General features: G+C 36.7%; 2 protein-coding genes and 1 long non-coding RNA gene across 9 annotated transcripts in view; all 3 read right to left on the bottom strand.

Annotated features, from left to right (window-relative positions):
* Positions 1-38,612: 38,612 nt before the first annotated feature.
* On the bottom strand, positions 38,613-38,972 carry LOC145791512 (uncharacterized). Its single transcript, XM_082871869.1, has one exon. It carries the CDS (start codon positions 38,970-38,972, stop codon positions 38,613-38,615), a length of 360 nt encoding a protein of 119 aa, XP_082727995.1.
* Positions 38,973-43,501: 4,529 nt separating this feature from the next.
* Positions 43,502-51,654, bottom strand: LOC114262156 (uncharacterized). 6 transcript variants are annotated; one of them, XR_014329724.1, is made up of 7 exons: positions 46,323-51,654; positions 46,033-46,154; positions 45,647-45,869; positions 45,295-45,434; positions 45,169-45,213; positions 44,023-45,074; positions 43,502-43,724 (listed from the first exon to the last, which is right to left on the bottom strand). It is a non-coding gene; the product is annotated as an uncharacterized LOC114262156 (long non-coding RNA). The 6 variants fall into 6 exon arrangements; XR_014329726.1 differs by having other exon boundaries at positions 47,379-51,654; XR_014329722.1 differs by having other exon boundaries at positions 46,033-48,822; positions 48,935-49,214.
* Positions 51,655-71,972: 20,318 nt separating this feature from the next.
* Positions 71,973-72,089, bottom strand: part of LOC114278351 (O-fucosyltransferase 38-like) — a 5,089-nt gene continuing 4,972 nt past the window's right edge. For both annotated transcript variants that reach the window (XR_014329720.1, XM_082869203.1), the window contains exon 9: positions 71,973-72,089. This exon is cut by the window's right edge and continues 213 nt beyond it. The gene's annotated coding sequence lies outside the window, so the exon portion shown is untranslated.

Raw genomic sequence — 72,089 nt, 5'->3', positions numbered from 1 at the left:
TCCTTGAAAAGGGCCATTTTAGCCTCATGTGTGAGCACCATTTTTAAGTGCATTTTGGCCATGTCTTAGTTGTTATTTGTGCTTATTTTTTCATAATATAGCACTTTTTTTACTTGGTTTAGATACACCATGCTTTCCTTGCATACATGTCTTGTAATGTCATATTTTTGCCTTAACATGCTTTAGGTTTTAACCCTTGTTCTAGCATGATTTCGGCCTAGATTTGTGAAGCTTTTATGCTTGTTTTAGCATGCTAAGGGACTGTTTTTGGTCATTTGGGTCATCCATGCTTCGCTTTGTATAGCTACCATGTAATCCCTCTTGTAGGCCTTAAGTATCGGACCCTCTAACATGCTATTCTTGCATCATTTCAGTGGCTTAGAACCACTTATAGCATCATTTCAGTTCTCATGGCATGCTTGTATGCTTGCATTTGATGTCCCTTTAATGCTTTATAAGGTTGTCATCTTATGCTCCATGTTTGGCCTCTTTTGTATGCTTGCATGTTTAAACCATTTAGACGCCATCTAGGTGTGTCTTTGGTCTTGTTTAGACCTGCATTGGGGCTGTTTGGAGTCCCCTTGGCCCTTTGAGGCTTGGTTAGCATGGCCATGGTTTGAGCCCTTTAGTTGGCCTTAAGCTTTGGGCTTGTTAGCATGCTTTGATTGCTTGGTTTAGGTTGGTTTGGCACCATCCTCGTGTGATTTTCAGAGCTTATATTGCTTTCCATATGCCCATGTTTAGCCTTTTTTAAGTGTGCTTAGAAGTTGCTCTTTGATGCCTAAGTGATGGACCATGTTTGCATGCATGCTTGTATGTGCATTTGGCCCCTATTTCCTTAGCATTGGCCACTGTTTTGGGCCTAGTACAGAGCTGCCCAAATTAGTCTAAGTCCACTCTTCACATGTTGTTACATGTCTTACACTTGGCATGCTTTGATTGCATCATGTCTTGCACGTCCATTAGCCTTGCATGTTGTTGCATACTTGCCCTCATGCTCATGTTGCATACTAGCTCACATGCCTAGGTTGCATTGCATTGGCATGCATGCTTTGCCTCTTGAATTGTGTATGATAGAGGTTGAGCTCATTGTTTGTTTATGTGCATTTTATTCTACATTGAAAATGCACAACTTGGTTTCTTGGGCCATCACGCATTGAAATGCGCGATTGGTGGTCCAAGAATCAAGGAACACACCCCTTTGAGTCACAAACATGATAAGGGATGTGTTGGTGCACACATTTGCTTGAAATGCATTGTCATGCCATGTTTTGCCCTCTGCTGCTGTCAAAACAGGTTTCTGTAGGAAGCTTTGGCCGGCCGGCCATCTATACTGCCGACCGACCAATTATTGATGGCCGAGAGCTCAACAAATGGTCGATGACCATCTGGACATGGTCGGTGGGGTTTCCACTTGGTCGGTGGTGATCCACAATGTCCATGGAGCATACCTTGGGATTTGTGCAATTTTCAAATGAACAGAGTAGGGGAAACATAGACAAACTTGTGCATGGTGGTGGGTTTCCGAGCGAAACCGAGCGCGCATACATTGGGCCCTCTTCCCGAGGCTGCTTTTACTGCTTAATTAGCTTAGTTAATTTTCTTAACTAGTTAATTGTCTGTAATATTTAGTTAGCTTGATGGTTAGTTAAATTGTATTATTCTTTCGGTCCCTCCGAGTGAGGGCAAATTTGTAATAAGTGTGGGTGCGTGTGTGCATGTCTTCCAACCCCCACTTTTTTCTCCCTTTTACTTACCTGCTTTTGATGGTTAGTATTAGGGCATATTTAATTTAGCATCCTTATGTTATGCATGTGTGCATCATTCATCAATATTGCATGCACCGAGCTTGGCGCATCATGCTAACTGCATAATATATTTCAAATCTAACTTGAATATCTGTTATTTGCGCATTCCACATGCCATCCTAGGATTAGTCGAGCCTATTCTAGTGACATTTTGTATGAGATACATTAGCCACCTTAACATGAATTAGGATCATGCATATGATTACCAACTAGTTCACTGTTTTGGCACGGAGTACAATGTAAGTATTTATGCTTTAGCATCTCGCATGAGTGTGAATGTTAACATGATAGCATGCTTACCATGTGGCTATATGCTTATGTGATATAACTGCATGAATGCCTGTGGGTGAAGGTTGGATTGTTTGAATTGGGATAATTCATCGAAATCCGTATTTTAGCCTACTCGCGAGTAGCAAAATTCAAACCATTTTTCAAACAAATGGAAATGCGATGCTTTGTTCCGACTTAGGCAATTTAGTCTATACTTGTTTTGCTGCACGCATCACATAGTAATTCTAGGCTAATAACCGGTTTAAGAATGCATAATGTTTTCAAAACAAGATATCATGGTTAGTAGAGGCCGATCTTCGGATCGGGCGAGAGGGGGTGCTCATAGCTGACCTTCCCCAATCGTACCTAAGTTCCCGAGCCGAGGCAACTTTGGTGATGACGGACACGTGGCCTTAGGCAAACGAGTCAGGGTTTCCTAAATTCCCCCATAAAAAATATTTAGGTGGCGACTCTGTATCTGGCAAAGTAGTCCATGTTTGGCACTTCTTTCCTAAAAATCTGTTTTCCAAAACGATTTGCCAAATTTAGACTCTTTGGCTCAGATTAAGAACCGTGACGATTTGAGAGTCCGAACTGTAGTGAGCCCAAAACGAAAAGAATGGGACTCATCCTCCCGGGGCGTTCGGGGACGTCTACACATACATGTCATTGTCAGCAATATTGTCAGCAAACTGCACATAGTTCACCGTTTCCGCCATATTCCTAGCAACTTCAACTGGTGTGGTATGATGGCTGCAGGTGGGCACATCATCTGTGTTATTGTGAAATTCATAATCATATCTACCACGTGAACTTGATTCCACACCATGGCCCTTAAATGTTTGTTATGTGTAGCCCACTGAATAACATTGATCTGGTGCATACATAGGAGACCGAAACGCTGTCATGTTAATCCCCTGCGTAAGCAATGTAGTAAAGGGACGAGAATCCATCTGTGTCATATTCGGGACATTGTGTACAACCTCTTTATCAATGTACACTTCCAAATAATTTGGTGGCTGGAAACTTACACCGATACTTAGTACGGTGTTCAACGTCTCATTGTCATTGATTGGTAATATCTTGTGTCACGCCCTCAAAATAATAACATTAAACCCATCCATAAAGACATGCATTGATATAAGAAACAATCATCGTTCTATTCCACAGAGTAATTCTTTACCTGAAGCATTACACGTTAACAATAGAATCAAATGCCCTATGGGCTTACAACTTTCCAAGCTAATACTTGATTGCAAAGAGGAGAGTACTAACTCAAATACACATTTAAGCCCTTGGCTTGAAATTACATATAATACAACAAAATAGCAAACCACAAACGTCTGCCTGCCTCTAGCCTCCCAAGCGATGTCCTTGGAGGTGGCATGCTTCGTGTACCTGAAAATGGTATCCCATATAGGGTGAGCCACAACCCAGCAGAAATATACTAAACCAACTATGAACAATGACTAGAAGATTAACAGTTGATAGATGGTCAACACTTATACAATCATTTACGTAACATTATGATTTCATGACATTCAAATCCACCTTACAATTCACTCTTTATTTCTTCCTCAAATGTAGTTTGAAAACAAGGCTTAACAGCCTAGCCAGAATGTTCGATGTGATTATAATTCATCACTAAAATATTTGCGAAGTTCATGATGGATACACATTTTGGTACTATAACGAGGTCAAACAAAAACATTTCCATATCTCTCAAATGACATACATTCTAATGCTATATCAAATCAAACAACACTTTCAATAGATAAGCATATGAGCTATATCACTACTACAACAGATAAGCATGTGAACTGTATCAACACCACAACAGATAAGCATATGAGCTGTATCAACATTCCAATAGATAAGCATATGAGCTGTATCAACACTTCAATGGGCGAGCATATGAGCTGCATCCCTGGGTCCATCCCCCATCTTCCCTTAACCATTAACCATTAACCGGTTTAGAGGTACATCCCCCATCTTTCCCTAAACCGTGGAGTACATCCCCCATCTCATCCCATACACAAGTAATGCATATAAACACAGAATCACATACGCAATCAATCAATACATAAAGTTAATGTATTCTATCAACTGTTTACACATAATGCATATAAACACATTGGCCATATGCATAATCAACCAACACATAAAGTTAATGCGTTCTATCAACCGTCATACTCTATGACACATCCAGTTGATTAGTTTTAGTTTGCCTAATCATCATACATTGTCTACAACAATCAACACTACCCTCCACTAGTAGCCCCAAGCAATTATTTCTAAGTAGGAAATAAATGCACAAGTGGATAATGTATCAACATTTCAACTAGGTGAGCAATAAAAGATTCGACTACACTCTTTAGTCCCATACATTCCCAATTTCAACATTTTCAATTCAATTCCTCGTTTTCTTTAATTAAATATATGCATTAATTCATTAAACCAATTAGGGCAAATTACCATAATTCACAAAACAACCCTAAGGTTCCATTTCATCAATGTCTCGACATTATTCTCATTTCTCTATGCCTAACATGCATATAGGTTTATATATTTAAAACCCAACTTTTGTAAAATTACACAAAGGCCCAAACTTTCTCAAAATTACCCAACAACCCCCAACATATCAAAATGCTAAAATTCAAAGACAAGGTTCATAAGATGGAGTAGGTTATCCCTACCTCGAATGATGGGACCCAACGAAGGAGATGAAGAAACGGAAATGCTCCAAATCTCGAAATTTTCAGATTAAAAGATAGCCCTTGACGATCAACACAACTTTTGTAAAGGCCCAAGGTGAGAAAACAACTCCTACTAGATCAATCCTAAGAGAGAAGTTAGGGTTTTAGTGAGAGGAACTCTCAAAATGGCTTTTTGAAAAAGTATGAGAGAGAAAGGATATAAAAAGTGAATTTAAAACGCCCAGCTGCTAACTGATATACGACACTCCCGCTCGAGCGGAGAACACAACGCTCGAGCGTCAAGAACAAAAACTAGGTCTGCTCGAGCGCAAAAAGGCCCGCTCGAGCGCCAAGACACAAGAATAAAGCACATCCGCTCGAGCATGAAAACCAGTTCGCTCGAGCGTAGGTTTCCCCCTCCCAGAACCTACACCAAAAAGGTACTACCCGCTCGAGCGCCACCGCTCGAGCGTAAATAAACCCGCTCGAGCGTAAAAATCACACCTGCAGAAGTTTTGCAGGGACACGAAAATACTGGGAGTGTGCAATATCCGCTCAAGCGCTCCAAGACCCGCTCGAGCGGAATAACCAAAACCCAGAAACAAGGTTTTAGACCAAGGTTCAACCCACCCGCTTGAAACAAGTCCAACACATCCTAAAACTCAAGAAATGGAATTAAAGGATAACAATAAGATGGATACAACTACCAACTCCACAGAACCAAGGTCCGGAATACGACAAATACAGCAGGGGAATACCGGGATCGCTATAACCTCCCCCCTTAAAGAATTTCGTCCCCGAAATTGAGGAAACGCTAACACAAGGCCAACTGATAGCAAAGCTCACAATACAAAGAAGTTAACCTCACAGCTGGTTTTCTACCCACCCTCACACATGGGAAGGGCTTAACAAGAGAACATGCCCCGAACAAAAACAACACCTCGGCATAAGAAACTTCAACAAAACCAAACCCCCTCCGAGATAACTCACCAAAACAACCGACTAGCGCTCCAAGCTGAGTCACTACTCAATAATCACAATCCCGAATAAAACAATCAATGCAAGCTTTTGTATGAATGTATAGGAAATTATCCTCTGGTAAAAAGGCCCTTTTCAAAAAAAATCAAGTTTTTTAACGTTAACATTCCGAAATAAATTTTGCATTTCCCATGCGAAATCCAAGAGTTTTGTAAACATTTTTCATAAACACGGTGTTACTCACAACACATAACTATTCTCAATTGATTTGGCCAAGACCCCTCATTGAAATCTCTCATAACATTTAAATCGAATCAATTTCTCCACAATACACAATTTAGTATTCAACACCCTGACCCATTACCAGTTACTCCATCTCTATTCAAGAGAAAAATCTACAATATATGCTATAACATGCGTTCTCGACATGCATTTCCTTCAAATTTAATAATTTCTAACATGCATGGTTCACAATCCCGAAACACATTCGCTGTTAATGGTACACTTGTATTCCTACATTACATTTAACCTATATAATGCTAAATTAACTACCATTTTCAAGGCATAATCCAAAAATACTACCATAAAACGAAACATGTGCAATGTTCCTACAGTTCATCAATACGACAAAATATTCAACATAAGTTCAATTACCTACTAATGAATCCGGATACTTCTCTCGGACCCGAAATTTATTCACCCAAGTGGTTTCCTCAACCCCATTACGTTTTCACAATACCTTACGAATGGAAAAGCCCGGCTTAGCCAGACTCGATAACAATGATAATAGTCAGACACATTAAATCACTACAGTGCCCTAAGATATCCACCACGTCTCGACTACTCACAAAATCATCTTAGTTTACGAGGAGTACCCAATGAACCCCAAGTGCAACACAGCATAGCCATCCCACAAAACCCATTATACTCACATTGATGACGCTGTACCTAAAAACAAAATTTTCATAAAAGAACCCCTAAACACTTGAAATTTCCAATACCGTAACGGCACAACGGATAACATTGCGCACTCCCGTGTCTTACAACACACACAAGGACCAAACGAATCAAAATGATTCCAACTGAGCACCTCATTCACTCTTCACAACTCTCCTCCTTCACTTGTGTTACCACTGTCCATGCTGGACAACGGACACCTATGCCGAAGTGGCCCAACTTTACCAAACATCTAATCTCTCGATTTCAACTAAAAGCCATACGAACCACACACTAACACGCATCGCACTGTGCAAAACCCCCCCTCATCTAGAGATTTCACTCACCACCTCGACTGACTCGAAGTAATAAAATTTTGCATACCCTTCCCTTATACTGAGTTAACTGACAGGGTTTGTTGAGATTCACCACTCCAAGTCACCGTTCGCACCGAACACAAACTAACATAGTACCTTCATCCGCCAACGACCTATAGGGTTCGCTCTTTATTCCAAATCTTACTTGTCACTCACTCCGAGAGTACAATCAAGACACCCAGTCTCCGTGCCACACCACTAGCCAATGTTACCGCTAGACAACCACCATGAACTAATCCCGACACTGTCGCATGTTGCCGACAAGGCTTTCAAAGATGCACTATTCTAAATTCCCAGAGGAGCAAAAGTCCCCAGCCCTCTCATTAACATCCCAAACCTTTCTTCGCAAAGACCTTACTACGGTGACTCGACTCACGGGTCACACCCAAACTACGGGTTATACTCCCAATCAATCCTCACGACAGCACCTCCCGACCTAACTAGTGTTAAGGTACAAACCTATCACTTTCGATCAAAGTAAGGAAGTCCAAAAACTTAGGAAACATCCATAAGCTACTACTCGAGATATAGCACCAGCTGCTCATAACGCACCACTCCCAATGTGAACAGTCACACCCTTATATAGGGACTAACACTCTCTCTATCGAACGACCAATCATAACACATGCCAATTCGGCAATGTTACCTACCACGAAGATACAAGTCTAATCCTAACAAGATTATGCGCCATGCCCTTGAAAAACACCATGTTAATTACATACTATATCTAGTATTAATCTCGCACTTCACATCCTCTTAAGGAGTTCCCGCGACAGTAGACTAACATCACTTTCACACGCGTAAAATCAATTAGATAACACCAGTGAAATTTCGAACTCCGGTAAGTATAACTGTTCTCGCCCCTTTGTACTTCTGATTAAGATACGCATCCCTCAGTGATCCTTCTAAATTTGAAAACACGGCTCAACGACCCTCACTTTTCCCAAACCAAAACACACGCATGAGAATGCATTATTACCAAAAATTTTATGGTCTTACAGCAACTTATCACATCAATAAAACTTTAAAGCTACACAATGCTCCAATCCACCCAATCCAAGGAAATTAACAAACCAAGCATATATATATATATATATAAACAAATAGTTTAGATGTTTCAACATTCCCAAGACACATTGGTTACACGTTAGAACCCAATGGCCACAAAACGATAATTCACCAGTTACAAAACGGATTAGTCAAAACAAAACCAACCCCTCGGTATTACCACCACTGCCGTCCCTCGCTGGACCGCCAAAAATTGGTCATCCCCAAACACAAGATAACCTATGAGCTTACTAGCCACGGACAAGAACTACTAATGTGCCCCAACTGGCCACATCTGGAACAACTGCGGACTTCCCCAAGTGGGACTTGTGAACTCGACTCTCCTGAGGCCCTCGAGACCTGGCCTGACTGTCCCCCAAGACAGTATTGGTCCTGTCCAGTCGGATAAGGCTGGACCCGAATCGGTTGCAAAACTTCCAAAGAAGTCCCCGGCTGGGTACAGGAACGTTTAAGATGACCCTGCTGCTTACACACCCAGCAAGCAAATGGATCCCGAAAAAGCGACTGGTGCAAAGTCTGAGCTGGTGGGGATCCCAACAACTGCCTCCCCACAGTGCGTTCGGTCGGCCCAAAATTTGGCTGACCAAAAGATTCTGGTGGTGCTACTACTGGTCGAACTGTCAAACCAGCCCCCTTCCTCTGTGGGCAAACCGAAACCTTGTGGCCCAACAGACCACATCTGAAACAAATGACGCCCTTCTGTTTACTTTCTCCCGAACCCAAATCCAACACTGGAAGGGTAGTTCTAGCCCGACCTCCCTGCCGCGAGTTTAAACCCCTTTACCTCTTAAAAGGCCTACCAACACCCTGAGTCACAAGAGTCGCCGAGATGGCTTCCTCCCCACTCTGCCCCATTGCTAGCACCGCAGCCTCTACATGGGCGGCAGCCTCAACAAGCACCCTATAACTTCTATGCCAAGACCCCGCAATCCTATCACGGATGTCGTCACGCAGCTTACTCTCAAACTCGAAACAACGCAATTCTTCCTTCTCCACCAATTCTGGAGCAAACCTCGACAGGTTAGCAAACCATCTTTCAAACCACACCAAAGGTGTAGTACCTTGGCGTAACTCCACAAACTATTTCCGCAACTCTTCCCGAGTGGAAGGAGGGAAATCACAACTTCCTCGCCTAGGCATCCTAGTAAAAGTAACAAAGGATATTAGCACATACATAATTGTACCGAAACTAGACACTCGCGTCCTAATGCTTGGACAATTGTAATTCACTCCACGTAAGCACATAAACACATAAGCACTTACGAATTTCATTTCCGGATAATGATAGTCCCGAGGCGTTACTAGAGTTCCGGTCAGAAACAGCATTGATCAAGTGCCTTTCCAACAGGACTCCCAGAAACCCAAGGATCCAATCAACATCCTAGAAACTAAATCTCATACCCAAATAGTCACATAAACATGTTATCACCTAAGCACATAACATTACATCTAAGTCTCTATCAAGCGAGACAAACCCATTGTGATTCTAATCACTTCCCACGTACCCAAAGTATTCGAACCCGGTACGCTTTGATACCAAGTTGTCACGCCCTCAAAATAATAACATTAAACCCATCCATAAACACATGCATTGATATAAGAAACAATCATCGTTCTATTCCACAGAGTAATTCTTTACCTGAAGCATTACACGTTAACAATAGAATCAAATGCCCTATGGGCTTACAACTTTCCAAGCTAACACTTGGTTGCAAAGAGGAGAGTACTAACTCAAATACACATTTAAGCCCTTGGCTTGAAATTACATATAATACAACAAAATAGCAAACCACAAACGTCTGCCTGCCTCTAGCCTCCCAAGCGATGTCCTTGGAGGTGGCATGCTTCGTGTACCTGAAAATGGTATCCCATATAGGGTGAGCCACAGCCCAGCAGAAATATACTAAACCAACTATGAACAATGACTAGAAGATTAACAGTTGATAGATGGTCAACACTTATACAATCATTTACGTAACATTATGATTTCATGACATTCAAATCCACCTTACAATTCACTCTCTATTTCTTCCTCAAATGTAGCTTAAAAACAAGGCTCAACAGCCTGGCCAGAACGTTCGATGTGATTATAATTCATCACTAAAATATTTGCGAAGTTCATGATGGATACACATTTTGGTACTATATCGAGGTCAAACAAAAACATTTCCATATCTCTCAAATGACATACATTCTAATGCTATATCAAATCAAACAACACTTTCAATAGATAAGCATATGAGCTATATCACTACTACAACAGATAAGCATGTGAACTGTATCAACACCACAACAGATAAGCATATGAGCTGTATCAACATTCCAATAGATAAGCATATGAGATGTATCAACCCTTCAATGGGCGAGCATATGAGCTGCATCCCAGGGTCCATTCCCCATCTTCCTTTAACCATTAACCATTAACCGGTTTAGAAGTACATCCCCCATCTTCCCCTAAACCGTGGAGTGCATCCCCCATCTCCTCCCATACACAAGTAATGCATATAAACACAGAATCACATACGCAATCAATCAATACATAAAGTTAATGTATTCTATCAACTGTTTACACATAATGCATATAAACACATTGGCCATATGCACAATCAACCAACACATAAAGTTAATGCGTTCTATCAACCGTCATACTCTATGACACATCCAGTTGATTAGTTTTAGTTTGTCTAATCATCATACATTGTCTACAACAATCAACACTACCCTCCACTGGTAGCCCCAAGCAATTATTTCTAAGTAGGAAATAAATGCACAAGTGGATAATGTATCAACATTTCAACTAGGTGAGCAATAAAAGATTCGACTACACTCTTTAGTCCCATACATTCCCAATTCAACATTTTCAATTCAATTCCTCGTTTTCTTTAATTAAATATATGCATTAATTCATTAAACCAATTAGGGCAAATTACCATAATCCACAAAACAACCCTAAGGTTCCATTTCATTAATGTCTCGACATTATTCTCATTTCTCTATGCCTAACATGCATATAGGTTTATATATTTAAAACCCAACTTTTGTAAAATTACACAAAAGTCCAAACTTTCTCAAAATTACCCAACAACTCCCAACATATCAAAATGCTAAAATTCAAAGACAAGGTTCATAAGATGGAGTAGGTTATCCCTACCTCGAATGATGGAACCCAACGAAGGAGATGAAGAAACGGAAATGCTCCAAATCCCGAAATTTTCATATTAAAAGATAGCCCTCGACGATCAACACAACTTTTGTAAAGGCCCAAGGTGAGAAAACAACTCCTACTAGATCAATCCTAAGAGAGAAGTTAGGGTTTTAGTGAGAAGAACTCTCAAAATGGCTTTTTGGAAAAGTAAGAGAGAGAAATGATGTAAAAAGTGAATTTAAAACGTCCAGCTGCTAACTGATATACGACACTTCCGCTCGAGTAGAGAACACAACGCTCGAGCATCAAGAACAAAAACTAGGTCCGCTCGAGCGCCAAGACACAAGAATAAAGCACATCCGCTCGAGCGTGAAAACCAGTCCGCTCGAGCGTAGGTTTCCCCCTCCCAGAACCTACACCAAAAAGGTACTACCCGCTCGAGCGCCAAAGTACCCACTCGAGCACCACCGCTCGAGCGTAAAAATCACACCTGCAGAAGTTTTGCAGGGACACGAAAATACTGGGAGTGTGCAATATCCGCTCGAGCGCTCCAAGACCCGCTCGAGCGGAACAACCAAAACACAGAAACAAGGTTTTAGACCAAGGTTCAACCCACCCGCTCGAAACAAGTCCAACACATCCTAAAACTCAAGAAATGGAATCAAAGGATAACAATAAGATGGATACAACTACCAACTCCACTGAACCAAGGTCCGGAATACGACAAATACAACAGGGGAATACCGGGATCGCTATATCTTGTATTTGCTGATTGCTTGCCATTGGTGATAAGGATATCTATATTTGAAGTTCAGTCGGACACTTTCACCGTAACTTGCCACCTTGGACATGAACGTCTCCTCAAAATTGTTAAGCGTGGTGCGAAGTTGCACCCCATATATCCTTTTCGGCTCAGCATCATATGACACACCTTCATCGGGATCCCGAATTATGTTTCCCCTCCCCCCTCAGTAGAAGATAATTGGAACACTCTCCATATACTTGCTTCAATGAAACAAAAAACATTAAAATATCAACAATATACTTATATTGGATTTTACTTCTAAAAGAGTTATATGGATTTTAACTCATTCAATTACAATTACTTGTGAGTCAAGAACTTTATTTAAGTAATCAGCAATTGTAATCCAACAATCATGATTGATTTTTTAATTAAAATATGAGTTAAAATAATTATTATATTTTAGATTTTTTAGCTTTTTAAGAAAAAAGCTTACAACACATAAAGAATGTTAGTTTGTTTTGACATACTTGTCTATGAAACTCTGTGTTTTGTTTTTTTCATTATTTATTACCATTAACATCATGCTCTTGTGCACTGTAAGTGTAAATTTTTCTTTTTCCATGTTTATTCTTCTTTGTTTTGGTAATATTTAAGTGTTGATTTGATTTTTTTAAATTAACCTGCTTTTGTTTTTGTGTTGGTTATTTGAATTTGTTTAGGCGGACACTTGATGGAAGGAAGTTGTGGGAGTCAAAAGACAACAGGAAATGAAGGCATGACAAGTTTGAGGAGATTACTCTCCAAGAAAGACACAATGAAAAGGTGAGGGTTTCATTGAGCTATTTGGTTGATGAATGTGGCTCATATCATAAGTGGCATTTTCCTATAAAAATCAGCCCTCTCATTTTTTTCATTCAAGGTACAAGAAACTCCAGAGGTGAAACATTACTTCAAAACCACTAAATGTATAATGGTATGGAATGATGTACTATAAAATGTGAAACATTACACTAAATAAGAAAGAATGGAATGCAATTATAGTTGTTAAAATATGAGTTTTGTACTATTTTGATATTTTAAGTTTTAATTTTATCAATTTCATCTCGTAATATTTTCAAGTTCAGTCAAATGAATTGGTCTAGTATCAAACAAACAGTTTAAGTTATTAACAAAATGATACTAAATTGCATATTCAATAGGTACACATATTTTTCATTTATTTTAAGTAGGATATATATATTTGTTTTCAAATAAAAAAATATAATAGATTTATCAAATAGTAGAAAGTTGCGATGAGATGAGAGTTGAGACAAGGAAAACATTTTTTTATTTTTATCCTGCCCTTAAAATAATTCCATTCCCAATATTTCAAAAGTACAATTATATGAAGATAATTATAGTAGACCCAATGGTTGACTCAATATTAATCACTGACCATTTAATGATGTACTGGAAAATTGGCGTCACTAAAATAATAGTCAAACCCAAATATACCATATCAGAGCAATAAATAAGTATATATTTATATGAGGTGCAATTATTTAGACAACTTTAGTGACATTTGAGCTTGTATTTGAGGCTTTGTCCAAGAGTATGGGCATCTCATTGTCTCATTACGAATTTTTACTTCACAATAACTAAAGGTTCAACAAAGACAACAATCATTGACCATAAAATATGGAACAACTCTTAGTCAATGTGGATGGGCTCTAAAATAATTCATTGTCCTCATCATTGGTGTGACCCTTCCAATTAGATATATCAAATATATACAGAATGAGCAAAATATATAAGAAAATATTAAATATGTCCTTTTTTTTAATAATAAGATTATTATTGAATCCGATCAACACTATATCGAGAGGTGTTAATAAAGGATTGGACTTGTATCCAGTTCACATTGTAGAATAGACAATGTAATCTGGGGCATGTGAGGTTTATTACAGGTCTCACTTTAATGATTTAAGTTGTTTATTTTATTTACTTTATGTGTCTTTTATTCATATAAAAATTAAATTGCTCCAATAATTATAATCATATAATTTCATTATGTTTGTTTTTTAAAATAAAAATAAAATTATACTAGTCATCAATTTTTTTAAAATAAATGTGAATTAATTTGATTTTCTTATGAATAATATACATACGAGGGCTTACAAAATAAAAAAAAAAATTAAATCATCAAAATGAGATCTGTGGTAGAACCTATAGTCTAGATACAACTGTTCAATTTAGACACGATGAAAAATTTATCACACTAATTGAGAATTTTCTTATTTATAATTTTAAAGTGTAAGACAAATTGTATTTTTTCCCAATTAACAAATACCCAATATTTTTTCCCAATTTACCCAATTAATAATGATCATATAGAATCAATGTATTGGCATAAACAATAATTATGGGTTGATTAAATCAATGCATTAATCAGACATAAGATATTATTCAGTTAATTGGTTTTGTTGGCGGTTGATTTTGATATTTTGGGATTGTTATGTAGTTGGTGAGAGACATAAGGGAAAACGAGATAAGGTGTGTGTGGTATGGAAGGCAAGGGAAAGATAGAGAGAGTGGTGGTTGTGCAATGGAGGAAAGGGAAAGTCTAGAGGTAAAAAAAATTCAAAGAAAAAAATAGAACTGTGAAAGAGGTGGACGTGAAGGTGGAGCTAAATGGAAATACAAAAAAGGAAAAAAAAAATCAGAGCATCGAGTTGGAAAAAAAAATGAGTTCAAAAAATTCATTATTTTGGAATAGATTCTTTTCAGCCGTTATCTTGCGTTATTTTGGAATGAATTCTTTATTGTGTTGTTTTAAAATCTGTTTTGTTGTGTGGTCTTAAATATATATATATTTTTTTTCAAGTATGGTTTGGTTTTGTGAGTTTAAATCCTTAAAAGCCATTGAATCCTCAATGGAACTTATGTCTATCAGACCCTTTCAGATCGAATATCCTTTCAAATCGAAGGAAAAACTCCATTCAGCCTCTATGTAAAAGAGGAAAAGAATATCGTACTGCTTTTAATCCTCATAGAAGAACCATCCTAAGATTCCTAATGTGAGTTTTCCTTTTAAATTTTTTCTCCTTTTCATTCTACAATATATGTGCCTTTCAGGCCATCGACTACTCTTTCTATCTCTCCCTGTCTCTATTTTCTTTTATTTTAATTCCCTAGCTCTAAACTTCAGTTATAGCAGAAAATAATTGTGAAATGCCAGTTAGAACTATTGGGGTGCATTTGATATTGAAGATAAAGCCTCTGAAATTTGATGTGAGCCCAAATCAAGTGACAAGAAAACAATATCAAAAGTGAAAAGAAAGAAGGTCAAAGCAATCTTTGAGGTCCATTTGTTTTTCTGTTGTGTCAGGTATATTTTTTTATCTTCATTAGATATGCTTCAATTCATTTTGCAACAAAATAAAAATCCTTTTAGGAGTGGTAAAAACTTATTATTTATAGATTAAGTGGTTCCTTTTTTGGCCCCTATTATTAAGTGGCTTCAAAACTTTGTTTATTCCATCCTTTTGACAACTTCAATTGTTGAATGTCTAATTTTATTTCATTTGTTTCAATTGTTGAATTTTAAATGTAGTATTTGACTTCCTCCTGAAAATTTATCGCACTAGTTTTTGAAAATTCACCATATAGTATGACATTTATCAGTGACGTATTCTTTCCATAATGTGCATAACGGAAAAAAAAAAGAAAAAAAGAAGAGAAACTATATTGTCAAAATTTGCATAAAAGTTTATTGTCTACTATATGATGTGATTTGGAAATACTGAACATTAGTCATTTTTTCTTTGAATTATATTTTCTTTTTTAATTCATTTGACTTTATGTGCACGGTGGTGAGTGGTGGTGCATGATAAATCAAGAACTAAGATACTTTTTAGCAACTAGAAAGTTTATTGGCTATTATGTGATGTGATTTGGAAATACTGAACATTGGTCTTTTTTTTTTTTTTTGAATTAGATTTTGCATAAAAGATGTAACCAAAATGGGATTGATGAGCAATGGATAAAATGTAGCCCATGATGGAAGCAAACTTTTTTTGTTGTAATTTACTTCTTCCATTAGATTAGTTTTCTCCTTATCTAGGTGTTTCTCTCTTAATTTGGGTTATGGCCTATAAGAAACCTACTATAATAGCTCATTTGAATGACTCATGTATGATATTTTGGTTTCTTAATTTTCTGTTTGGTATGGCTTTGGATTGTATAAAAGTAGCTTACTTTTCCCCATAAAAAGTACTAGTTTGGCGAATACATGTTTTGGTGATTGTTGGAATGACTTCCATTCCACATCAAATAATAAATGTGTTGAAGAGTTAAACCAAATAGAAAATGTGCATAATGAGGATTATGAAAAAGAAAAAGAAAAAAAAAAGACAGACAAAGCAGAAGATGCCTTTCTTAAGACAATATATGCCTCTTTATTTGAATTTTTTGGCTCATATATATGTCTACAAGATTTATAAAATTACATTTTATTTGCAAAAAAATATAAGTTACATATTCCCCCCCCCCTTTTTGTATTCCTCTCTTTTTTTTTTTTTTTTTTTTTCGAATCCTCTTGGAATATAAGGACAACAAAATCATGGTATCGTGTTTCATGGTGTAGTTTTTTTGTTGTCTCATTGTTCTTTCTTGGGAGCACATATCTTAAAAATATGGTTCAGTTAGCTAGGGAAAACATGTGCGCTTATTTTTGTTAAGTACTTTAGTGGAGGTAGTAAAACTTGCAGAGGAAAACATGTGAAGAATAGGCGAGCCGGACTATGTACGTGGTGGTAGTGTCTAATAAATTAAGAAGATACATCATAGATACTTTTGAGCAATTAGAAAGTTTATTGCGACATTATTTGGAGATGTCGTTAGGCATTTTTCTCTAAATTAGATTTTCTTCTTTAATCCATTTGATTTTAGATTTTTTGTTTGTTTGTTCAAGTATCGATATTAGCAATTGTCAACGACTATTGAACGACTTTCAAATACTTTAATTTGGCTATATTTTAGAGCAATAATTTCAATTTTATAGTTGTTTTTAATTGATGACTTTTACATCAACCCTACAATTACTCTCATTGAAGTATGTTTTCATTCATGTAATTTATTCAACTACATTGGGGCATTGTACATGGTTATCAAAATCGCGATTTGGATCATAGTCCTACAATCCTAAATTGTCAAAACGATCCAAATCGTTGTAGGATCGGTGTTATAGTAGGATCACAAGTAGGATCGTAGGTAGGATCATAAGTTGGATCACTGGATTTACAATTTTTCACCTTATTTTTATTATGCATCATTCTAAGTTGTATTTTTACCTAGAAAGTAGAATCTTATGATCCTCGATCCGATCCTACAATATGATCCATGAGACCTTCTCACCGATCCTATGTAGGATCCCAATTTTAACAACCTTGGCATTATATGGTCGCAATGATTTTTCTTGACAGCTAATTGTAACACCCCAAAATAATCCAACATATAACAACCACATCAACTAACAATTTCTAAATAAAAACAATAATTCTTGCATCTTTACATGTTTAATGAACGAGCTTACACAAAAGTTCATGTAACGCCCTCAAAATAACAACAATAAACCCATCAAATAAGACATACATTTACATATAAACTAACCACATTCTTTCATTCATCAGAGTTCCATTACATAAGTATTACATGTTGACATCATAACAAAATGCCCTACGGGCTTACAGCTTTCCAAGTTAACACTTGGTTACAACAAAAGAGTACTAGCTCGTTTACACAATAAGCCCTAGGCTTGAAGTTACATGTAATACATCAAAAGTTAAGCGACAAAAGTATGTCCGCCACTAGCCTCCAGCTATGTCCTTGGAGGTGGCATGCTTCCTGCACCTGAAAATGATATTCCCATATAGGGTGAGCCACAGCCCAGTAGAAATACACTAAACCAACCATGGACAATGACTAAAATATTAGCAATTGATAGATGGTCAACACTGATACAATCACATAAATCACACATTTATGTCTTACAACTTATGAGTCTAAGTTACCTTTCATTTTTCCTTTTTCAACAGATAAGCATGCTAGCTCTATCAACATTTCCACAGATATGTATAAAAACTATATCTCACGTTCAGATAAGCATACAAGCTATATCCATATTCTCAACAGATATGTATAACAACAATATCCCACATTCACAGATAAGCATATGAGCTGTATCCACACTTCACAAAGATGAGCATATGAGCTCTATCTTCACTTCTCTAGACAAGCATATGAGCTGTGTCTACGGAGTTCATCCCCTATCTCCTCCTAATTCCTATCCGGTTTAGAGGTACATCCCCTATCTTCCCCTAAACCGCGGAGTACATCCCCTATCTCCTCCTCTACACATAACGTATACAAACACAATGGTTCTATATACAATCACCCAATACATACAAATAATGTATTCTATCAACCGTCAAGTTCCATGACACATTTCATTGATTAGTTTCAGTTTATCTAATCATCATGCATTGTCTACGACAATCACGACTATCCTCCACCGATAGCCCAAAGCAGTTATTTCTAAACAGAACATAAATGCACAAATGGATATTCAATCAACATTTCATTCCTCATTTCTCACAATTAATTATCCCAATTAATTAAACAATGTAATTAGGCCATTTTCCATAATTACCATTTCAACCCTTAGGTTCCATTTTCATCAATGATTCAACATCAATTCCATTTCTCCATGCCAAACATGCATCTAGGTTTATTATGAGTAAAATCCCAACTTTTGTAAAATTACACAAAAGCCCCAAACTTTCACAAAATTACCAAAACAAGCCCAACATCTCAAAATACCAAAATTTAAAGACAAAACCCATAGAGAGGAGTAGGATATCCCTACCTCAAATTCGGAGTCCCAAAGGAGAAGACGACAAAACCCAACGTGCTCCAAAACCCGAGATTTTCAGATTAAAATGAAGCCCTCAACGATCAACAACTTTTTTGTAAAGGCCAAAGGTGAGTAAATCACTCCTACTAGATCAAAACCTAGAGAGAAGGTAGAGTCTAGAGTGAGAGGCTCAACAATGGTGATTTTGGAAAAGTAAGAGAGAGAAGAGAAAGTGAAAAAGTGATTTGAAGAGTCACAAATTCGGGACTTTAACCCAGGTCTCCGCTCGAGCGTAAAACACCCCGCTCGAGCGGCCACTCCCAGACTTCCGCTCGAGCGGCCAACCTCCCGCTCGAGCGCAGAATGCACTCGCCCAGCACTTTTGCAGAACCAGGCCTCCGCTCGAACTCCCAACCCTACGCTCGAGCGGCACTCAGACAACCCCGCTCGAGCGGCCAATACCACGCTCGAGCGTACAACGCTGCACAGGAAAATACTGAATGGGTGTAATCTCCGCTCGAGCTCCAGCACCTCCGCTCGAGCGTACAGGCCAAAAATCTGGGCAACTAGTTTTGGTTTGTAAACTCAACCAACCTGAAACAAATCCGCTCAACACATCCTATAACTCAAATACGAAGTAAAAGGATGTAAACAAAATAATAAACAACTACCAACATCCATGGACACAAGTCCGGATCACTATACAACAAGGGTAAACCCGGGATCGCTATAGTTCACATGCGAATATGCCTTCAAGGGTACTAAAAAAACATGAAGCTATAGCATGTGAAGCATCTAGTCTCAAGTAATTAAAGTGCCTTTAAGGGCTTACATCTTTCAAGGCATAAGCCCGGCTACACAAAATAGTCTCTCGGACCCATACATGTTTAGCCCTTGGCTTCCAAAAATTTAGAACAACAACCAAAAAAAAAAAAAAAAAAAAAAAAGACAATCTACTCTCCACAAAAAACATATCCACACCATCAACTCAGCGGGATCACCACATCTTTACCTGCACCAAAATCCCATAGGGGTGAGCATAAAGCCCAGAAGAGAAATTCTTAACAAAGTATATACATTTATGTGAGATATCCAATATTGAATTCAAATGCAAATGCCATGCAATGCCATTTCAAAATGATCACATTGCCATGCTTTTCTTGAAAATCACTGTGTTTTCAATAACATTTTACAATCTCATCAATTTCCAAACATCCAATTTTAATCATAAGGGGCGGTAAATACGACTCAAGTAATCCCTAGGTTGGTGTCTGCAAGTAGGCTCTATGAACACTACCAATACCCCACTTTACCGGTTGCTAACCGGAAAGGAAGTGGTACCTCCTCTGTGCATGTTTTCGGTCTTTCACCCTAGACACTCAGGCCCACTTTTCAATTTCATCTACACCTCTTAACCGGACATACCAACGTATTTACCTCAAATTAATTTCCATATTTCTCATTTCCAAAATATTCCTTTCTCAATGTAGTCATTTATCCAAAACTCAATGCCAAAAACATTATAATCGATTGTATGAATGCGTAATGCAATAATGGTCAACATTTCATAACCTCCATCCATTTTTAAGTATCCCAACAATAATGCAATGGTAACCACATACCGCATTTTCCTTCCTTTAACATAAACCAACACATGCCACAAGTTCAACAAAATATAATAACTATCAATGAAATGCGCATTTTACCAATTCTCACGTCTTTCCCAAATGTAAGATTCACAAGTTGACTATGTGTCCATTTAGACTCATCAAGAATAACCACATTTTAACATTTACAAACAACAATAACTATTCCACAATTTCTTTACCATTTCTCCCTCATCAGCATTGTTAAGAAGCCCCCCCTTTCTTCATTACATTTAATACATAAGAAAAACATTACTAACATTGGAAATAATAAAATTTATTTATAAAATCCCCAACATGTTTCCCCCAACCCCACATTTCTATGGTTTTTCTCCAAAACAAACATTCCCCCATCTTTTGAAAAAGTTTTTCCTCAAAACATCACCTCTCCTATCATATGAGTTTAAAACCTTAAGAAAGAAGTTTAGGAAGAGAGATCAAACCCACCTTTAAAACCCTTAACATTTATGAGACAAAACCAAACTTTCAATATCATTAATAAAACCCTTAACTTTTAAATCAACAAAATCTAGCATAAATATATATATAACTCAAAGAAATTTCCCCACCTCAAAGTTTGATGGAGAAGAGGAAATGAAACCCTAGAAATCAAAGTTGAAATTTGTTTATCTCCACCGCACAAAGTGAGGTCCTTGCTTTCCTCTCCAAGGTTTGTGGAAGAAGATGGATTAGAGCCCCAAGGATTGTAAGAAATCTAAACTTTTGATTTGGTGAAGATTTTTAGAGAGAAGTAGAAGCAAGGATGAATTTTAGAGAAAGAGAGAGAAATGTCAAAATGTGATATACATTCAGCCCAAAAGAGAAAAAAAAACAACAGGGCTTCTCGGACTGAACTCGTCACGCACGTGCGGCACTTTCCCTGCATGTGTAGAGCCTGCTTCCCACACGTGTGGCACTGATCCCCGCACTTGCCTCCGCACCTGCATATATTGCAGTGTGCTGCCCCAAAACTCCCCTGAATTCTGCACGTGTAGCCCAAGGCCCCCCGTACGTGCGGCTAGCCAACCAGTCCAAAAAATTTTCCTTGTTCGACCCCCGACACACCGGACCAACTTCACACTCTCTGTCACGAGTGAAACCCATCACCGGAACAAACAAGAATAGGAATTTCAAGGAGAGTTTCCGAATCACTATTACCCAAAAGATTAACAAGACTCTAAGTGAAACTTGACACACTAACGAGACAAAAATTGAAGTTAAACAAAAGGAACAAGATAGATAGCACACCAGGCCATCACAACCTCCCCACCATAAGAAATTTCGTCCCCGAAATTTGAACAAACCCTCCAAACAAAGTGCTCTAGCAATTATGATCATTTTAACAACGTTTACAAATCATAACATCAATGTTCAACCAACGTTTACCATTCTCTTCATCATCATTTCATCACTACCATAATTGTCTATACTAGACATATGAAATAAAACATCTATAGCAAAACATCATTCCTTCACAACCTCATGCTCAAATTAACAACACATACAACAACATCCTATCAACAATTTAACACGTTTTCCCTTCAATACTAGGGAACATTACAATTAAAAGAAAACAATTAAGCACGCTCAAACAAATCTGGAAATTTGGAGTAGACTTCCGCTTGCCATTCCCAAGTGGCCTCCTCAATCCCATGTTGTCTCCACAATACCTTCACTAGCGGTATGGTTTTACCCCGTAGCACTTGTTCCCGGGTATCTAGGATTTAAACCAGCCGCTCTTCGTAGGAGGCATCCTCATCTACCTCCAAATAAACCCAATCTAATACATGAGAAGGGTCGGGTTCGTACTTCCTAAGCATGGACACATGAAACACATTGTGAACTCCCGAAAGCTGTGGCGGTAAAGGTAACCGGTATGCCACCTCCCCTATTCTCTCCAAAATCTCGAAAGGCCCAATAAACCTCGGAGACAACTTACCACTCTTGCCGAATCTCATTAAACCCCGCCTAGGTGAGATCTTAAGAAACACATGATCACTCACTTCAAAGGACAAAGGTCGCCTCCTCTTATCGGCATAACTTTTCTGTTAGCTTTGGGCCGTAGCTAAGCTCTTCCGAATGAGAGCAACTTTCTCGGTTGTCTCCCTAGCTATTTCCGAGCCCAACAACGGTGCATCTCCCACCTCGGCCCAACAAACTGGTGATCTACAGGATCAGCCATACAAGGCCTCAAATGGTGCCATCTCGATACTACCTTGATAACTATTGTTGTAGGCGAATTCAATCAACGGTAAGTGCCTCTCCCAAGACCCCTTGAAATCTAGGACACAAGCTCTAAGCATGTCCTCCAAAATCTGAAGGGTGCGTTCCGACTACCCATCGGTTTGAGGGTGATAAGCGATGCTAAAGGTCAACTTAGTTCCCAATGCCTCTTGAAGGCCTTGCCACAACCGGGCGGAAGAACGAGGATCCCTATCCGACACAATGGTTACCGGAACCCTATGAAGCTGAACTATCTCTCTAACATACAACTCTGCCAAGTGCTCAATTGAGTCGCTAGTACGCATTGGAATAAAATGTGTGGACTTAGTCAACCAATCAACAATTACCCAAATGGCATCATTGCCCCGCTGTGTTCTAGGAAGCCCAACCACAAAGTCCATGGTGACGTGCTCCTATTTCCACTCGGCTATAGGTAAGGGTTGTAACAAACCCGCTAGTCTCTGGTGCTCGGCCTTCACTTGCTGACAAGTAAGGCACTTCGACACAAGGATGTGACATCTCGCTTCATACCCCTCCACCAATACTGACGGCTAAGGTCACGATACATTTTGGTGCCTTCCGGATGTACCGCAAGGCGTGAGTGATGGAACTCCCGAAGCACTTCCTCTCTACAAGATTCAGGTACAAACAAACGATCTAGGTAACATACACTCTAGTCTGAGTGAAGGTTCAAACCCTTCTCTTCCTTCCCATTGGAGATTCTATCACGAATCAACTTTACTTCACGGTCTCCTTGTTGCGCCTCTATAACTTTGCAAATCAAGACAGGTTGAGCACTCAAGGTAAACAATGTTGCGCCCTCTTCGGACTCTCCCAATTGCAATTCAAACTTGCCAACTTTACCCAACATAACCACTCCCGAATGGCCACACTCGCCAAACTACTCATGATTTTTCGACTTAAGGCATCGGCCACTACATTGGCCTTTCCCAGGTGATAGTGTAACCCAAAATAATAGTCTTCTAAAAATTCCATCCATCTCCGTTGGCGTAAATTCAAATCTTTTTGGGAAAACAAATACTTCAAGTTCTTATGATCAGAGAAAACCTCAAACTTTTCACCTTACAAATAATGCCTCTAAATTTTCAAGGCAAACACTACTACAGCTAACTCTAAGTCGTGGGCACGGTAATTCTTTTCATGAGTTTTCAATTGTCGTGACCCGTAGGCTACAACCTTTCCCCCTTGCATCAAAACACAACCGAGCCCATCCCAGACACATCACAGAAAACGGTATAACCCAAACCTCTCTTTGGAATAATCAACACCGGTGTCGTAGTCAATCTAGTTTTAAGCTCTTGAAAGGAATTTTCATAAGTTTCACTCCATACAAACTTAACCCCCTTTCTAGTCAATCTAGTCAAAGGCGCAGCAAATATAGAGAAGTCCCTCACAAAACGCCGATAGTACCCCGCCAATCCCAAGAAACTCCGGATCTCAATTTTTAGGTTGCTCCCAATCTTGTACCGAATCTATCTTTGAGAAATCTATAGTTACTCCTTCACTTTATACTACATGGCCCAAAAACTTCACCTTGGTGAGCCAAAACTCACACTTCTCAAATTTGGCAAACAGTTGATGCTTTCTAAGTAATTCAAGCACTACCCTCAAATGAGCCTCGTGTTCTCCCTCGAAAGTTGAATAAATTAGAATGTCGTCCACAAGACGACACAAACTGATCTAAATACTCCCTAAAAATTCGGTTCATCAAATCCATGAAAGAAGCTGGTGCATTAGTCAACCCAAATGGCATTACAAGGAACTCATAAGGGCCATACCGCGTACGAAAGGCCATTTTCTGGATGTCTTCCTCTCGGACTCTCAACTGATGGTACCCTAACCTCAAGTCTATCTTCGAAAAGCAACAAGATCCTCTAAGTTGATCAAACAAGTCATCTATTCTGGGTAGAGGGTATTTGTTCTTAACGGTAACTCTGTTCAACTTGCAGTAATCGATACACAACCGTAACGACCCATCCTTCTTCTTTGCAAAGAGGGCCGGCGCTCCCCAAGGTGACGTACTAGGGAAAATAAAGCCCTTGTCTAAAAGCTCTTGGAGTTGAATCTTCAACTCATACAACTCCGCTGGTGCAAATCTATATGACGCCATAGAAATTGGTGCCATTCCAGGTACTAAATCAATGGTGAACTCAATCTCCCAGTGGGGTGGCAAACTAGTAACGTCCTCGAGAAACACGTCCGGGTATTCACAGACTACCCTTGGCAACTCAACTCGAGTCCCGTCACTTTCACTATCCAAGAGAGTAGCAAGCAGACCACGAAGCTCGTTCCTACTACGAGGATCAAATACTGGCGATAAGACCCGATCAACCCTATCCCCGAGAAAGTAAAAATAATCACCACTCGAGGTGCACACTGTGACCCTCCGACGAAAACAGTCAATCACTGCTCGATACGAAGACAACCAATCCATGCTTAGAATGACATCAAAACTCGACATGTCTATCAACACAAAAGAAAATGGGAGTCTACGCCCGGCAACCTCTATCTCATAACCATGACATTCCCGATCTAAGTCAACTATATCCCCAACTAGTGACTCTACTCTGAGCGGAGACGCTAATTGTGCCACCTCTAACCCCAATGCAGATCGCATGCAGCAGATATGAATGAATAAGACACACCCGTATCTATCAACACACTGGCCAAAGAATTACACACAATAAAAATGCCTCTCACAACTGAGGATCCTGGCAACAACTCTGGCACGGTAACAACATACACGCGCCCCTGTGGCCTCTGATCAACCTGCTCATCCCTCAGAGCATAGGCATGCTATACTGACTGAGCCGAAGCAGCTCCCTGATGAACTCGTGAAGTCTGAGCTGAGTGAGCCTACTGGTGGCTCTGAGTGTGCCTCGACCCTGATACGCCAGATGCGCCTCGCAATTGCGGGCAAGCTCTCTTCATATGCCTTGACTGACCGCACTGATAGCAAGTAGGCCCCTGCCCTCTACTCTAAGACTAACTTTGAGATCGGTTAGGTGGTGTGGTGGCAATATCTGTTGTCCTCCTCCCTTCTGCAGACACGCAAAGGCCTTGTGACCCGGTTGGCCACATTTGAAGCAAGAAAACCCGCTCGGCGCACTCTTTTCCGAGCCCGCACTAAGCAAGGGAAAGGTAGATCTAGACTGCTGTGGCTGTGACTGGGATGGGTAGGTGTTTCTGCTCTTCTTATTGGGCCTATAGTCTCCCTGCGATCCTTGGCCCCTAGACCTTGAATTCCAAAGCCTCTCCTCCTCAGCCTCCACCGTAATCTCCACATGTGCGGTCGCCTCCACAAGACGGTCATAATTTCAGATCATATTCCCGGTAACCTTGAACAGGATCTTGGTTCTAAGCTTCTTCTCGAACTCAATGCAACGGCGTTCCTCCGTCGCTACCAATTCCGGTGCAAACCGGGACAAATTGGAGAATGCCGCTTCGAACTTGGCCACGGACATATTAAGTTGCTTAAGGTCTTGGAACTCCTACCTCAACCTCTCCCTAGTCGTGGGAGGTAGGTACTTGTCTTGGAAGGCCACCACAAATGCCTCCCATGTCGGTTTTATTCGGCCCTTGGCATACTTTCACCATTGGCCTGCGTCCCCTTTAAGGTAGTAGCTCGCAAAAGTCACCCTCAACTCGCTGTCTTCTATGTGAAGCATCTCAAAGGTCTTCACAATTTGTTCGAGCCATTCATCCGCTTTCTTTGGCTCGAGGCCACCATGGAATTCATCCGGTTTGGCCGGCAAAAGTTCCCTCGTGAGAAAGCTCACCCTTGTCTCCACGGCAATCTCCCTAGCTTGGGTCTCTGCCCTAAGTATGTTCATGGACTCCCTTAATGCCCCCACTATCTCTCGGGCTAGAGTCCCCATTGCAGCTTGGCCCGCTTGCCCCAGCACTTTCGCTTGCCCCATTTGCTCGGCCATGTTAGCTTGGCCTAAACCCTCTTCTTGTACCAGAACCTCATGGGCTGGTACCTCATGTACACCCCGACGACCTCGACCACGCCTTCCACCCCTACCGCCACGTGTTCGAATCCTTCCCGACATCCTAATTGAGAATCAAATTAAACAATTTAGCACATCATCCCAAATGTGCTCGCAACTTGCCTCACATGTTAAACTATAGCAATTTCATATACCTTATCCCACAAATAATTAACTTCACTCCACATAAGCACTTAGCCACATAAACACCTACGAATTATCCTTTAGTGATGAGATTCGTCCCATGAAAAACCAAGAATTCTTAGTAGAATGAGTATTGATCAAGTACCCTTTTAATAAGACCTCAAAGAATCTAATAGGCACAAATAACATTCCAAAAGTCCAATCTCATACTAATGTAGTCACATAAGCATGCTATCACATAATCACGAAAAGCAAAACATTTCCTAATCATGTGAAATGAACTCATTGTGATAAAACAACCACTTCCCACAAGCCCCAAGTATTCAAACTAGGTAGCTCTGATACCAAGTTGTAACGCACCGAAATAATCCAACATATAACAACCACATCAACTAACAATCTCTAAATAAAGACAATAATTCTTCCATCTTTACATGTTTAATGAACGAGCTTACACAAAAGTTCACATGCAGATATACATTCAAGGGTACTAAAAAAACATAAATCTATAGCATGTGAAGCATCTAGTCTCAAGTAATTCAAGTGCCCTTAAGGGCTTACATTTTCCAAGGCATAAGCCTGACTACACAAAATGGTCTCTCAAACCCATACATGTTTAGCCCTTGGCTTCCAAAAATTTACAACAACAACCAAAAAAAAAAAAAAAAAAAAAAAAAAAAGACAATCTACTCTCCACAAAAACATATCCACACCATCATCTCGGTGGGATCACCATATTTTTACCTGCACCAAAATCCCATAGGAGTGAGCATAAAACCCAGTAGAGAAATCATTAACAAAGTATATATATTTATGTGAGATATCCAATATTGAATGCAAATGCAAATACCATGCAATGTCATTTCAAAATGATCACATTGCCATGCTTTTCTTGAAAATCACTGTGTTTTCAATAACATTTTACAATCTCATCAATTTCCAAACATCCAATTTTAATCATAAGGGGTGGTAAATACGACTCAAGTAATCCCTAGGTTGGTGTCTGCAAGTAGGCTTTATGAACACTACCAATACCCCATTTTACCAGTTGCTAACCGGAAGGGAAGTGGTACCTCCTCTGTGCATGTTTTCGGTCTTTCACCCAAGACACTCAGGCCAACTTTTCAATTTCATCTACACCTCTTAACCGGACATACCAACGTATTTACCCCAAATTAATTTCCATATTTCTCATTTCCAAAATATTCCTTTCTCAATGTAGTCATTTATCCAAAACTCAATGCCAAAAACATTATAATCGATTGTATGAATGCGTAATGCAATAATGGTCAACATTTCATAACCTCCATCCATTTTTAAGTATCCCAACAATAATGCAATGGTAACCACATACCGCATTTTCCTTCCTTTAACATAAACCAACACATGCCACAAGTTCAACAAAATATAATAACTATCAATGAAATGCGCATTTTACCAATTCTCACGTCTTTCCCAAATGTAAGATTCACAAGTTGACTATGTGTCCATTTAGACTCATCAAGAATAACCACATTTTAGCATTTATAAGCAACAATAACTATTCCACAATTTCTTTACCATTTCTCCCTCATCAACATTGTTAAGAAGCCCCCCCTTTCTTCATTACATTTAATACACAAGAAAAACATTACTAACATTGGAAATAATAAAATTTATTTATAAAATCCTCAACATGTTTCCCCCAACCCCACATTTCTATGGTTTTTCTCCAAAACAAACATTCCCCTATCTTTTGAAAAAGTTTTCCCTCAAAACATCACCTCTCCTATCATGTGAGTTTAAACCCTTAAGAAAGAAGTTTAGGAAGAGAGATCAAACCCACCTTTAAAACCCTTAACATTTATGAGACAAAACCAAACTTTCAATATCATTAACAAAACCCTTAACTTTTAAATCAACAAAATCTAGCATAAATATATATATAACTCAAAGAAATTTCCCCACCTCAAAGTTTGATGGAGAAGAGGAAATGAAACCCTAGAAATCAAAGTTGAAATTTGTTGATCTCCACTGTACAAAGTGAGGTCCTTGCTTTGCTCTCCAAGGTTTGTGGAAGAAGATGGATTAGAGCCCCAAGGATTGTAAGAAATCAAAACTTTTGAATGTTTGGTGAAGGTTTTTAGAGAGAATGGGGAGCAAGGATGAATTTTAGAGAGAGCGAGAGATAAATGTCAAAATGTGATATACATTCTGCCCAAAAGAAAAAAAAAATAGGGCTTCTCGGACTGAACCCGTCCCGCACGTGCGGCACTTTCCCCGGACGTGCGGAGCCTACTTCCTGCACGTGTGGCACTGATCCCCGCACGTGCGGTACTCCTCCCTCGCATTTGCCTCTGCACCTGCATATATTGCAGTGTGCAACCCCAAAACTCCCCTGAATTCCGCACGTGCGGCCCTCTCCCATATGTGCAGCCCAAGGCCCCCCGCACGTGCAGCTAGCCAACCAGTTCAGAAAATTTTCCTTGTTTGACCCCCGACACACCGGACCGACTTCACACCCTTCATCACGAGTGAAACCCATCACCGAAACAAACAAGAATAGGAATTTCAAGGAGAGTTTCTAAATCACCATAACCCAAAAGATTAACAAGACTCTAAGTAAAACTTGACGCACTAACGAGACAAAAATTGAAGTTAAACAAAAGGAACAAGACGAATAGCACACTGGGCCATCACACTGATTTTGGTAAGTTGGATTAAAAATGGATTTATGCTATTAAATTGATGAGGTAATGCAACATTCAATTGACGTATATATATGACTTCCAAGTCTAAAGCTCCACAAATCGTATGAGTGATAGTTTTTTTTTTTTTTTTTTTTTTTGGGTACAAGGAACAAAATCCACTATTTAAGTGGTTATATGGGTTTGATCCCCAAAAAAAATAAAATAAATAAATAAAGGTTATATGGGAGTGCCTTTAGACACGGGTTATGCACCAGTACTAAGATAAGTAAGGATGTTTAACTAGAATTACCTGTGGGGACGCATTTTCCTATTCTCACCCCCATCTCCATTATACTAATCAAATATGGTTTTGTATAATATATATAATTTAATTTTTTTTAAATATAATAAGACTAAAACACTTAAATATTATACTTAAAACACTCATTTTCGTTTCTTTATTTTTCATTTTACATTTTTTAAGTCTCATTTTTTATAATTTATGAAAAATGCTAATAAAAGCCCTAAGGCTTATAATTATTATTATTATTATTTAAGTAGATAAGCCCTAACACTTATTGATAGTGTTGAAAAAGTGTGTAACATGTATATTAAAAGTGTATTGAAATGTGTAAAAATATTCTGAAATATATGGGTAAATGTATTGGGATTATAATTTTTTTGATCTTGTTATGGGTACTTATTAACAACCCTTAGCATGACCTATAAATTATTATCTATAATATATTATATCGTCTCTCATTTTTATTAATACCGCCATCCATAAGATTATAAAATTACCTCGTTCGTATTTATCTCTCTCAATCTGATATGAGTGGATCCCTACATTGGCCTGCTCCATTATCATTCTTAATTTTGAGTCTATCATTTTAAAACAAAAAGTTTAAATTCAAAATTATGTAAAAATTGGGATCCAAAAAATTTATACATTTTATACTAAGTTCAAAATTAAAATATTCTTAAGAAGCCACACTCAAATGGAGTCCAAATCCAAAATGTCCAAAATTATTATTTTTAATTCAGCTAGCAACCAAACAAAAAAAAAATTTAAAAAGAGTAATGTTTAATTAGTAATTTTGCAATTTATTATATTATCCATTGAAAATGATATAATAGATAAGCTTCATTATGCAAGTTTAATTAGTAACTTTGCAATTAAAAATATAAGAAGAGTAACATTTAGGTGAAATTTTGTTGCACTTAAATTATTTTTTTCATATAATTTTATATTTTAAAAAATTGTGTACTGAATTTTGGTAAACTATGAAGTAACAAAATCATTTATTTATTTATTTTTATCTTTTTTAGTTCTTGAAATGATTCCTTAATATCTTAATCTGTATAAGCAAATTTTAGTAATTATGTTCAAACAATACTAATAAATATAAAAAATAAAAATAAAAAAAGTCTTTAAGAGAGTTTAAAAGAATTATTCATTCTCTCTTGCACTCATTTTTATACAGAATTTACAATTTTTATAAGATTTTTATTATCTGTTTTAAGAGAGTTCAAATTTTTTATTTTTCATTATTTTTGTGAACATTTGTTTGACAATCAAAAAGTAAAAACCCTAAAATTCAATTGTGAATTAAAAAATAAAAAATAAAAAACTTTGGGTTAGGGCTAGGGTTCAATTTGAAATCCTAACCCTAAAATTGTCAGACAAATTCAAGCAAAAACTTTGGGTTAGCCCTAACCCTAATTTTTTATTTCAAATTCAATTGAAAACCCTAGAATTGGGTTAGGTTAGGGTTCAATTTGCATTACAAACTTTGGGTTAGGGCTAGGGTTCAATTTCAAACCCTAGAATTGGGTTAGGGCTAGGGCTACGGTTTATTCTGTGAATTCAAAACCACAATTTCAATTCACAAAGTCTATTCTACCCACATTGATATCAATTTCAATTCACAACATTTTCACATTCACAAACCCTAATCTACCAACATTTTCATTAATTCACAACATTTTCACATTCGCAAACCCTATTTTACTCACATTGTACCCACATTCACATTTTCACAAACAAAATAAACACATGTAAAATTCAAACTGAGAGAGAGAGACAAACAGACAATCATACCAACGAGAGAGAGAGAGATAGAGAGAGAGAGCAGAGAGCGACCCAGAGAGAGAGAGAGAGAGAGCAGAGAACCCACACAGAAAGAGTGAGAGCAGAGGGAGAACAGAGGGAGTCTAGTTTGGGGGAAAAAAAAAGAAGTATAAGAAGCGTGATTGCAAATGAGGGGGGTGGGCCATTTTATATAACTTTTAAAAGTGTGGTTACGAACCACGCTTTCTTTTAAAACCAAATTTTCTTTAAAAGCGTGGTTTCTAACCACGCTTTCTATTGAAAGCGTGATTCTGAAACACGCTTTTACTAAAGATGAAAACGCTAATAGGAATAGCATTTTCTTAATTAAAAGCGTGTTTTGTAACAACGTTTTTATGATTTCATTCATTTTGTGCGCCTGGATCAGAAACATGCTGAAAGCGTGTTTTGGAAATATACTTCAGCTTATTTTGGGAATTTTGGCCAAATTAGGCTTAGTTTGGAAAATAGGTTAGTATGTTGGCTTATTTTGGGAAAAGGCTCGAGAATTACTGTCCAGTGGGGTGGTACAAGAAAGTTACAAATTAGTGGGGGAAGTTTGCAATTTGCAACAGCAGTGGACAGTGGGAAGTTTATTATCAACCCATGAGAATCTGATGTTAAGTGACCCATATACCCTTGCAACTACAATGACATCCTTTTTTTCCTCTCACACGCACGCACCTTCACCATTGTTGATAGTGATAACTTTTGTGTTGTTTGTATCATTTTTGTGTGTCCATTAGTTGTTTAATGAAATGCCTAAACGAAAATTCATTAATGGAAAATCAACAAAAATAAATTTGGTGTTCCAACACTTACACCCCTCACAAAGTAAACTTGCACCTCACATAGAATACATTTGCACCCTCACATATTACACTTGCACCCAGTGAAATTTTTCATTTCCCTTCTGTTATATTTTAGAATTTTCGGTAGTGAAATCTCACCAAAATTTTGGAAATTGGATACTTTGTCAATGTTGAATTTGGCTATGAATAACATCAGTAATTAAGTGATGTTTTCCATATACGGTTGAGTAATTACAATGTTGAAGGTGCTGCTGCCCCAGGGGTTCTTGGTATAGACAACAGTAGCAAACATGGTTGGAATGATTTGTTGCATATATATGCATTCTTATTTTTTGTTATCAGTTTGTTTACTCAATCTTACAAAAATAGGCTTCTAGTTTGTATTAGCTTGAGTTTGGGGCTTATCTTTTAACTTTATTATTATTATTATTATTATTATTATTATTATTATTATTATTATTATTATTATTATCATTATCATTATTATTATTTTGGTTGAGAAATTCTATAATAAAGTACAACTTTAAGCGTACCATATGTAATTTGCTATATTTTGTGGTTTTTATACCACTATAACCACTTTTTCAATCATAACAAAACCACAACCACAATGGAACATAACTAGATTATCAATGGAGATATGACCAATGTTATAACCAAAATAACAACGGGTCATAACAATAACAAAAACAGAGCATTATAGTTGTGATTGATATATAAAAATGTTCATAAAACTTGCTGAAACTGGTGATTACACTGACTTCTTTCAGAACTGCATTGATTTCTCACTTAAAGTATCATTTGACAAGGTTAAATGGCGTTGAAATGTTGCCGCTGCCTTCGACATCCACTTGCATATGTTGGCCATGTGGTAGGCACTTTTACCATGCCGCCTAGCATTCTAGGCTTGGCTGCCATGCCTTTGGGGCACCAAGTGTTGACCTTGGCTGCCATGTGCTATGTCTTGGGACTGTCTTTAGCCAAGCTATTGTATTGCAGTTTTAGACAGCTGAGCATGGTGAGATAATTCGGTAACTGAAGAAGATCGAGAGAGGAGAAGGCCAGAACGGAAGCTGTCGTAGGTTGGCAATGGAGTGTAATGGGTCAGGTCGGACCATCCATGGATCCAAGCAGCTCCAAAAATCATAATCTTTCTTACTTGGGTCAAGAACCAGTGGAAACGGTAGGTGAATAAGATAGTACCAGTCGGAAATTTTATTATGGAGCAACGGGTACACGAAGAGGGAGAAAACGGAGATCAGGTGCTGATGGTCAAAGTATTCCTATGGCAGTGCAAGGCTTCGAATCAGGCTACGATACGGAGGCAAGCTCGCTTGAGACTCTTGAGCAACATCAGATGGGTAGACGACCGAACCAAGAAGCTATGGACAGATTCTATGTGGAGGTGGAGATGGCCAGAATAATGGATGTATCTATTGAATCAATGGAGATAAACCAACAAGGGGTTTCGCAGGAGGTTGTCCCTCAACAACCTCCTATGGAGCCATGAAGATTTTAAGCTGGAACTGCAGGGGATTAGGTCATCCCCTGACAGTTCAAGCAGCAAAACAATTGACCCGAAAATATAGGCCACATATTTGCTTCTTGATGGAAACAAAGAAATCAGTTCAACAAGCCAGCAAAATTGGGTATGTGATGGGGTTCAAACACAGTTGTGGGTCAGATAGCAATGGTCGTACAGGAGGATTATGGGTGTGGTGGAATGATGGAGTGGAAGTATTGCCAACTTATAGGTCTGTGAATATAATTGCTTTGCAGATTCAAGATGATATTAGAGTAGTTTGGTTCATTGTTTTTTTGTATGGCCAGCCATCAGTTTCAAGAAGAGGAGAGGTGTGGCGTCAAGTGGAAAGCCAAATCAATAGGTTCCAGCATCCATTTATTATTATAGGGGACTTCAATCATGCGGAGAAATTAGGTCTATCACGTTGACCCATTCAGGGAGCTAAGGAGTTTGATAATTTGATTTTCAGAAACCAAATGGTGGATCTGCCTGTAAGTTTTCTAAACACAACTGTATATTAGATTGAATTGATTGAACAAAAAACACATACATCATTTATATAAAGTACCACTAATTTCTAATTCTACATGAATACATCACTGAGATATATATAAGTCTAATAGATATAGGACACTTATTTCTAATCCTAGGAGAACACATATTCTCACACCCCCGCTCAAACTCAAGGTGTTTTAGCAGAAAACATTGAGAGTTTGTCAAGAAAAAACCGAAACCGAGCAGTGGTGTGAGTCTTAGTGAAGATGTCAGCAAGTTGCAGAGCCGAAGAGACAAAAGGAAGCGAGATAAGGCCAGAATGCAGATGCTGACGGACGAAGTGACAATCAAGCTCAATATGCTTTTTCCGTTCATGGAAGACAGTGTTATGAGCAATTTGAATAGCACTTCAGTTGTCATAATAGAGAGAGGTCGGGGAAGATTGAGGGATGCCCAGCTCAGATAAGAGATTACGAAGCCAGAAAATTTCAGCAGTAGCATGAGCTATAGCACGATACTCAGCTTCGGCAGTAGAACGGGTAACAACAGTCTATTTCTTGCTTTTCTAGGAAATTAGGGAATCGTCAAGAAACATACAGAAACCAGAAGTAGATTTACGATCATTAACATCACCAGTCCAATCAGCATCAGCATAAGCCACCAAGTCTAAGGAAGAAGTGGAAGAGAACAGCAAGCCCTGAAAGATAGTACTAAGAAGATAGCGAAGAATCCGAAGCCAAGCAGCCCAATGTGTAGAGCGAGGGGCAGAAACAAACTGACTAATCACATGGACAACATAGGCAAGATCAGGACGAGTAACTGTCAGATAGACTAAGCAACCCACAAGCTCGCAATATAACGTAGGATCATCTGGAGGAACCCCATCAATAGTGTTGAGCTTTACATTAAGCTCAATAGGGGTATCAAACAGCTTAGTGTCAGTAAGTCTGGCACGATGGATAACCTCATTAGCATACTTAGTCTGGGACAGAAAGTAACCCTTGGGAGAAGAAACCACCTCAATGCCAAGAAAATACCGCAATGGTCCCAGATCCGTCATTTCGAATGTGCGGAAGAGATGCTGCTTGACCTCAGAGATAGCAGAAGAGTCAGAGCCAGTGATGATCATATCATCTACATATAGTAAGAGAGCAACAAAATCAGCCGAGGTATGTCTTAGAAATAAAGCAGAGTCGGAAGCAGAAGAATGAAACCCAAGCTCGGTAACAGCAGTCTGAAAGCGATCATACCAAGCACGAGGAGACTGCTTCAGATCATATAGAGCATGCCGAAGACAATAGACTTGGCCAGAGGAATAGTGAAGACCAGGGGGAGGACGCATGTAAACCTCCTCAGTGAGATGGCCATTAAGAAAAACATTCTTAACATCCATCTGATAAATAGGCCAAGAACGAACAGCAGTGACAGAAATCAAAGTACGGACAGTAGTCATCTTGGCAACAGGAGCAAATGTCTCCTCATAATCAATACTTTAGTCCTGGGAGAAACCTTTGGCCACCAAACGAGCTTTGTAGCGCTCAAGAGAACCATCAGAATGAGTCTTGACTTTGTAGACCCATTTGCAACCAACTAGATTCTTACCAGCAGGTAAAGGAACCAACTCCCAAGTACTAGTTTTCTGTAGAGCAAACAACTTATCCTCCATACCTTGAACCCAATGAGGATCCTGGCAGGCCTCCTTGTAAGACTGAGGTTCTGTAAAATAGTGAATAGCAGACAAAAAGGTACGATAAGAAGCAGAAAAACAAGTATTAGACCAACCCAACCTTTTTGGAGGATGACGCGCTCGAGAAGGATATCGGTGTGTAGTAGGATCAGAGTTGTCAAAAGCAGGAGGATCAACAGCAGGGGTAAAAACATCCAGTAGAGGAAGAGCCTTGCGATGAGAATAAACTAACAACAGAGGAGAAGGAGGAGGAGAAGACGAATGAGGAGAAGTAGTCAAAGGTGAAGTAGAAGGAGAAGATGGAATAAGCACAGGAGGAACTGTAGAGATGTACTCATCGGATGGGACCTCAGAAGGAAATGGATCAATATGAACCAAATCCTCTTTGGAAACTGGGGCGGTGAGAGGGGGAAGCTAAAAGTAAGATAGACGTTCGAGAAAGGCAACATGGTGGGAAACATAAAGGCAACGAGAAACAAGGTCATAACAGCGATAACCTTTCTGAGAGAGACTATATCCCAAAAAAACACATAGAACAGACCAGGCACTAAGTTTAGTCCTATCTTTACGGGGTAAAAGGACAAAACATGTAGACCCAAACACACGAGGGAGGGAGTAATTAGAAAGTTAAGAAAATAGGGCCTCATAAGGAGGCCGACCAGAAAGAAGGGGGGTAGGCATACGGTTGAGAAGAAAAGCAGCAGTAAGAACTGCCTTACCCCAAAACGGAGCTGGAACGGAGGCAGAGAGAAGAAAAGACCTAACTGTCTCAAGAAGATGACGGTGTTTACGTTTAGCTCAGCCATTTTAGGCAGGTGTATCAGTACAAGAAGTTTGGTGAATGGTACCCAAGTTGGTCAAATATTCACAGAATTCAGTTTTAAAGTATTCCCCACCTAAGTCAGACCGCAACAATTTAATAGTAGATCCATACTGTGTAGTGACCATAGATTGGAAAGTACGATATATCTGGTAGAAGTCAGACTTATGAGTCATAAGATAAACCCACGTGTAACGGGTACAATCATCAACAAAAGACACATAGTATATTGAACCCCCTTTAGTAAGAACAGGAGAGGGTCCCCAGACATCAGTATGTACAAGAGAGAAAGGAGAAACATAAATAGATGTACTTTTATTAAAAGGTAAAGCTGACATTTTGGCAAGTTTACACCCCCGACATTCATCAATTTGACTAGGAGAAACTTTACCCAACAATCCTGACTGAGCTAAAGACCATAAGGGGTCAACAGACAAATGACCAAGACGAAAATGCCATAAGTAAAACTGACTCGACTGAGAATCTAATTGAAACGAGAAAAGTGCAGCTGGAGAGGCAGATAAGGGAAGATGCAAGCTTTCAACCACATAGAGATCTCTAACTCTACGGCCGGTCCCAATCTTCTTCTTGGACACCTAATCCTGTACATAACAAACAGAAGAGGAAAAGATAACATCAAAACCAGACGCATCAAGTTGACTGATAGATAATAAACTGACAGATAACTGAGGGACGTAAAGAACAAAAGGAATAGTAACAGCAGACATGGCGGGTGGTAAGAAAGACCCAATAGACAAAACAGACATACCAGACCCATTAACAGTATTAATAGTAATAGGAACGGGTGGGGGAATACAGTTTTGAAGTAAGGAAATGTGAGGAATCATATGATAAGAGGCACCAGAATCAAAAAGCCAGACAAAATAAGGGATACCTGAAGAGGACCCAAGCAAACCTAAATGAAGGGAGGTAAGAGCGGAGGCAGATGGCGATGGCTGAGTAGTGGACAGGACATGCTAAAGTTGTGCAGCCTGAGCACTCAAGGAAGCCAAGTCAGGATCGAGAGCCGGAGTAGAAACAGTATAAGCAGTAGGAGGTCGAAAAGTAACCGATGTAGGACCGCAGAACTGTGTCTGAGAAGACAGAGTAGGCTGACGTCCCTTCTTGGGACAGTTGTTCTTTCAATGACTCCTCTGATGGCAGAAAGCACACTCATCTGGCCCTAATGGTCCTCTCTTGGGTTTTGCAGTGGCCTGAAGCTGATGAGGAGGAGGGGTCGATAACAAGGGCAACTTGGCAGGAGCCAAGAACACAGAAGGAGGCAAAGTCTGACTGGCCGTCTTAAGACGGGTTTCCTCGGAGAGAAGTTCACGAACAATAGCATCCATAGAGGGAAGAGGAGATCGGTGAAGGATGCCACCTCAAATAGCCTCATACTGAGGGGAGAGAGCTATTAAGAACTGGACTAAATGACCTCGTTCCCAAAACTCAATATAAGCGTCTAGTATCTTGAGACTAGGTGGTTCCATAAGAGCCAACTGATCCTAGAGACTTATCATCTCAATATAAAAGTCCTGAATAGTTTGATCCCGCTAACGAGCACTCTGAATAGCTGTTTCCAACTCATACCGTTTGGCAAAGTTGGACTGCTGATAAACACCGAGTAAATAATTCCACACTTCCTTGGCAGTACTGTACTTGGAAAACATCATTCCAATACAGTCATCCACAGAATTATGAAACCAGGTTATAACTTGGGCATTATCACAATCCCAAGTGTCATAGGAAGACATATACCCTTCTACCTTCGGGTCCGATGGACGAGGAGCAGAACCAGAAACATAGCCCCATTTTTTTTGACCAAGAAGAAAATTCTTCATGACACTGGCCCAATAGGCATAATTGCCACCAGTAAGTTTACATTTGATGGCTTGGATTTTAGTATCCGACATTGTAAAAAAAAAAAACAAAGTTTGTAATAAACTGACAAGTATGGGGCATGAGTACAATATTCCTGAAAATAGAATTTTAAATAGAGATACCCAAGTTGAAGCACAGAGATCGCGAAGCAGAGAGAGAGAGAGAGGGACTGAAGCTGAGATTGATCTTCAGACGGAGCTCGCAAAGATCTCAGACAGAGATCGCGAAGCACAGAGGCAGACGAACCAGATTAACTAGAGAGCCGACCATAGAGGGAGTCACGAAGCACAGAGAGGCGACCACAGAGAAACGACCACAAGAGTCGACCAAGACGAAGACACGATGAGCCGCGAGGACGACTGAGACTGAAATGAGCAGTTCGATGGGTCAACTGAGACGACTCACCCGCGAGACGAAGCATCCAGAAGAAGCACTCGCAGAAAAAACAAATGGGTCACCAAAGTCACGAACAGAGATCAAACCAAAGGAGTTTGATCGTGTACCAGACAATCGAGAAAGAGAGAACTCGATCAAACAGATGAATCACGAGCAAGTTGAACCAGTTCGTGCGTAACCCTAGCCACCACGAAATTAGGAATCGCAAAGCTCTGATACCATGAAAGTTTTCTAAACACAACTGTATATTAGATTGAATTGATTGAACAAAGAATATATACATCATTTATATAGAGTACCACTAATTCCTAATCCTACATGAATACATCACTGAGATATATAGAAGTCTAATAGATATAGGACACTTATTCCTAATCCTAGGAGAACACATATTCTCACACTGCCAAGTAAAGGAGTTCGGTATACATGGTGCAACAATCGGTGGAATTCAGTTGCAGTGTATGAACAGTTGAATAGGGCTTTAGCTTCCTTGAGTTGGGTGGAAGGTTTTAAGTGATGTTCACTAATTGCTTTACCAATTCAACATTCGGATCATAGCCCTCTATTGCTTGATACCGATTGGAGTAATTTAAAAGGTCCGAAGTGGAATAGGTTTGAAGCAACATGGTTAAGGGAGGAGACCACACAGCAGATTGTCAAGAAGGTGTGGAGGTGGTCTGCACAGGGGTATAATCAATTCTCAATAATTTAGGGACAAGAGGTTTTGATGAGACACTTGAAGAATTGGCATTCTTTATCATTCCAAAGTAATCAAGGACAAGTAGATGATACTCAAAGTCAGTTATAACGCGTTCAATCTTTTCTTCATCAATCTGGGCAGCCTGACAAAGAGATGGAGTTGGGACAACAATTGGATGGCCTTTTGGAGTAACAGGAATTGTATTTGGTATAGCGATCGAAACAAATGTGGATGAAGCTTGGAGATAGAAATAACAGATTTTTTTCATCAAATGGCTTCTTGGAGGAGAATTAAAAATCATATTTCTTTTCTTAAAGACGAAGAAGGTCATGTTGTTACAGAACCACAGGCCATTCAGAGAACTTTCATACTACATTTTCAAAAGCTTTTTTCACAAACAAAGGTGCCGAATGGGAGTTCTTCGGACACAGGTTTTTTCCCTAACCATTTTAATATTTTAAATGTTGTTCATTGTACATTAAATGCGCAACATATTCACATGTTAGAATAGCCTTTTTCACTGGATGAAATTAAGAAGGCGGTTTTTCAAATGGGTAAACTTAAGGTGCCGAGACCCAATGGGTTTATACCGGGTTTTTATCAACATTTTTGGGGGGAAGTGGGTCAGTCGGTTGTTGAATTTGTGCTTAGTTTTCTTAATTCAGGGATCTTAATCCAGTGGGCTTTGTTCATTTGGAAATGCCTTCATGGAATCCTGCCAGTTCAATGGGAATTAAAAAAGAGAGTTGCTGCTGTAAATCTTTGATGTGCTAGGAGTAATCATAGCGATGAGACATTTTTTTTGATTGTCACTGGACACAATGGGTGTGGAGAGGATCAACGCTGGGGCTTGATTTTAGTAGTGGAACACCGGTGGCTTTCTTTCAATGGTTCAAAAAATGGATGGAACAAGTAAAGGATGATGATATTATCATCCTATCTGTAGCAATTCTCTGGGCCATTTGGATACAAAGGAATAATGAGGTGTTCAATGAATTTGTTCCATCTATTGAACACACAATTGAGGAAGCAAAGAACCTGTCAATGATGGTTATTAATAACAAACATAATGAAACACCTATGAACACAGAAAAGGTGTTAGAAGTAGGGAAAAAACAATGTAATGCATGTGTTTTGCAGGATTTGCAGGTACCGGGAAGCGAGAATGGATTATGGACATTAATCATTGACGGATCTTGGACATCCTCCCAGCAAAATGCGGGGATCGCATGGATTTGCTTGAATCACACAAACCAAAATGTCAATCAAACAGCACTAGTGAAGAAGTCACTACAAACTCCATTGGTGGCGGAAGCGACAGCATGTTTGGAAGCAATTAAATGGGCGATACACAATGGAATAAAACACATTAACATTCAAACGGATTGCCAAGTGCTGGTGCGCATGCTCAATACAAAAGGCCTCAACATAGAATGGCAAACTGCAATAATTGTAGAAGATATTTTATCTTATGTCAAATGTTTGTATTATGTTTGTATTAGTAAAGTACAAAGAGATGTAATTAAACCAGCTCATGATTTAGCCAAAGGTGTACTTAAGGTTTAATTAATATAGTATGGTTTCTATTCTCAAAATTAATTAATTAATTAATTAAAATAAAAATAAAAATAAAATTTGTATTGCAGTTTTTTTGGGGGGTGGATGTTGTATTGCATTCTTTTTTTTCTCTTTCTGGGTGGTTTTCATTTTTATTGGGTTTTGTACCCAATTTAATCAGAGGCATGTACACAACAAAATGATATTTATGTTTGCTCACACTCTGCCCCCTCATGTGATAATGTGTGAAACTTAAAATAGCAAAATAAGGTTTATTGTCACAAAAAAAGCAAGAACAAAAAACAAAAACAAAAACAAAAAACAAAAAATTAGGTCTTTTACGTAATACATCATGAAAACCTAAGATTTGGGATAATTTTGTGTTAAAGTGTTTCTTTAACGTTGACCACTCAAACAACCCACTAGCATATTATAAGCTCGATTTTCTTCACTTGTTAATTGTTTTTTTATTACATTTATTTGGGGTGTTTCTTGTGAGGTGGTGGGTTTGTACTTTGTAATATATTTGTCATAATGGGTTTTGATCACTCCTTTGCCCTTGTTTGTTTGGAGAGATAGCCTTGGGACTATTAGTCCCTTGGTATTACTAATACCCTTGGAAGGGGGATTGGTAAGGAGGAGGTAGAGATGATATTAGAAAATAATGAGGCCCCATTTGTTTTGGGAGATAGAATGAAGGGGATTGATAGTAAGGGGATTAATAGTGAGGGAATTGTTAGTGAGGGAATTGATAGTGAGGGGATTAATAATGAGGAATTGTTAAATTATTTTTATATAAAATAATAAAAAAAAATATAAAAAATTAAACATTATATTTTTAAAAAAAAATTCCCAATATATAAAAAATAAAAAATTTTCTAATCCCCTCACTATTTTCTAATACCATCTCCACCTTCTCCTTACCAATTCCCCTTTCCAAGGGTATTAGTAATACCAAGGGACTAATAGTCCCAAGGCTATTTCTGCAAACAAACAAGGACATTGGTAATACCTTGGTATTACTAGTTTCAATACCCTCCCTATAGCCTGAAACAAACAGGGAGAATTACAACCTTTTGATGAATGCATGTGGACATACATTTCTTTTGCGTGTATGGGTGGAATGTGTGTGGGTTTTGTAAATGCAGAAAAAAAAAAAAAAAACTTTTAAAATCCAATAATCACAATAATATATTTTTTTGGAGCTTTTACTTGTTTGTCAATACCGGTATTAAGTTATTAAATTTTTATTTGAATTGGTGGTTAATTATTTTACGGAATGTCAGAGTCAAAAAATTGAAACTCATGTACTCAAATATTTTTGCATATACATGTTTCGCTGCGTATGAAAAAAAAAACGAAGTGGTTGTTGACAATTATTGGATGGTTCCTAAAGTCATTTGGTTTGCCAATTTTTTAAGAAATAATTTGCATTTAAAGTACACTATTGTTTCCATGATCCGTTTAGGCTGATCAATTTATGAAAAATAATAAATGATGATTAGATACAACATATAAGATTTTTCACAACCAATTATTTTGATCCCTAAAATCATTATTTTGGTCTCTAAATATTTTTTGTGACAAAATTATATACGTCACAAGAAATTTCATTACAAGTGCATCTAGAAAAGTTGATATTCACTTCTACCAACAAATTTTCAGAAGTGTCACTGAAATTAACAATTAGCAACCAATATTATACCATCATAAAATGTTTGATTTTTACAAAACTAAACATTTCATCGCTAGTACTTCGTCACAAAAATGTCTCAATTTGGTCTCAAAACACAAAATAATGACATTTTTAACCACAATTGTTTTGGTTGCTAAAGACCATGCCACACATTTTCGTTGATAAATGTCTGGAAAATATTTTGTAACCATTTTTAATTTCATAACTAAAAATGCACAAAAATTAAAATTTACATTCAATCATATAAAAAACAAAAAATTGACATCCACAACTCAATTCCCAAACCATAATGATATAGAAAGTAACTTTTTACAAAACATAAAACTCCAAGATGGCAAATAAAATAAATTGGGGATCAAAAGAAAAAAAAAAGCAAAAAACCAAAGATGGCAATGAGAAAGATTGTCCAGGAGATTGTTCAGCACCATAAATACCCTGTAAAACCAATTAAAAAAAACGGACTTCGATATCCATCAATCAAAAAAAAATATATATATATATATATAATGCTTTTAAACCATTCAATTACAATAAAAACTTAATCCACATATTACAGTAAGTATTTGATATCCATACAAATAAAATTAACTTCAAAATGATATATATTTTTATCTTTTTAATTACCTCTATTCAAACCTAATACCCACATAAACGTAATTTAATTTGTCACCAGAAATTACCCCAAACAATATGTAAATCATAAATATTATAAATAACTCAAATTAAATAATACCTTTGTGAGGATGGTGCCGAGAAGTCTGCCCCTGCTCCAATTGATGACTATTTATAAAACAACTACGACTAATACAAATTGTGTTTCTAAATCAAAGTACCATGATGACAAACAAAGAATGTACTTGAATTTGCTTAAAGTGAATTTGACAACAACAAAAAAAGAAAGAAAAAAGAAGATGTGCATCATTTGCAAAAACAGGTACATTTTCAAAATAGGAAAAAATGCAAAACAGAACAGGGAAAAAAAAAAAAATCAAAATAGTTCAATGAATTCTAAAAATCTCAAGTACATTAAAAAAGGGCAACAATCCCATGACAACCATGCTTTTGCAATCTAGATGTTTCATTTCTAAAAATTCAAAGACGAGATGGAATTTAAAAATGGAAAAAACAAAACATAACAATCAGGCCCTTAGTATTCACTTTTTATTTATTTATTAAAAGAAGTTGCATTTTTTAAAGACTGGCAACAAGGGAATTATTTCACCTCATAAACTTGGATAAGCAAATGAACTAAAGCACACTTTTAGTATATTGCTTAGTCGGCGTTCAGAAATTGGCCTTAAACTGATGTGGATATGGTTTCTCAGTATAGAAATTATACAGTGTGGCACGACATGTAGGCCAAAACAACAAAAAGAAAAAGAAAAGAAAGCGAGAAGAATTTATTAACAAGACAAGAAAATTTTCGAGCACAAACCACACAAAGCATGCATTACAAATACCTCTGCATGCACAGCTAGCAGTGTATGCAATAACTCTACAGCAGCATCTCCCAGATCATTTCATGAGGTTCTTCATCAAAATAAAAATGCAAAGCAGTGGATGGAATGGAAGAAACCAATAGCAAATAGTTGCAGAATGATCTTTTTGGGGTATTTTAAATTGAATAAGATTTTAAGAATTTTTGTAATTTATTGAAAGTACTGGGGAAAAAATTTAACTTCAGTTTGTCAAAGCTAAATAAGAACCCAGACACAGGTGGCTATATTTAGGAATCTCTTTTTGATTTCTGCTTCCACAAGATGAGCTAAAAGTTTCTGTCTCAATCTGGAAACGAACACAAAAAAGGAGAACAATAATTCAACAACAATATTTACAAGTTTCATTTCTATTGTATCAAAAGGACTGCAAATCTAGATACCTGGGATAACTGTGCAGATTCATCTGATTCTGGGAAGATGAGGAGCTGAAACATCAAATATGAGAACCATTAACATTAAGGTCCTCAAAAAAATAACAATAAAAATAAAAATAAAAATGCAGGTACCTTTCAATGTGATAATATGTGGGATAATAACCTGCTTTCTAATGAGGGTGGCAAAAATTCAAACAAGGCAGATGCCCAAGGTGACAGTTGAGAAGAAATGTTGTCAACAGAAACAACTTGCTGAACAAACCATGAATTTCCTGGGACATACAAGATGTCAATACCATAGCATCACATCAAACTAATACATCAGCATATACCAAATGTAACTAAAGAAACAAGTTCCTAACTTCCAGATTTAATAAAAAAGAAAAGCCATCATAAGACATGAAACTCATGAACAAAATTAATTTAGGGGAAGTGGGGTTGACAGCGAAAAAATAATGGAGCTTTCCTGTAACTGCATGGTTACCTGAAAGAGAGCATACACTTCAGGAATGCTTTCAATAAGCCCATCAGGTAGCAGAATGACTCCATGGTACTTGTCTGGTGCAGAATCATCAGGTCAGAACAGAAAAAACACTGGTAATTTGTTTTTGTTACAAGCAGCTCAAAAGCATGTAGAAGGTGCAAAGCATGGCTCACTCTGCAGAGAGAGCATCAGTGCAAACGTTGCTACTGAGCTGGGAATTAACCTGATCAAAAAACAAAATAGATTATTTTCACTCTTCCTCAAAAACAATTAATTTAATGCTATCTGCCACTTCTTTGGTTATCAAGCACGGGGATCATCATTACCATCCAAATTTGACTGTGATTATGCATATATATGTTTGTTTTGGATTATGGGTGCTTCACCTGAGCTCTCTGGTCTTCAACTGTTACTAAGCTGAAAAATCCCGTGAACAAGTGGGACTGTGGTGCAGCTCCAATTACAGTAGGGTCGATATTCCTTTTATGATCTAATAGAAATCTCTATCCTACAAGTTAGAAATTTAGATTTTCAAGTTAGAAAAGTGAACAGCAGGTGCCCTTTGTAATCTCTAATAATAGTGAAACCACTTGTTTCCTCAAAATAAAAAATAAATAAATAAATAAATTAGTGGGATCACTTAAAGAACACATTTGTGAGATAGTGGGACACTTACTGTCATGTTAAAGTATGAATTTGAAAGTGGGAAACACAACATGCATACCACACTTCATGAAAAAGGAAAATCAGAGGGTCAGAGAAGAAGAATGAAAAATGCAAAACCGAGCAATTAATACCAAAGACAGGTTCGGCATGCACACACTTCCACTAAAAAGTCAGTCCTAATCGCAATTAGAGGTCAGTAGGCTATTCAGTCTGTATTGAACAAGCATTCACACTACAATATGAGATAACCACCACGAAAAATGATTCCATAAAATCAGGTAGCCTCAGGTACTTTGATTAGAAATGTCTGCATCTTTTACAGAACAGCAGTTAAGTGACAAAACCCTAATCCTGCAACTTATATTATTCCCTAGATTACAAGTGATTCAGTATTAAAAAAATAAAAAATTGCATTAATAAATTTCTTGGGATGATTCCTGCTCGATTTCTAAGCTCTAAGTTCTTACTGCTTAGAGAAGCTACCTAGAGGGCATTTGATAATAATGTTGCTGTAAACAGACTAACTATAGATTTGTAATTTTTTTTTTTTGGGATCAACCTAACTATAGACTTCTAATGTAACCAAATTTCAGCATATCCTCGATACAATCTGAGGAATTGACAGTTGTGTTTTTCACAGAGTGGTGAATCAGAGAAGCAACCCCATAGCCATTTAATCAGTAATAGAGGGTAAGGCACTCGACATTTAAGTTGCACAACCATTGTGCTAACCACTGAATGAAATGGACAATTCTAGTTATACACCATGTAAAAAAAAAAAGAGAATTTCTTTCATATTATAATGAAGGACCAACAGCAGATTCTAGATTTCCAGTCAAATCTACCCAGTGCTATTAAAAGCGCGCCTAGGCGCAAGGCCCAGCCATGCCCACCCCCTGCGCCTTGCAATGGTCAAGGCAAAGCGACTTCACTAAGGCACGATTAAAGCGCGCGACTGGAACAAGGCGCAATTAAGCCCAAGGCACAGGCCTTGAAGGCTTTTTTTTGCTTTATTTATTCGAATTGGGCCACTGAAATTACATAGGCCAGCTACAGCAGATCATACCCTTCAAATATACATGCTAATATTGTCGATTTAGCCCCAAATCAACAAACAACAGAAGAAAAAATAAGCCCTAATTCAAAGCTCCGAAGAAGTCGAACTCGTCATCCAGTCTAGGAGCTTCAAATGTGCAGGCATGTTCTTCTTCTCTTTGTTTCTTTGTCTCTTCTTCCCCTTCTCTTTGTCTGTTCTTCTCTTCGTCTCTTCTCTTCTCTTCGTCAGTCATCGTCTTCTTCTTCTTCTTCTTCATCTGTTCTTCTCTTCCCCATGCTGCCTTTCTCTGATTTTTAGTTTATTTTCTAGAATGCTCTGTTTTAGTCCATAGAGTTAGGCTGGGCTGAGATTTTTAGGGCTTCAAACATACCCATGCTGTTTTCTTCTTCTTATTCTTCTTCTCTGCCTTCTTCTCTGCTTTTCTTTTGCTTTTATTTTCTGCTTTTCTTCTTCTTCCTTTTATTTTATTTTATTTTCTCTGCTTTTCTTCTCTTCTGGACTGTTCTGTTTATTAAATATTTATTCTGAATTGCTCCGTTTCTTTTCTATTTTTATGATTTAGGCTAAATTTGGAAAGATTAAATAAGTGCACTTTTTAACTTTTTTTTGTATTATGTGTAAAAAAAATAGAGAGGAGATATTGATTGATGTGACTTAAAAAAGATAAAAAGATGAAATAAGTGTACTTTTTTAGGTTAGCCAAACTTGACCTTAGTTGACCTTTGGATCATGAATATTCGTGTTTTATATTGAATTTTGAAATATTATTCATTTGTCTATATTAAAATAGCGATATTTGTGGTATTTATTTTTTAAAATGTTCAATGTTTCATTTTGTTTATGTTATACCAGTTAGTTATTTGCTTATATGGCTCATTAAATAATATTATTTTAACCTGTCATGGTGCGCCTTACTTCGATGAAATCCGTGCCTTGCCTTGTGCCTAAGGCCTTAGGAGACCTTGGCAGTTTGGTGCGCTTATCACTTTTAATAACACTGAACCTAACAATTAAAACCACAATAGCATTAAAGCAAGCTTAAATCAAACAGAACTCAAATTCAAACAAAGGCAATAAGAAACAGATTCTCGAGCTAGAATCACCCAAAAAAAATCGGAACGAAAGAAGAAACCCTAGCATTTCTTCACCAAAAATGTAAACACAACTCCCACTACATCTGACTCAGATTCTCAAATCACTCAAAGAAACCCTAGGTTTTTGTACAAGATGATACTAAGAGACCCATCGACATTAATATGTAGTATATAGTAATTTTAATTTGGCCAATCGAACAAAAACGAGAACTAATCACTGTGTTCTTCATAGATCTATCTATAGATACATGTACATATGAGGTAGAGAGAAGGAGAGATGCATCAAATCTGCAAAAAAAAAAAAAAAAAAATTGGAGGAGATGATAGATCTGTTGTGAATGAAGCTTCAGGTCTCAAATCTGCACACACACACACACACCAAAAAAAAAAAAAAAAAAAAACGAAGATGAAGATGAAGAATCAACCCATCGACTTCACGATGTGTGTGTGTGTGACAAATGGTAGATCTACCTGATTGAAGCTTAACATCTCAAATGTTTGATAGATCTACCGGTAACGAGTAATGATAAATCGATTTTCACAATCCATTTTCTCACACCGAGCTTCAAACGAGAGAGAGAGAGAGAGAGAATTGAAAAATTAGGGCAAAGGAGTGTTTGGTCCCGTGGGTTGGAATAGTTTCAGATATAAGGATGGTGGTTTTCTAATTGGCCATTTTTTAAGGACCAAAACATTTGTTCTCTAAAGGTTCAGTTACGTCTAAAATAATTTGTCTCCAAATGTTCCAAAAGATTTTACCGTGAACAATGAAGCATTTCTGCAAAAGTATCACAACTTTTATTTTTGTCCCTAAAAGATTATTTTTAGGAACCAAATTCAATTGGTCTCTAAATCACTATTTCCTTGTAGTGGATGTAGTTTTCTGTGATATTAAACTTTGGCATTTCTTGAAAGACTCACTTTCAGCTGGTGACCTAGAACTTCTAATAATAGGGTTGTTCATCGATTGCCATTGATTAGCAAAAACCGCCCTCTATGGTTGTTTGGGGCCAAACTGGGTATCTAACCCCTCTTGCCCCTTGCATTGCTTTTATTGCTTCGGACCACCACCACCTTCTCCGATTCAATGGTCCCCCCCTTTGCTCTCCACGATTAAGCACATCATAACTAATTTATTTAAATAATTTCATTTTTCAATTGGCAACCGGTGTAGCCAGTTACCAAAAAGGACCAAAATTGAATCTCAGTCAAGGTCGAGACCCAAATCAATACACCCTCTTCTCCTCTTCTTGCTCTTCTCTTTTCCTCCCTCTTCTGTTCTGCCATGGCCGAAGCTTTCAGCCATGGCCAAAGTCCACCAGCCCCGTCGACAATTCGGACCACCGTTCTCTCAATGTCAACATCTTCACAAGCTCTCACTCTCTTAACATCTCCACCATGGGTTTGTGAGCAAAGAACTAGTTGCTTCCATTCTAATCGAATCTTTCCGAGAGCTCTTTTCTGTAGCTCAAGTTTGTTTCTCACTCTAAACTTCATTTACATCCAAGATAGCAGTGCCATTAGGGCTTTGATTTCAAAATCCTAAGCCTTACTGAAATTTAATATTCAGTTTGGTTCTCAATCAAAATTAACATTTTTAGCCACTCAAGATAGTTGTGCCATTGGGGCTTTGATTTCACAACCCTAACCCTAAAGAATGAATATATGATATTAAGTTTTGTTCTCATTCAAAATTGACATCGGTTCTCAGTCATATTCACATTTCTTTAATTGTTTTCTCTTTACTATGGCAATATATATCTACATAAACAGAGGTGACCCAATTCAAGCTTTTGGGGGGCCTAATGTGAAAAATCTAAATTAGGTTCTCTGTTTGCTTTTTTTTATTTTTTATTTTTTATTTTTGTACAAGGGTGGAGTCGAGATTATAAATATGGGGACCAAAAGTCAAGAATAAAATAGATCGTGTTATATGATAAATTAAAACAAATTTATTAGGCCAACAAGTTTTTTTTTACAGTGGCTCAAATAATAATAAAATATTGTCTCAAACTTAAATATAGAAAAATGCTGCATATAATCTTATTTTTTATCTCAGACATAAGTAAGTGGGTCTCATATGTATTTATGAATTCTAGTTAAAAACAAAAGGCCACTCGGTTCATATGTCCAATTTTGAATTTCTTTGGCCTGAAAGTCCACTCTCTAAATTACTATGTCCATAAGGACATGCCTCTGCGAAAAGACCAAACTTCCCATATTTTGCATCTTTCTATGACAGATAGCTACATGACTCTAAATTACTCTCTACTTGTTCAACTTCTCTCTTTTCTTTTTCTCTCTACCTATTTAAATTCTCTCCTATCCTTAAATCTCTATTCTCAGGCCCATCTTTGTCGTTGTAGAAGCAAATGGCCCTTTCAATTTCTTCAAACCTTCATTCTTTCCCCCTCCAAAGCTTCGTTCCATCATCGACTCCTCTGATCTGTGAGTTATCGTCTGCTGCTGGTGGCCTGGGGTGGAGCGGCAAAGCCACCGCCGTCTCTCCCTCAACACTCAATTCGATCTACTCTCGATGATTCCAGCACTCTTCTCTCAATTCAATTCAATTCAGTGACCAAACTCGCTCTGAAATGCAATCGCAAATCTGCTACCATTAGCAAGGCGTCGGCACAGCTTCTGGTTGTCCTTCCTCCTCAACCAAGTCTCACTGCGGTGGATGTCCTTGGACCACAATCGTTGCTTCAATAGTGGTGGCGGATGTGGTGGCAAAGATGGCAAAGCTTTCGAATCGCTGGCTAAAAATGTTCCTTCTTCGCTGCCAGTTCAACCTCCCACTCCGCCGCTGGTTCAAACCGCCCAACCGCCAACTCAGACTCCACTACAGCAATTTCTGAAGCCCACTCCGTCTGATGGACCGGCCTTTGGGTTCTTCTGGAATGCCGTCACTAAAGTCAAGAACAGTACCATTTTGCTCTTTTCTATACAATGTCGTTTGTGTGCTTTTTTCACTCTTTTTGAGGAATTTTCTCACCATTCCTTTGATTATGAGAAAATGACAGAAAATTCGCTGCATGTTTCTTCCTCCATTGGGGTTTGGATAAGTATTTGTCACATTGTTTTAGCATGTTTGGATTTTTTTGAATAAAGTTCTCAATTAATGTTTCATTATCTTTTCATCTACATTTTCTGGGAAACAAACAGACCCTGGATTGGCTTGTTCGAATTTTTTTGAATAAAGTTCTCAATTTTGTTTCGATTATTTGAGAGAGAAAGTTCTGAGGTGATGATGGAAGACAAGTTTGAACAGAGTTGTGAGTTCTCTCTCTCTCTCTCCAGATCTGTTTGCATACCTAGATCTATTTTAACAGATAAAAAAATTGAATTGTTATTTTAACAGATAAAAAAATGAAACAAATAAAAAAAATCAACAGATAGTTTCAATAGACAGGAAAAAAAATAAAATTTGAACAAATAAAAAAAATGAACAGTTAGAATTTTACAAAGATAAAAATTCAACAGATAGAATAAAATTTTTGATAGATAGGTGTTAATAAAAATTAAAAGGGAAAAACTAAAAACAAAATGTACTTCTCACCACAATATTTCACAAAGAGTATACTAACCAAAAAATAAATAAAAAATAAATAAATAAATAAATAAACCCAACCAACCTAATGCCTTACACCCTCTTTAAATTGGATTTTCACCAAATCTCCCAAAAAAAAAAAAAAATGTATTTATGTATGTGGCCCCATTATATTGCTCTTAAATTATATATTTCCCAAGTGATCAAACTTAAAAAAATACAATTCTAAAATCCAAATCTAGAGTTAAGTTTACCTTGAGTTATTCACTGGGTGTGTAAAATCGGCCCGACCAATCTGCCATCGGGCTTGGCCCGGTGTCACACACGGGCAATGCGAAAGCCTTGATAAAGATATGCAAGTGTGTGTGGCGCTAGTTAACTCTCTTCATTAGCCCGCCAATGAAGCTCAAGAGGTTTACAAAGACAAGCAAACACAATATTAGTTTAGTTGATGAGCCACAAGTTTGGAGACAAGCCACAAAATAACAATCAACAAGCTAAAATTAAAGTAAGCAACAATTGAAAGGTTGCACTTTTCATTACTCAAAAGAAGGCATTACAATAGTTGAACAATGCACTAAAAGTGCTACAAAAGTTATCTTACCATAAGCTAGGTTGGGGTACATTAAAGGCACAAGTGGTCTGGTTCAACACTTGGGTACCCCATCTTTATATATAACTTGTTAAGCAATTTCTTAGCTAGCAAGAGGAAATATCCACTATGTTTGAGGAGTCCTAATGGATTTTTAAAAATAATACAAAAATAAAAAAATTACAACTCTTGGTCCCAAAACACCTTTAATACTAAGGTATTTACATAAAAATTTAAAAGGCAAAAAGATTACATTTGACCCTCTAAAAGTTGACCTAAAGTTGTTACTTGGTGGCTAGCTTGCTTCATGGTATGTCTTGGACGATCTTGCACTATGCCTTAGGCCTTTGCTTGTACTTACACCAACAACTTCTTAGGCATGTCTTTGACTCTCTAAAGGGCACAAATGTGTGTGGCATCAACGTGTTGACCCTTGGATGGGTGCACCTTGACACCCCGCCTAGACCCATTCAGTCTATCGCTAGTGTTCAAAAATCTAGGCCCAGGGAGTAATCAAGCCTCGGGCCAACAAGCTGAGTCTAGGCTTGGGGTGGGCCTGGAATTTTTATTTTTTAATGTTTTATTGAATTAATAAAATATTATTTTCTTTGCTAATAAAATAAAATAAAATAAAGTGAGCAAAGAAAAAGTGATTGTCACTTTTTTTGTTTTTTTTTCATTAGCAAAGAAAATAATATTTTATTAATTCAATAGAGCATTAATAGAGAGGAGAGTGAGGCATTTGGCCAGAACAACCACCAAAAAAGAGGGGGAAAACAAAACAGAAATACTGGGAGGGAATCTCCTTGAAAACCAACAAGAAGAAATCTGAGGAACACCACTCTGAAAACCATCAACAAGTAATCTGAGGAACAACACCTCCAAACCGAAACCGAAACCGAAACCGAAAAAAGTAGATAAGGAACCAACAATTAAACACCTAACCTCTAGCGTCCAAACCTCCTAAGACTCTGGGACAAAACCATGACACTCTGGATGCAGCACTGAAAAAGCTCAAAAACATCCACATTCTAAGCAGGCCAAGCACCTACACCCTTCTCATGCCACAAGGACAAGACTATAAACACCACATGCTAACTTTAGACTGGCCACTGGTATGTCTCTTCACTCCTCCTTGCACACATTTTATTTGTGCATAGTATACATACTACTTGATTCCATGAATGTGTGTATAATATACATATATATATATATATGGTAATGGTGGGTTTGGGTTTGGGCTTGGTATTGTTAGGGGGTTTTGTAGTTGTGTTGGATGGCGTGGGGTAATCTGTTGGTGGTCGTAATGGCGGGTTTGTGGCGATGGTGTGGGTTTGGGTGATTTTGTAATGGTGTTGGAGAGGGGGATAGTAGATCACTGCTGGTGGGATTTCTTCTAGTGGTGGTGGGTGTATATTTGGTGTTGATTTCTAGTGGTGATATTCGAGTTGGCATGGTGGTGGTCATGGGCGGAGCCACATACTAGTCTATGGTGTCACTTGACACAACACTCAAAATTTGAAAAGAATTAGTCTTAATTTAATATTATTCATAATTTTAAGATTTCATCGAGTTGAACCCACTAGAATTGTATTGACACTAGATAAATGGTTCAAATTTTTTGATTTTGTTAGATTTACTGTTCTGGAATATTAAATATTTTTATAAAATCAAGTATTCATATTTTGATTTTTCATTAAAAGTTTTGTGGGTTTGATAATTACATTCTTGTAATCTACTTTCCCCCTCCCCCCCCCTTGTAATCTTGATGGCACTTGGGTAATTACATTCCCTCAACCAAATAATTACATTGCGTGACAATGTGATCATTTTTGTGAAATCAGTAATTTGTTAAAACTTTTTATATAGGATGATTTTGTAAAATTCATATGAAAATAATTGTATAATTACATATACTCATGGACCACTAAAATTTGTGGAAATCAAAAACAAAAAAATAAATAAATTAAACAATAATTTTTATTACAAAATTTAACCCCACTGAGTAAAATTTCTGGCTGGATCCTCCACTAATGGTGGATCTCATTCGTGGTATTGGGTAGGGCAAAGAAAATAGAAAGGTAGGAGACGATCTAGTGTAAACTACCATTTTTATAGGATAGTAAGTAATAAATTAAGAGTAATGTTAGAGACCCCAAATATTCTACCAAAAGTTTTACCAAATGTCTCACATGGGTGTGGGACCCACACAATGTGGGTGCCATGTGGGTCCCACACCCATGTGAGACATTTGATAAAACTTTTGATAGAATTTTTAGAACCTCTAGCATTTTTGATAAATTAAACAATACCCTGTTCGTGACTTGAGCTTCACGAATGGTGGTTAGGAGATTTCCCCGGGAAGCCAAAGAAGAAGATATTGTTTTCAATTCCAGCCGCTATTTTTGTCTCTTTTGGAAGTTTCAAAACGAATGTATTTTAACAGGGTATCTGTAGAGTGGGTAAAGGTACCCAATTTTTATCAAGGTCAGGCTTGGTCTGTGGTTGAGGGATGGAGGTTGTTTGGAGTTTATTTCGATATCTAACTTTGTTATTAATTTCCAAGAAACGCTGTGGGCTCCAGTCTACAGATGGGGCTGGTGATTGTGGTTTTATTTTTGGATATTTGGGGTGTTCTCAAGTTGTTTAGATTATTGTCTTCTTATTGCTAGGAGGTGTACATTTTCTCAGGTGGCCTGAGATGATTGTGTTGGAACAATCTTCTGTAAATAAAATAAATAGAAATAAATCTAAACAAATAAATAAATAACATACCGAATTTATTTATTAAACTGAATAAAAATTTAAGACCAAGTCGAGTGTGTGACACTCTGTCCTTAAGACAGATTCGCCCCGCTACGGTGCTTACGGTTGAGTGGCGTCTATCTCCCAAGATACAATGATCTTCACAAAATTGTTGTAGCACACCAAACAAATTTGTACGTCGAACCAAACCTGTGTTCTAATACTCTCTTTAATTTATTCTAAAACTAAAATGGAGAATAATGCAAAAATAGAAAATTTTGGACAACAATGGAACAAAATTTCAGACTATTTTTCTGACTGGTTTTTTCGATGTCTCTAAAAAAACAACCTACACAGATTGCTGGAATATCAATTCTATTTATAGGCAACAAAAAGTGTCCGTTTGAATAGTCAATAGGTGTCTTATTCAAATTAACCGATTTGAATGTAAACTTGACCGTTGCTTTCAAACAATTTAAAAGGTTATGAAGTGCAACAGTTACAAAAACTGTTTTAATAAATAAACTATTAGAATAGTTAGAAAAGTTAATTCATAAAAAATCTATCACTTGAAAGAAATAACTTTATTAAACTATTTAAATAGTTTAATCAAATTTTTAGGAAACCAATTAGGAAATAAAAATTTGAATTAAGAATTAAATTAAACTCTCAAAATTACAAACCTTAGGAAACCACTCAGGAACCCAAAATTTGAATTTAGAATTAAATTAAATTCCCACAATAATTTTTATTGAAAAATTCAAATGAATTTTATCAAAGAAATTAATGTTAAACCCGAAAACGACGTCATCTTCCCATTCACTCATAAATGGTTTTGACGTTCCGTTTTCACCACTTCACCTTTTCGAACCCACCCCAAAACACGTTTAGGGTCCACCCAAATTGGGTTAAAAATATGCCTATATAAAACCATTTTCCAACAATCCCCCACATGAATGGAATTTGACGGAGAGAAAATGCAACAACATGATCTAATTACAGAGAGTACAGAAATTGAAAATATTCTGCAAAGGATAGGTAACTTTTGGCTTTGAACCTTCCCTTGTGAGACACTATCGGATTTACTAGCTAACCAGTGAACATGATGTCTTGAACTGTTCAGCCGTTTGTGTAAACCAAGACAATAGAACTCACACAGTATATTCCCAGACACAGTTTAGTTCTCACTATTGTGTTCATTTTGGCCCTGAACAACCTGGTCTTTCATGACTGCTCTAAAGACTTGTAGCCCTTCACAAATCTTATAGAACCGGCCCAGTTCACACTCACATAGGTGATTCTTATGAAAAGTATCCTGCCATACTCCACTAGGTTTACCTAGATATAAGAATCATTAAAATTTTACTTAACCTCAAACGCTGCAGACATCACTTATTTTATCATAGAAATGGGTAGGAGTTGGACTCCACAGTGATCTTTCTGAGTCAATCACAACTCGGTTGTCCCTTTGAACCTAGATCTTGGGATCTCCAGTCAACTAGGTTGGGTTGCCGTTGTGGTAACTCTTATTAAATAGGCTTTAGTCCCATTCCCCTCGATGAATTCTCAACTAACTCTCTTGCTAACCCTTTGGTTAGTGGATCCGCTATGTTGTCTTTAGACTTAACATATTCTATGGAAATAATTCCATTAGAGAGTAGTTGTCGTACGGTGTTATGTCGACGACGAATGTGTCGTGACTTACCGTTATACATATGACTCTGTGCTCTACCAATTGCTGATTGACTATCACAATGTATGCATATAGCAGGCACCGGTTTTGGCCATATTGGAATATCTTCAAGGAAGTGGCGAAGCCATTCTGCCTCTTTCCCTGCTTTGTCTAAAGCTATGAATTCAGATTCCATAGTAGACCTAGCAATACAAGTCTGTTTGGAAGATTTCCAAGATACAGCCGCCCCACCAAGAGTAAAGACATACCCACTGGTGGACTTCGAGTCTCTAGTATCCGATATCCAATTTGCATCACAGTATCCTTCAAGTACTGCTGGATATCTAGTATAGTTAAGCCCAATGTTACGAGTAAATCGAAGATATCTTAGAACCCTTATCATTGCTTTCCAGTGTTCTACTCCTGGATTACTCGTATATCTACTTAATTTACTTACTGCATAAGCTATATCTGGGCGGGTGCAGTTCATCAAGTACATTAAGCTTCCAATAATTTGGGCATACTCTAATTGAGAAATACTTTCCTGTACATTTTTAGAAAGATACAAATTAACATCTACAGGAGTTCTAGCAAGATGATCATCATCTTTGCTGAATTTGTCAAGTATTTTCTCAATGTAATGAGATTGTGACAAAGCATATCCTTCTGATGTTTTGGTAATTTTAATACCAAGAATTACATCAGCAATGCCCATGTCCTTCATGTCAAAATGTTTATTCAACATTTTCTTGGTAGTTTTAATCATCTCATTATTACTACCTATTATGAGCATATCATCTACATAAAGACATACAATGACATAACCTTTATCTGTGTTTTTAATATAAACACATTTGTCACACTCATTAATTTTAAATCCATTTGACATCATTGCCTTGTCAAATTTCTCATGCCATTGCTTTGGCGCTTGTTTTAAACCACATAATGATTTAACCAATTTACACACTTTCTTTTCTTTCCCTGGAACAGAAAACCCTTCTGGTTGTTCCATGTAAATTTCTTCATTTAACTCACCATTTAAGAAAGCGGTTTTAACATCCATTTGATGAATTTCTAGATTGTATAGAGATGCAATGGCAATTAGCATTCTAATGGATGTGATTCTAGTAACCGGTGAGTATGTGTCAAAGTAATCTAGACCTTCTTTCTGTCTAAAACCTTTGACTACAAGTCTTGCCTTGTATTTATCTATTGATCCATCCGCTTTCAATTTTCTTTTGAAAATCCACTTGTACCCAAGAGGTTTACAACCTGGTGGCAAGTCCACTAATTCCCAAGTGTGATTTTGCAAGATGGATTCAACTTCACTGTTGACAGCTTCTTTCCATAAAGGAGCTTCAGGACTGGACATAGCCTCTTTAAAAGTTAAAGGCTCATTTTCTACCATATATGTTAGAAAATCTGGACCAAAAGATTTTGAGGTTCTAGCACGTTTACTACGCCTAGGTTCCTCTTCTTCATTTTGATCTAACTCTTGTTCTTGAAAATCTGGACCAAAAGATTTTGAGGTTCTAGCACGTTTACTACGCCTAGGTTCCTCTTCTTCATTTTGATCTAACTCTTGTTCTTGATCATGTTCTTGATCATTACTAGTAATAGCATCAAAAGATCTTTCCTTATTACTAGTCTCTTGTCCAAACTTATTCGGAAACACATGTTCAAAGAAAGATGCATTCCGAGATTCAATAATAGTATTTACATGCATTTCGGAATGTTCTAATTTATGAATCAAAAACCGATATGCACTACTATTCTTGGCATAACCAATGAAAATGCAATCAATGGTCTTAGGACCTATCTTAGTCTTTTTAAGACTAGGAATAGCCACTTTAGCTAAACACCCCCATACTTTTAAGTATTTGTAGGATGGTACTCTTCCATGCCACAATTCATAAGGTGTTTGGTTTATGTTCTTTCGGGGTACTTTATTTAAAATATAATTAGCAGAAAGTATTGCTTCCCCCCACAAGTTCTGAGGTAATCCAGAACTTATTAACATGGCATTCATCATTTCTTTTAAAGTCCTATTTTTCCTTTCAGCAATCCCATTTTGTTGAGGTGAGTAAGGAGCGGTGGTTTGATGAATTATTCCATATTCTTTACAAAACTCACCAAAAGGTGATTCATATTCACCACCTCTATCACTTCTAAGTTTCTTGATTTTCTTACCAAGTTGATTTTCAACTTCATTCTTATATTGAATGAAAGTTTCCAAAGCTTCATCCTTGGTTCGAATTAAATAAATATAACTATATCTAGTATAGTCATCTATAAAAGTGATTACATACTTTTTTCCACCTCTGGATTGAATTGATTTAAAATCACAAATGTCACTATGAATTAATTCAAGTGGTTCCGTACTTCTTTCAATTGAATGAAAATGAGTTTTAGATAATTTTGCCTCAACGCAAATTTCACATTTATGATTTGAATCAATGTTAAATTTAGGTAAACATTCCATATTAATTAATCTACGCAAAGATCCATAATTAACATGTCCTAGTCTACCATGCCATAAATTTGAAGACTCAAGCAAGTAAGAAGAAGATGTAGTATTATTAATAACTGAGGGTACAACGGTCATTACATTTAACTTTAGTAAGTACAAATTTATCACTCTCAAATACTAGCCTAAACCCATTCTTACTCAACAAAGATCCGGAAACAAGATTCTTGCGAATGTCCGGTGCATACAGCACATTGTTGAGAGTGAGTTCCTTTCCAGATGTCATCTTGAGTACAATCTTTCCTTGTCCTTCATCTTTGGAAGTTGAGGAGTTGCCCATAAAGAGTTGTTCACCATTATCCACTGTAGAATAAAATGTGAACATCTTTTTGTCGGCACAGATATGGCGAGTAGCACCAGTGTCCACCCACCATTCTTTAGGATTTCCGACAAGATTTGCCTCGGAAACAACTGCAGAAAGATTGATGTCATCAACACCATTGGAAATATTGTCCACTTCAGTCATGTGGGCTTGAGCAGGCTTCTTGCTTGTTCTTCTTTTATTTTTGCCTTTGCTACGGCAATCTTTGGCCCGATGTCCCTCTTTATCACAGATGTAACATTTGCCATTAAACTTGTACTTTTTATTATCCCCCCCTTTACAGCCTTGTGATGAACTTTCTCCAAAAGACTTTCGTTTCTTGGTTTTTGAAGTATGTTCCACCACATTTGCCTTAGACTCCATAGGATGTTTACCAGCCCGCTTTTCAGAATTGCAGTTGTCCTCCTCAATCCTCAAACGCACAATTAACTCGTCCATAGAAATTTCTTTGCGCTTATGTTTGAGGTAGTTCTTGAATTCCTTCCAGCCTTTTGGTAATTTTTCAATTAAGGCTGCAACTTGAAAGGATTCACTGAGAAACATACCTTCTGCGTGAATGTCATGCAGAATGAGTTGGAAATCTTGAGCTTGGCTGATCACAGTTTTTGAATCAACCATTACAAAATCTAAGAATCTGCCAACCACAAATTTCTTTGAGCCGGCATCTTCCGTTTTGTACTTTTTCTCCAATGATTCCCAAAGTTCCTTTGCTGTCTTGATTGGACTGTAGACGTTGTACAATGTGTTGTCAAGTCCGTTCAAGACATAATTCCGGCAAAGGAAATCGGCATGTTTCCAAGCATCAACCGCAGCAACCACTTGCCGGTCGGTTTCATCCTCTTTCAGGATAGGAGCATCTTTACGGAGAAAACGAGCTAGGTTCAGAGTTGTAAGATAGAACAACATTTTCTGTTGCCATCTTTTAAAGTCAGTTCCTAAGAACTTCTCTGGCTTTTCACCGTGATTTACCGGTACTGTTACAACAGGAGAGGGGGTTGGCGTAATTGCAGCCACCACAGTAGTACTTGTTTGGGCATTTGTTTCAGTAGCCATTAATTCTAATATATAAAACAAAATTATAATTAGAATTTAAATTACACAGAAAATTAAACCAAATTCACAGAATTAAATTCTGTAAAAATAAAAGAAACAAGAATGTAACTTTTATTTTCGAATTAATTTGAAAATAAAATAAAATTTATTTAAACAAATTAATTCCACACAGAAAGTAAATTCTGTAAAAGTAAAAGAAATAAAAACTATAACTTTTATATTCCAATTAATTTGGAAATAAAATAAAATTTTATTTAACCAAATTAATTCCACACAAGAAATTAAATTCTGTAAAATAAAAGAAATAAAAACTATAACCTTTATTTTTCAATTAATTTGGAAATAAAATAAAATTTTATTTAACCAAATTAATTCCACACAAGAAATTAAATTCTGTAAAATAAAAGAAATAAAAACTATAACCTTTATTTTTCAATTAATTTGGAAATAAAATAAAATTTTATTTAACCAAATTAATTCCACACAAGAAATTAATTTCAATAACACTTCAATAATTAAAATACTGAAACAGAATTTTAATTAATGAAAACTCAGAAAATAATTTCTAAAACCCAAAATTAATTTCTGAAAAAATTCCACAAAAATATATTCTGAATTGTTAATGACACCAGTATCGTACTACTAGTTGTCGTCAAAGAAAAGAGACAGTATATTACTACTATCTGTCAAATAGCGTATAATCACTATTTGTTTTTCCAACCAGAATATTATTTTGTAAATCCACAGAAAATAATTTTCTTCCGAAATTATTTACGAAGAATGAAAAAGGAAAACAAACGAAAAATTCTGTAAACAGAATAATTCGAATCTGTCTTAAGATTGTTGGAACAATCTTCTATGTAAATAAAATAAATAGAAATAAATCCAAACAAATAAATAAATAACGTACCGAATTTATTTATTAAACTGAATAAATAATTTAAGACCAAGTCGAGTGTGTGACACTCTGTCCTTAAGACAGATTCGCTCCGCTACGGTGCTTACGGTTGAGTGGCGTCTATCTCCCAAGATACAATGATCTTCACAAAATTGTTGTAGCACACCAAACAAATTTGTACGTCGAACCAAACCTGTGTTCTAATACTCTCTTTAATTTATTCTAAAACTAAAATGAAGAATAATGCAAAAATAGAAAATTTTGGACAACAATGGAACAAAATTTCAGACTATTTTTCTGACTGGTTTTTTCGATGTCTCTAAAAAAAACAACCTACACAGATTGCTGGAATATCAATTCTATTTATAGGCAACAAAAAGTGTCCGTTTGAATAGTCAATAGGTGTCTTATTCAAATTAACCGATTTGAATGTAAACTTGACCGTTGCTTTCAAACAATTTAAAAGGTTATGAAGTGCAACAGTTACAAAAACTGTTTTAATAAATAAACTATTAGAATAGTTAGAAAAGTTAATTCATAAAAAATCTATCACTTGAAAGAAATAACTTTATTAAACTATTTAAATAGTTTAATCAAATTTTTAGGAAACCAATTAGGAAATAAAAATTTGAATTAAGAATTAAATTAAACTCCCAAAATTACAAACCTTAGGAAACCACTCAGGAACCCAAAATTTGAATTTAGAATTAAATTAAATTCCCACAATAATTTTTATTGAAAAATTCAAATGAATTTTATCAAAGAAATTAATGTTAAACCCGAAAACGACGTCATCTTCCCATTCACTCATAAATGGTTTTGACGTTCCGTTTTCACCACTTCACCTTTTCGGACCCACCCCAAAACACGTTTAGGGTCTACCCAAATTGGGTTAAAAATATGCCTATATAAAACCATTTTCCAACAGATTGTGCTTATGAGTGTTTCCTGTAGTTTAGGGGAGATTGTATTGTAGCCATTAGGGTGTAAAAATGGCTTGCCCACCCAAGGCCCGACCAAGATTATGTTGGAACAATCTTCTGTGTATATAAAAAAAATTTGAAATAAATTCAAACAAAATAAATAAATAACATATCAGATTTATTTATCGAACCCAAATAAAATTAAGACCAAGTCGAGTGTGTGACACTCTGTCCTTAAGACAGATTCGCCCCGCTACGGTGCTTACGGTTGAATGGCGTCTATCTCCCAGGATACAATGATCTTCACAAATTTATAGAAGTACTTTAAATAAATTTGTTCGGCGAACCAAACCTTGTGTTCTAAACTCTCTTTTACTTTTTCCTAAACTAGAATGAAGATTAAAATGCAAGATAAAATCTCGACAACACAAAGGAACAAATTATCACTGATTTTCGGATCTCCAGAACTGCTGAAAAAGATTGTATTTATAGGCAACCAAAATTGGTCCGAACAGGTACCACTGTTTAAGTGAAAAGGTGCACACCAAACTTTAAACAATGCACTCACTATTTGAATGGTGGTTTTGTCCGTTAGTGGAAAACATTTGTCCGTTAGAGCAACTGTTTCAATTTTATTACATAAACTATTTTGAATATATATATATATATATATTAAACCATTTGAATATATATATATATATTAAACAAATTGAATAGTTTAATAAATAAATGAAAAGGTACAAACTTTTAGGAAACCACTGAGGAATCTAAAAATTAAATTTAGAATTAAATTAAATTCTTACAATGACAAATTTTAGGAAACTACTTAGGAACCCAAAATTTGAATTTAGAATTAAATTAAATTTCCACAATAATTTTTATTGAAAAAATTCAAATGAATTTTATCTAAATAAAAATTAATGTTAAACCTGAAAACGACGTCAACTTCCCATTCACTCATAAATGGTTTTAACGTTCCGTCTTCACCGTGTGACTTGCCACGCAGCAAGGAACACGTCATCTCTTCGGACCCACCCCAAAAAGACGTTTGGGATCCACACAAATTGGGCTAAAAAATATGCCTATAATAAACCATTTTCCAACAATCCCCCACATGAATGGAATTTGACGGAGAGAAAATGCAACAACATGATCTAATAACAAAGAGTACAGAAATTGGAAATATTCTGCAAAGGATAGGTAGTTTTTGCTTTGAACCTTCCCTTGTGAGACACTATCGGATTTACTAGCTAACCAGTGAACATGATGTCTTGAACTGTTCAGCCGTTTGTGTAAACCAAGACAATAGAACTCATACAGATTATCCCCAGACACAGTTTAGTTCTCACTATTGTGTTCATTTTGGCCCTGAACAACCTGGTCTTCATGAGTGCTCTAAAGACTTGTAACCCTTCACAAATATTATAGAACCAACCCAGTTCACATTCACATAGATGATTCTTATGAAGAGTATCCTGCCATACTCCACTAGGTTTACCTAGATATAAGAATCATTAAAAGTATTACTTAACCTAAATCGCTGCAGACATCACTTATTTCATCATAGAAATGGGTAAGAGTTGGACTCCACAGTGATCCTTCTGAGTCAATCACAACTCGGTTGTCCCTTTGAACCTAGATCTTGGGATTTCCAGTCAACTAAGTTGGGTTGCCGTTGTGGTAACTCTTATTTCATAGGCTTTAATCCCATTCCCCTCGATGAATTCTCAACTAACTCTCTTGCTAACCCTTTGGTTAGTGGATCCGCTATGTTGTCTTTAGACTTAACATATTCTATGGAAATAATTCCAGTAGAGAGTAGTTGTCTCACGGTGTTATGTCGACGACGAATGTGTCGTGACTTACCGTTATACATATGACTCTGTGCTCTACCTATAGCTGATTGACTATCGCAATATATGCATATAGCAGGCACCGGTTTTGGCCATATTGGAATATTTTCAAGGAAGTGGCGAAGCCATTCGGCCTCTTTCCCTGCTTTGTCTAAAGCTATGAATTCAGATTCCATAGTAGACCTAGCAATACAAGTCTGTTTGGAAGATTTCCAAGATACAGCCGCCCCACCAAGAGTAAAGACATACCCACTGGTGGACTTCGAGTCTCTAGTATCCGATATCCAATTTCCATCACAGTATCCTTCAAGTACTACTGGATATCTAGTATAATGAAGCCCAATGTTACGAGTAAATCGGAGATATCTTAGAACCCTTATCATTGCTTTCCAGTGTTCTACTCCCGGATTACTCGTATATCTACTTAATTTACTTACTGCATAAGCTATATCTGGGCGAGTGCAGTTCATCAAGTACATTAAGCTTCCAATAATTTGGGCATACTCTAATTGAGAAATACTTTCATGTACATTCTTAGAAAGATACAAATTAACATCTACAGGAGTTCTAGCAAGATGATCATCATCTTTGCTGAATTTGTCAAGTATTTTCTCAATGTAATGAGATTGTGACAAAGCATATCCTTCTGATGTTTTGGTAATTTTTATACCAAGTATTACATCAGCAATGCCCATGTCCTTCATATCAAAATGTTTATTCAACATTTTCTTGGTAGTTTTAATCATATCATTATTACTACCAATGATGAGCATATCATCTACATAAAGACATACAATGACAACCTTTATTTGTGTTTTTAATATAAATACATTTGTCACACTCATTAATTTTAAATCCATTTGACATCATTGCCTTGTCAAATTTCTCATGCCATTGCTTTGGCGCTTGTTTTAAACCATATAATGATTTAACCAATTTACACACTTTCTTTCCTTTCCCTGGAACAGAAAACCCTTTTGGTTGTTCCATGTAAATTTCTTCATTTAACTCACCATTTAAGAAAGCGGTTTTAACATCTATTTGATGAATTTCTAGATTGTAGAGAGATGCAATGGCAATTAGCATTCTAATGGATGTTATTTTAGTAACCGGTGAGTATGGGTCAAAGTAATCTAGACTTTCTTTTTGTCTAAAACCTTTGACTACAAGTCTTGCCTTATATTTGTCTATTGATCCATCCGCTTTCAATTTTCGTTTGAAAATCCACTTGTACCCAAGAGGTTTACAACCTGGTGGCAAGTCCACTAATTCCCAAGTGTGATTTTGCAAGATGGATTCAACTTCACTGTTGACAGCTTCTTTCCATAAAGGAGCTTCAGGACTGGACATAGCATCTTTAAAAGTTAAAGGCTCATTTTCTAACAAATATGTTAGAAAATCTGGACCAAAAGATTTTGAGGTTCTAGCACGTTTACTACGCCTAAGTTCTTCTTCCTCATTTTGATCTAACTCTTGTTCCTGATCATGTTCTTGATCATTACTAGTAATAGCATCAAAAGATCTTTTCTTATTACTAGTCTCTTGTCTAGTCTTATTTGGAAATACATGTTCAAAGAAAGATGCATTCCGAGATTCAATAATAGTATTTACATGCATTTCGGAATGTTCTGATTTATGAATCAAAAACCGATATGCACTACTATTCTTGGCATAACCAATGAAAATGCAATCAATGGTCTTAGGACCTATCTTAGTCTTTTTAGGACTAGGAATAGCCACTTTAGCCAAACACCCCCACACTTTTAAATATTTGTAGGATGGTACTCTTCCATGCCACAATTCGTAAGGTGTTTGATTCACTTTCTTTCGGGGTACTTTATTAAGTATATAATTAGCAGAACGTATTGCTTCCCCCCACAAGTTCTGAGCTAATCCAGAACTTATTAACATGGCATTCATCATTTCTTTTAAAGTCCTATTTTTCCTTTCAGCAATTCCATTTTGCTGAGGTGAGTAAGGAGTGGTGGTTTGATGAATTATTCCATGTTCTTTACAAAATTCACCAAAAGGTGATTCATATTCACCACCTCTATCACTTCTAAGTTTCTTGATTTTCTTACCAAGTTGATTTTCAACTTCATTCTTATATTGAATAAAAGTTTCCAAAGCTTCATCCTTGGTTCGAATTAAATAAACATAGCTATATCTAGTATAGTCATCTATAAAAGTGATAAAATATTTTTTCCCACCTCTAGTGTGAATTGATTTAAAATCACAAATGTCACTATGAATTAATTCAAGTAGTGTCGTACTTCTTTCAATTGAATGAAAAGGAGTTTTAGATAATTTTGCCTCAATGCAAATTTCACATTTATGATTTGAATCAATGTTAAATTTAGGTAAACATTCCATATTAATTAATCTACGCAAAGATCCATAATTAACATGTCCTAGTCTATCATGCTATAAATTTGAAGACTTAAGCAAGTAAGAAGAAGATGTAGTATTATTAATAATTGAAGGTACAATGGTCATTACATTTAACTTGAAAAGGCCATCAGACATGTAACCTTTTCCTACATACATCCCGTTTTTTGTAAGTACAAACTTGTTACTTTCAAAAACTAGCCTAAACCCATTCTTACTCAACAAAGATCTGGAAACTAAATACTTGCGAATGTCCGGTACATACAACACATTGTTGAGAGTGAGTTCCTTTCCAGATGTCATCTTGAGTATAATCTTTCCTTGTCCTTCAACTTTGGAAGTTGAGGAGTTGCCCATAAAAAGTTGTTCACCATTGTCCACTGAAGAATAAGATGTGAACATCTTTTTGTTGGCACAAATATGGCGAGTAGCACCAGTGTCCACCCACCATTCTTTAGGATTTCCGACAAGATTTGCCTCGGAAACAACTGCAGAAAGATTGATATCATCTATATCATTGGAAATATTGTCCACTTCAGTCATGTGGGCTTGAGCAGGCTTCTTGCTTGTTCTTCTTTTGCTTTTGCCTTTGCTACGGCGATCTTTGGCCCGATGTCCCTCTTTGTCACAGATGTAACATTTGCCATTAAACTTGTACTTTTTATTTTCCCCCCCTTTAAAGCCTTGTGATGAACTTTCTCCAAAAGACTTTCGTTTCTTGGTTTTTGAAACATGTTCCACCACATTTGCCTTAGACTCCATATGAAGCTTACCAGCCCCCTTTTCAGAATTGCGGTTGTCCTCCTCAATCCTCAAACGCATAATTAACTCGTCCATAGAAATTTCTTTGCGCTTATGTTTGAGGTAGTTCTTGAATTCCTTCTAGCCTTTTGGTAATTTTTCAATTAAGGCTGCAACTTGAAAGGATTCACTGAGAAACATACCTTCTGCGTGAATGTCATGCAGAATGAGTTGGAAATCTTGAGCTTGGCTGATCACAGTTTTTGAATCAACCATTACAAAATCCAAGAATCTGCCAACCACAAATTTCTTTGAGCCGGCATCTACCGTTTTGTATTTTTTCTCCAACGATTCCCAAAGTTCCTTTGCTGTCTTGATTGGACTGTAGACATTGTATAATATGTTGTCAAGTCCGTTCAAGACGTAATTCCGGCAAAGGAAATAGGCATGTTTCCAGGCATCAACCGTAGCAACCACTTGCCGATCGGTTTCATCCTCTTTCAGGATAGGAGCATCTTCACGGAGGAAACGAGCCAGGTTCAGAGTTGTAAGATAGAACAACATTTTCTGTTGCCATCTTTTCAAGTCAGTTTCTAAGAACTTCTCTGGCTTTTCACCGTGATTTACCGGTACTGTTACAACAGGAGAGGGGGTTGGCGTCATTGCAGCCACCACAGTAGTACTTGTTTGGGCATTTGTTTCAGTAGCCATCAATTCTAATATATAAAACAAAATTATAATTAGAATTTACACTACACAGAAAATTAAACCAAATTCACAGAATTAAATTCTAAAAAAATAAAAGAGACAAGAATGTAACTTTTATTTTCCAATTAATTTGAAAATAAAATAAAATTTTATTTAAACAAATTAATTCCACACAGAAAACTAAATTCTGTAAAATAAAAGAAATAAAAACTATAACTTTTATTATTATTTTTTTTCAATTAATTTGGAAATAAAACAAAATTTTATTTAACCAAATTAATTCCACACAAGAAATTAAATTCTATAAAATAGAAGAAATAAAAACTATAATTTTTATTTTTTCAATTAATTTGAAAATAAAATAAAATTTTATTTAACCAAATTAATTCCACACAGAAAATTAATTTCAGTAACACTTCAGTAATTAAAATACTGAAAACAGAATTTTAATTAATGAAAACTCAGAAAAATAATTTCTAAAACCCAAAATTAATTTCTGAAAAAATTTCACAAAAATATATTCTGAATTGTTAATGACACCAGTATCGTACTACTAGTTGTTGTCAAAGAAAAGAGACAGTATATTACTACTATCTGTCAAATAGCATATAATTACTATTTGTTTTTCCAACCAGAATATTATTTTGTAAATCCACAGAAAATAATTTTCTTCTGAAATTATTTACGAAGAATGAAAAAGGAAAACAAACGAAAAATTCTGTAAACAGAATAATTCGAATCTGTCTTAAGATCGTTGGAACAATCTTCTGTGTATATAAAAAAAATTTGAAATAAATTCAAACAAAATAAATAAATAACATACCAGATTTATTTATCGAACCCAAATAAAATTAAGACCAAGTCGAGTGTATGACACTCTGTCCTTAAGACAGATTCGCCGCACTACGGTGCTTACGGTTGAATGGCGTCTATCTCCCAGGATACAATGATCTTCACAAATTTATAGAAGCACTTCAAATAAATTTGTTCGGCGAACCAAACCTTGTGTTCTAAACTCTCTTTTACTTTTTCCTAAACTAGAATGAAGATTAAAATGCAAGATAAAATCTCGACAACACAAAGGAACAAATTATCACTGATTTTCGGATCTCCAGAACTGCTGAAAAAGATTGTATTTATAGGCAACCAAAATTGGTCCGAACAGGTACCACTGTTTAAGTGAAAAGGTGCACACCAAACTTTAAACAATGCACTCACTATTTGAATGGTGGTTTTGTCCGTTAGTGGAAAATATTTGTCCGTTAGAGCAACTGTTTCAATTTTATTACATAAACTATTTTGAATATATATATATATTAAACCATTTGAATATATATATATTAAACAAATTGAATAGTTTAATAAATAAATGAAAAGGTACAAACTTTTAGGAAACTACTGAGGAATCTAAAAATTAAATTTAGAATTAAATTAAATTCTTACAATGACAAATTTTAGAAAACTATTTAGGAATCCAAAATTTGAATTTATAATTAAATTAAATTCCCACAATAATTTTTATTGAAAAAATTCAAATGAATTTTATCTAAATAAAAATTAATGTTAAACCTGAAACGACGTCAACTTCCCATTCACTCATAAATGGTTTTAACGTTCCGTCTTCACCGTGTGACTTGCCACGCAGCAAGGAACACGTCACCTCTTCGGACCCACCCCAAAAAGACGTTTGGGACCCACACAAATTGAGCTAAAAAATATGCCTATAATAAACCATTTTCTAACAGATTAAGGCCCGCCCAGGCCTGATGCCCCGGGCTAGGGCTTGAGCCATGCTTTTTCTGACCTAACCCGAGGTTCAAGGCCTTGCCCGTTGGCTCGATCCAAGCCCGATCTGAGGCCCGGCCCGCCTGACGCCCAACGTCACTTTCAAGCTATTTTAGTGAGAAAAAAGTATAAAAAATGCCAGCCCCAATCTGTTTGTGTTTTATTGATGTACTTTGTGTACCTCTTCTACTCTTTATTGCATCAAGATATTGTTCTTTTTTGCCGTTCAAAAAGAAGGAAAAAAAGAGTAAGTAATAAATATTTGTTTTGTGGATTTTAAAGAACTCATCAATAATAAATATTTGTTATGTGGATTTTAAAGAACTCATCAATTAATGAAAATAGAATTTTAATTAATTGTGTTAACAACTATCTAACTAAATTTTTCTGTGACAGGTTAAGTGTTTGTTTGTTTGTTTATTATTATTATTATTATTTTAAAGATTAATGAAAAGAAGTTAATAATATAAATTTTTTTATTTAAGTTTTTTGATAAATTATATGATTAGTCCCCGTAATTTAAGTAAAATGTTACTTTAATTTTTTTAGTTTCAATTTGACTAATTTCAGCAATGTTGCAATGTTGTCCCTCAATTATGCACTGTAAACCTTTTAATAGAAAAAGACAACATGCAAAATTAGAGAGTAAAGTAAAATTTAATAAAAACTATAAGGATCACCGGCATAATTTATTAATTGCACTATTGATCCTTGTACTTTCTTTTGATTTTACTTTGGTCTCTTTAACTTTACACATAGTCTTTTTTCGTTTAAAATTTTAACAATAAGTAACGAAGGGAGTACTACAATGTAACAAAACTAAAATTGTAAGGTTAAATTGTTCAAATTAAAATCCGTTGACCAAAATGAAATGTTTTATTTTAACAAGAGATAAAATTTCAAACATATTTTTGGTGGGTCTATTTGTTTAATGACTTTTGATTTTTTTTTTTTTAATGACTTTTGAAGTGATTAATGTGAGATATTTTAGAAGAAATGAGTTTTCTATATGAGCTAAAATATTTTTAGCAAATAAACTAAATTTTAAACAACTAAATGAAGCCTTAATTAATAAATTGTTAACAATTAACTTTGATTAAGTGGGACATAATGAATGGATAATAAAAGTTAAAATCAACCACAATTCGTTACCTCCTAACTTTGACTCATGCATTTATGACTCTTTGCTGATGTGTGGGTTAAAGATTGGCTTCCTGTAAATTGTTTTACTTATAGGCACGGCTGGAAAACGTCGCTAATTCTTTTTGTGACGTTTAGTACCAAACGCCGATGACGCGGCCGTCGCTATAGCTTTATGGCGTTTGAGAAACGTCGTTATATTAGTATAGGCGGCGTTTTTAAAAACGTCGCCAAATGTCCTACCTAACGGTACTATGACGTCACTATGACATTTAGCGACGTTTTTGAAAACGCCGTCATAAACATTTATACCTTTTAAAAATCTAACCGTTGGGATGAGATATAGTGACGTTTTTTAAACACCGCCATAGCCTTTTTTAATTTTTAAATTGTGTTAATTTTATACGGTTGAACAAAAAAAATACCTGTCAAACAATTATTAAGAACTAATAATTGATGTTTACTAAAATAATAAATAAACTAAGCTTGAAAACAAAATTAAAAATAAGAAACAATGCATTGCACACCTAAGAATAAAAACAATTCATGTTCAGACTTTAAAAACATCAATTAAAATCAAAATGGTTAAAAAGTGTAATTTGCCCAAAAAAATTAAAAAGGAATAGAAAGCACACTAATATGGTTTATAATATTAAAAATACCACTTGTCTTCCAACTATATCCAAAGATGAGCCTAAACTATGTGCAACAGATGATACATTTGGAATC

Source organism: Camellia sinensis, chromosome 5 (assembly GCF_055761805.1).
Source record: "Camellia sinensis isolate YWXY chromosome 5, ASM5576180v1, whole genome shotgun sequence".
NCBI lineage: Eukaryota > Viridiplantae > Streptophyta > Magnoliopsida > Ericales > Theaceae > Camellia > Camellia sinensis.
Note: the sequence above shows the minus strand (reverse complement) of the source record. Positions and strands in the feature narration are given on the sequence as shown.

Excerpts from the sequence above, each read along its gene's own strand:
- LOC145791512 (XM_082871869.1), bottom strand. The coding sequence starts at position 38,972 with ATGTCGGATACTAAAATCCAAGCCATCAAATGTAAACTTACTGGTGGC.